General features: G+C 41.6%; 4 protein-coding genes across 8 annotated transcripts in view; 1 reads left to right on the forward strand and 3 right to left on the reverse strand.

Moving 5' to 3' along the window:
- Positions 1 to 8,527: 8,527 nt before the first annotated feature.
- On the reverse strand, positions 8,528 to 13,032 carry LOC308074996 (serine/threonine-protein kinase PAK 2-like). Its single transcript, XM_080414571.1, has 5 exons — positions 12,901 to 13,032; positions 12,596 to 12,695; positions 11,841 to 12,037; positions 10,117 to 10,254; positions 8,528 to 9,620 (listed from the first exon to the last, which is right to left on the reverse strand). The coding sequence occupies exons 1-5, from the start codon at positions 12,985 to 12,987 to the stop codon at positions 9,534 to 9,536; spliced, it is 609 nt and encodes a 202-aa protein (XP_080270697.1). The 5' UTR covers positions 12,988 to 13,032; the 3' UTR covers positions 8,528 to 9,533.
- Positions 13,033 to 21,908: 8,876 nt separating this feature from the next.
- Positions 21,909 to 37,281, reverse strand: LOC308075345 (serine/threonine-protein kinase PAK 2-like). Of its 4 annotated transcripts, XM_080415177.1 has the most exons (16): positions 33,678 to 33,883; positions 31,793 to 31,836; positions 30,757 to 30,932; positions 30,559 to 30,665; positions 30,028 to 30,175; positions 29,786 to 29,802; positions 29,481 to 29,594; positions 28,913 to 29,036; positions 28,456 to 28,519; positions 28,229 to 28,277; positions 27,654 to 27,766; positions 27,255 to 27,372; positions 26,950 to 27,049; positions 26,048 to 26,244; positions 24,066 to 24,203; positions 21,909 to 23,550 (listed from the first exon to the last, which is right to left on the reverse strand). In XM_080415177.1, exons 3-16 carry the CDS (start codon positions 30,914 to 30,916, stop codon positions 23,464 to 23,466), a joined length of 1,536 nt encoding a protein of 511 aa, XP_080271303.1. In that variant the 5' UTR covers positions 30,917 to 30,932; positions 31,793 to 31,836; positions 33,678 to 33,883; the 3' UTR covers positions 21,909 to 23,463. The 4 variants fall into 4 exon arrangements, with proteins under 4 accessions (XP_080271303.1, XP_080271302.1, XP_080271304.1 ...); XM_080415176.1 differs by lacking the exons at positions 31,793 to 31,836; positions 33,678 to 33,883 and adding an exon at positions 37,051 to 37,281; XM_080415178.1 differs by lacking the exons at positions 31,793 to 31,836; positions 33,678 to 33,883 and adding an exon at positions 36,978 to 37,281.
- Positions 37,282 to 51,098: 13,817 nt separating this feature from the next.
- hltf (helicase-like transcription factor) lies at positions 51,099 to 69,889 on the forward strand. 2 transcript variants are annotated; one of them, XM_080415078.1, is made up of 26 exons: positions 51,173 to 51,205; positions 51,558 to 51,643; positions 52,702 to 52,904; positions 53,284 to 53,450; positions 53,585 to 53,727; positions 53,905 to 53,987; positions 55,229 to 55,300; positions 55,889 to 56,080; positions 56,655 to 56,729; positions 56,883 to 56,925; positions 57,382 to 57,448; positions 57,817 to 57,890; positions 58,000 to 58,041; positions 58,539 to 58,649; positions 58,763 to 58,854; positions 59,524 to 59,667; positions 60,659 to 60,791; positions 61,845 to 61,980; positions 63,380 to 63,559; positions 63,725 to 63,840; positions 64,359 to 64,540; positions 65,085 to 65,207; positions 65,470 to 65,582; positions 66,235 to 66,415; positions 67,094 to 67,174; positions 69,296 to 69,889. In XM_080415078.1, the coding sequence occupies exons 3-26, from the start codon at positions 52,707 to 52,709 to the stop codon at positions 69,437 to 69,439; spliced, it is 2,892 nt and encodes a 963-aa protein (XP_080271204.1). In that variant the 5' UTR covers positions 51,173 to 51,205; positions 51,558 to 51,643; positions 52,702 to 52,706; the 3' UTR covers positions 69,440 to 69,889. The 2 variants fall into 2 exon arrangements, with proteins under 2 accessions (XP_080271203.1, XP_080271204.1); XM_080415077.1 differs by lacking the exon at positions 51,558 to 51,643 and having other exon boundaries at positions 51,099 to 51,205.
- Positions 69,890 to 69,962: 73 nt separating this feature from the next.
- Positions 69,963 to 72,089, reverse strand: part of gyg1a (glycogenin 1a) — a 10,110-nt gene continuing 7,983 nt past the window's right edge. The window contains exon 7 of the mRNA XM_080415080.1: positions 69,963 to 71,333. Coding sequence (XP_080271206.1) covers positions 71,166 to 71,333 — 168 coding nt within the window. The 3' untranslated portion in view covers positions 69,963 to 71,165. The remainder of the gene's footprint in view (positions 71,334 to 72,089) is intronic.

Genomic DNA, 72,089 nt, shown 5'->3' on the forward strand with positions numbered 1-72,089 from the left:
GGCGTCCGGTAGATGTAGCATTAGGAGTACCGCTGTCACAGAATCGAATGGGAGTGGGAGATTGGGTGCAGGATCACCAGAAACGAATGGCCACAGCATATAGGACAGCAGAGAAAAAAATGGTAAATATAGCAGCACAGCGTAAACAGGTTTATGACCGCCGAGCTGGCATGCCACCGCTATTGCCTGGAGAGAGAGTATGGGTGCGAAACAGGAACCGCCAGGGACAAGGTAAACTGGGCCCATGGTGGGACCCAGAACCTTTTGTGGTGTTGGAGAGGGTGGGGGATGCGGGGTTAGTATATAGGATCCGACCTGAGAAAGGAGGGCGAGATAAAACGATCCATAGGAATGCATTAAAAGTGTGTATAGCCCCCAGGTCCCCGATGGAGAGCCCCGCACCTGCCCCAGTGTCAGAACCGGTGGGACCTGTATGGCCGCCTTATATAGGGTTTTTTCCCGGTCCTAGGGAACCTGAAGGTCCGCGACGCTCTGGAAGAGCGAACCTAGGACAGCCACCTGAGAGGTATGGACATGACGATTAGAACCAGTTGTCAGGGACTGCCAACGGAAAAGTAGGGGGGAATGTGACAAAGGTGAAACGGGGGTTTCTTAAAACTTTTGTAAATGTTTTTATTGGTGCTTAACGTATAATTATTTGCTCATTTAACCACCATCTTATTATTTTTGTACAACCGTTTTGCACTGTTTTACAATTGTTTTCCCCCGGTCCCTTGGTTCACTCATTGAGAGACATTCAGTGGCAGAGAGGTGGTCACGAGGTCCCGCCCAAGGCCACGGTCATGGCCAATGTCCCCAGACATTATGTCACCACGGACAAATGAAGGAAGAGAGAGGTGTGGTTTTGACAGGTATAAAAGAGGAGGCGGGACAGTTGAAAGCAGAAGCAGAGCCCAGAGAGAAGGAGGATCAGACGGAGAGAGGAAGCAGAGGAGGAGGTTGTATGAGAGCCCCGGAATAAAGTGAGGGAACTTGAGCGAGTTACACCAGCCACCAAGCAGTTGGAAGCCGAGGTGTACCTATCTATGAGCCAAGAGGGAGGAACGATCGAACCGAAGGGGAGGAAGAGAGAGCGAGACCAGACCATAAACAGAGGACCATACGAACCGAGACCAGACCATAAAAGGAGCGCTGAGACGGAGAGTGGTGATAAACGTTGCATACGCAACCTACTCAGCGCCAGGTGTAAAAGCCTGGCCTGTCAGTAAGTACCGATCCATGCAACGTTCATCCTTGTATAAACCACCAACTGTGAAAACGCGCATGTACTTTACCAATGCACAGTGAACTGGTCATAGTTTCTATCATTGCAGAAGGAGAGAAGAAGAAAAGAAGACTGGCATAAACCCTCTTCCTACTTACCCCCATATATGGACATGCAGCATTTCCCCCTGAAACGAAACGTGTTGAGTATCTCAAAGCACTTTATTGGCACAGCACTTTTCTTATGAAGTATTGTTGCACAGAAACCCCTGCTAATTGCAAACCTGTTGACCAAGCCCTGCGTAATTTGCACAACTTTATAATTCATTTTATAGTTGTTGTGTAAATTACTTTGTTGTGTTTTAGTTAGGTTTTATTAGTATAGTGTTATTTTGATTGTTTTTAAGGCACAGAAGCCACTGTATTAGGGACCAATAAATATACTTACCTTTTTGATACATTTTGCATCCGTGTCCAGTTTCTCAAGGGAATTTTCTAAAGTGTGTGTTCTCAAAACCAAAGTATTGAAACTGACCAGTAACTCGAACCTGTGAAAGCCTGTAGAAGTAAAGGTGTATTAAAAGGGGACTCTCCTCTATAACAAAAGTGGCGTAGTCGACAAACTAAACAATATTCAGACTGAAACTCACAATAATTACGCACCCAGCACTTTACTGTGCATTGATATTTTATTGTTGTGAGTTTGATATTGAATTATTTATTAAAGGACAAATAGAGTGTGCAATACCTCAAGATAATTGCAAGTCAAATGTGATACAATTACGGCCTTGTTCACACCTATAGGAGTTACCCGTGACACATCAAGTTGCATCTGCAAATTGAAAGGCATGACACTTTCTTTCGATCATATGAAAAGAGGGGCACCCGTACGGATCAGGTATGGATAAGAGAATCCTGATTGTCAATATCAAGTCAAGTACTGAAATAGCTGTGATTCGGTTCAGAAGCAACACCCTTAGGATGACAATTCTTGTGTGATTCCCAAATTCGGACAGAAAGGATATGGGCGGGTTTTCTGGGCTATGATGTGTGCAAATCTGCAGATTGCATATCAGCATGTCCAGGGAATTCGTACTTATGCCTCATGTCAAATTGTGCAAAATGGACGGTCAAAAGAATGAATTGCGTTCGTTAGAATAGAAAAAATAAGAGCAGAGCTGTGTCTCTGTATTTGCGCATTGTCCACACAATGTAACTGCCAACTTGTAATAATGATGTTTGTATTAACTTGACTTTTTCTTAGGTTTTGTGAAAAGAAGTCCAGCTGAGAGTACAGCGATATTAGTTCTGTGTGTTTGATGTACAATGTTTGTTGATGAGTCACTTTTATAATTCAACAGTCTTGAGGGGTTACGGATTGACCATTTTAATAGAATAAGTTGTCTTTTGGTTAAAACAGATTCTAGTTGATACCTACACAAGTGACATCAGTCTTGAATATCCTTTTGTGGAGATGTATTAATATATCTCCATGAGGGGAATATGTCGTGTATCAGTATTCAAGACTGATGAATATGAAGTTAATATGCTATTAATACATTATGAACACAAATTGTCAAGAAGTTCCATGTCAGAGTGAGACCAAAACAAGGAGGCCAGAGGGTTGTGAGTGGGGGAGAACAGCTTTAGTGATCTAACTAAGGTAAACAGTCTAGCTATCCTGTCTATTGTCTTAGGTGCTAACCTAAAAGACCACACCCAGCCGAGTTCTTTGTTCCCAAAAAGGCATTGTAATTATGCGATCTAATCACGCATGTTGCCATCTCTCTCTCTCTCTCTCTCTCTACAGCCAGCTGTTAAAAGAAATAGACTTAAACTGAATTATTGTAAATTATAACTAGCTCACAGTAAAAGCTTATTCTATAGTAAGTACACAAGTGTGAACAAATGTGGTTGGGGAGAAGCCAGTTAGTTGCATGTAGACTTTTCTTCTTGAATCTAAGGAAAACGCCAAGTCCCCTTTTAAATCATCTCTTTCTGTCTAAATCATTCATACAAAGTTGGATACATATATGTGTGGTCTTATTTTGAAGGTAATAAGGTGTTAAACAAAGATTGCATAATATGAGCTTGTGTAAAGGTACAGTTTTATAGATAAGGGTTAAAGTAAATTGTCACATGTTTAAACCAAGTGAGATGCTAATTCCTTGTGCCGATTGAGAAGGCCTGCCCAAGAAGGTCTATTGTTCTATAAAATCTGTGTTGTGAGTGGTCAGAAGGAGGAATATCTGGTTGCTTATAACATGGTGCTATTGGGAAAAAACAGGACTCTCTGTGATTTTCGGCTACACACAGTTGTCACGTTCAACAGGACAAAGCAGGTCCTATGAACAACGATGCGGAATACACCATTGAACCCTGTATTTGTTGCCTTTTTGACAATAAAAAGATTGTTGGAAATGACTACCTCGGACTTTAAAGGATTGTGATTTATTACCACCCAGAGAAACATGTCTGCTTCCGTCTTCCAAAATGGGCTCAGTTTACCACGACAGAGAGACACAGAGACAGAGAGACACAGAGACAGAGTGAGAGACAGACAGACAGACAGAGACACAGAGTGAGAGACAGACAGACAGACAGAGACACAGAGTGAGAGACAGACAGAGACACAGAGACAGAGACAGAGAGACAGACAGACAGAGACACAGAGTGAGAGACAGACAGACAGACAGACAGACAGACAGACAGACAGACAGACAGACAGACAGACAGACAGACAGACAGACAGAGTGAGAGACAGACAGACAGACAGAGTGAGACACAGAGTGAGAGACAGACAGACAGACAGAGACACAGAGTGAGAGACAGACAGACAGACAGAGACACAGAGTGAGAGACAGACACAGAGACAGAGACACAGAGTGAGAGACAGACAGAGACACAGAGACACAGAGTGAGAGACAGACAGAGACACAGAGTGAGAGACAGACAGAGACACAGAGTGAGAGACAGACAGAGACACAGAGTGAGAGACAGACAGAGACACAGAGTGAGAGACAGACAGAGACACAGAGTGAGAGACAGACAGAGACACAGAGACACAGAGTGAGAGACAGACAGAGACACAGAGACACAGAGTGAGAGACAGACAGAGACACAGAGTGAGAGACAGACAGAGACACAGAGTGAGAGACAGACAGAGACACAGAGTGAGAGACAGACAGAGACACAGAGACACAGAGTGAGAGACAGACAGAGACACAGAGTGAGAGACAGACAGAGACGCAGAGACACAGAGTGAGAGACAGACAGAGACACAGAGACACAGAGTGAGACACAGAGTGAGACACAGAGTGAGAGACCGACAGACAGACAGAGACACATGTGAGAGACAGACAGAGACACAGAGACACAGAGTGAGAGACAGACAGAGACACAGAGACACAGAGACAGAGAGACAGAGAGACACAGAGACACAGAGACAGAGAGACAGAGAGACACAGAGACACAGAGACACAGAGACACAGAGACAGGGAGACAGAGAGACACAGAGACACAGAGACAGAGAGACACAGAGACACACAGAGACACAGAGACAGAGAGACACAGAGACAGAGAGACAGAGAGACAGAGAGACAGAGAGACACAGAGACAGAGTGAGAGACAGACAGACAGACAGACAGACAGACAGACAGACAGACAGACAGACAGACAGACAGACAGACAGACAGAGACACAGAGTGAGAGACAGACAGACAGACAGAGACACAGAGTGAGAGACAGACAGAGACACAGAGACAGAGAGACAGACAGACAGAGACACAGAGTGAGAGACAGACAGACAGACAGAGTGAGAGACAGACAGACAGACAGACAGAGTGAGAGACAGACAGACAGACAGACAGACAGACAGACAGAGTGAGAGACAGACAGACAGACAGACAGACAGACAGACAGACAGACAGAGTGAGACACAGAGTGAGAGACAGACAGACAGACAGACAGAGACACAGAGTGAGAGACAGACAGAGACACGGAGACACAGAGACAGAGAGACAGAGAGACAGAGAGACACAGAGACAGAGAGACACAGAGACAGAGAGACAGAGAGACACAGAGACACAGAGACACAGAGACAGAGAGACACAGAGACACAGAGACACAGAGACACAGAGAGACACAGAGACACAGAGACACAGAGACAGAGAGACACAGAGACACAGAGACAGAGAGACAGAGAGACAGAGAGACAGAGAGACAGAGAGACACAGAGACAGAGAGACACAGAGACAGAGTGAGAGACAGACAGACAGACAGAGACACAGAGTGAGAGACAGACAGAGACACAGAGACAGAGACAGAGAGACAGACAGACAGAGACACAGAGTGAGAGACAGACAGACAGACAGACAGACAGACAGACAGACAGACAGACAGACAGACAGAGTGAGAGACAGACAGACAGACAGAGTGAGACACAGAGTGAGAGACAGACAGACAGACAGAGACACAGAGTGAGAGACAGACAGACAGACAGACAGAGACACAGAGACAGAGAGACAGAGAGACAGAGAGACACAGAGACAGAGAGACAGAGACAGAGAGACACAGAGACAGAGAGACAGAGAGACAGAGAGACAGAGAGACACAGAGACAGAGAGACACAGAGACAGAGTGAGAGACAGACAGACAGACAGACAGAGACACAGAGTGAGAGACAGACAGACAGACAGACAGAGACACAGAGTGAGAGACAGACAGAGACACAGAGTGAGAGACAGACAGAGACACAGAGTGAGAGACAGACAGAGACACAGAGTGAGAGACAGACAGAGACACAGAGTGAGAGACAGACAGAGACACATAGTGAGAGACAGACAGAGACACAGAGACAGAGAGACAGAGAGACAGAGAGACAGACAGAGAGACAGAGAGACAGACAGACAGAGACACAGAGAGACAGACAGACAGACAGACAGACAGACAGACAGACAGAGTGAGAGACAGACAGACAGACAGACAGACAGACAGACAGAGTGAGACACAGACAGACAGACAGACAGACAGAGTGAGACACAGAGTGAGAGACAGACAGACAGACAGAGACACAGAGACACAAAGACAGAGAGACACAGAGACACACAGAGACAGAGAGACACAGAGACAGAGAGACAGAGAGACACAGAGACAGAGAGACACAGAGACAGAGAGACAGAGAGACACAGAGACAGAGACAGAGAGACACAGAGACACAGAGTGAGAGACACAGAGACAGAGAGACAGACAGACAAAAAGCAAAGTGCAATAATAGCACAATAAGACATGGAAACGGAATAGATTGAAATTGAGACAAAGCAAATGATTCCAACAGGTGAAATTACTTTTAAGCTCGACCCAGCTGAGGTGGACATACATAGGACGCAGGGGGGCAATCCCAGGTTAAGAACCTCACACATGGACACCTCAACCTATTGCTATTGACAGGAATCGAACGCTCGACCTTCGGACTCACAGGCTGAGACACGACCTGTAGTGCTACAGCTTCGTCCAGGCTGAAGTTGTCTGTTGAAGATCATACATTTTTGCCTTCTGTCATGAACCAAGCCCCTGGCTGAAACTGGTGAAAGTAGCTGATCTACAACCTCAGAAACACGTTGCTATCTGAAAAGTTGTGAGATTGTAGATCGGCTATTTTCACAATGAAGTGCGTCATACATTGAAAAAACATACTCTCAAATAAGCATTTCATGTTATCTTTACCGTTTGCACATGTATTCATTGATACAGTCATGTTTTTTGCAATTCAACTTAAATGAGTCTGCATCAAGTGAGGCTTGAACAGGCAACCTTGCGGTCGTGTGGCACTGACTTAAGGGAGAAGCCATTGGACCAACAGATAAAATCTGTGAAAAAAGAGATCAGACAGATGATACAGTTTCACGCAAATAGCTGAAAAATCCTGGGTTTAAGTGTTTTTCAAACTGCTTAAAATTGCGGACATTCTAAGGGCGGAGTGAGAGACATGGAAACGGAATAGATTGAAGAGAGAGAGAGATGGAAGCAGAATGGATTGATTGGACGTCTCAACCTATTGCCATTAGCAGGAATCAAACCCTCAACCTTCGGATTGACAGGCTGCAACATTACCTATAGTGCGATAGCTTTGTCCAGGCTGAGGTTGTCTGTTGAAGATAAAAGTGAACCAGTGAAAGCAGCCGATCTACAAGCTCAGAAACACGTTGCTATCTGAAAAGTTGTGAGATTGTAGATCGGCTATTTTCAGAATGAAGTATGTCATACATTGCAAAAACATACCCTCTCAAATAAGCATTTCATGTTATCTTTACCCTTTGCACATGTATTCATTGATACATTCATGTTTTTTGCAATTCAACTTAAATGAGTCTGCATCAAGTGAGGCTTGAACTGGCAACCTTGCAGTCATGAGGTACTCACTTAAGGGAGAAGCCATTGGAGCAACAGACAAGAACCTGTGAAAAAGGAGATCACACAGATGATACAGTTTCACGCAAATAGCTGAAAAATCCTGGGTTTAAGTGTTTTTCAAACTGCTCAAAATTGCGGACAATCTAAGGGCGGAGCTTACTGGTCAACGTGATACATGTGTTCCTCATGAGTCAAGGCACATGTGTAAGCAGGTTTAATGGCTGTCGGCCAAACGAGGCATGACTTTTGCCTGTTTAAAGTTTGCACTTTAAAAAAATCGCTATAGCGCCCCCCTTTGACCAATTGGAGTAAGATTGGTTTCAGTAATATTTGGAATGACCCTCAACATTAACGCAAAGTTTCAAAGAAATGTGAGTCTGCATGTATGTGTTAGGGGCAGATGAATAATTGTCATAAAACTGCAATATTCATTGGCTCATTAAAGCTTCATTTTTTCACTTATGGAAAATCTTTTGCACAGGTTTGTCGGCATAGGTCCAAAGTTCATGTGTAAAACGTTTCGTGCAGATTGCTCAAAAATCCCAGGAGGAGATAGATTTTAGCTGCTTTTCATATAATTCAAAATGGTGGGAGATCTAAAGGTCAGAGGTCAAAAGTCAGAGGGTTAAAGTTGTTCATCATGAGTAGACGCATGTGTGTATTGAAGTTTTATGGCTGTAGGTCAAACAGGGCATGAGTTGTACCTGTTCAAAGTTGGCATTTTCAATTGAGTGCTATAGCGCCACCTTTTGACGAAAGATTGTGAGATTTATTTCTTGATAGTTTTTCATGACCATCTACCATATGGCCGAGTTTCGTAAAAAGCGACAGCACGGTTCACCCAGAACTGCGAAAAGTGGCGGAAACAGAAGAATACAGGCCCCGTAAAAAGAATCTGGTTCATATTATGGCCATTTTTCATATTAGTTGTAAATATAACACAATGATAGAAAACTTTTAAAAAAAGCTGGAGAACTTTTCAGATGAAGACTGGACATCAGCCAATGAAAGTACATAACATACAAAACAATGCAAAAAAAAAAGTCCTCCAGTTCTGTATAAAAATTTAAAAAACAATATCAACCAACATCAAGGCATGGCATGTAGAGGAAATAACAAAATACAATATATGAAAAATGCATATTCTCCAACAATGGCAGTCAGCTACAACTGAGCGACAGTTCTCACATGACAACAACCATTGTGTTCAAATTTGTTTCCGTACACCATTCATGTGTGTTTGAGAGAAGGAATGAATGAAGTCTGTGTTGGTTTGAGATAAAAATTGTGCGTTTTTGTGCATCAACTCTTGGTTAATCACTAACACAAATATGCAGGTAAGAAGAAGGGACACTTAACAAATGAATGGGAAACTGGAAAAAACAAAAATAATCCTCACATCCCTGCCTCGGTATTGTAGAACATGCTGATAAAATGTGGAGTAGAGGGGTTCGCTGCATGAGTCTATGGAACACGGCACAAAAGGCACACAGGCTAAAAAGGCACATGGCCACCAAATCTAAAACTAAATCTAGTATCAGTCGAGAAACCCTGGAGATTGTGCAAAGTCATTTGATGATTAGCAAAATTATCAGCAATCAGAGACACGAACCAATTATCAGACATGAGAACCATTCAAAGTTGCTAAGTTAAGGGATGTCATCGGGGTAGAAAATTAACACCGGCTGGTGTTACAGTACTGTAGGTCTCCTCCATCAGCCACTTTGGCACGCAGGAGGCAATCTTTATTTGAAGGTTCTCCTCGTCGGTAAAATAGTCAAAGTGGCTGGTGAACAAAAATGTTGGAGGAAAAAAAAAACGGTTAGATTCCTGCCCTGATTATCATAAATAGACCAGTAGAGGATGAGAGTTAGCACAGTATCCACTGGCATTGCTGCTTAGCGGTTGCTCCTCATTACCTCCTTGGCTGCCAAGATTAAGGGTGTGAGGCTGGACAAAGGCTTGGCCATTTTCAGGAATGGGTGCTGCAGGGACACGCAGAAAAGAGAAAGTTCACATTAGATAACGAAGTTAACGACACAGTGGAAAATAGCCGTATTTCCAATTTTCTGTACTTTTACTTCTACTCCACTACATCCGAGAGGCAAATATCATACTTGCTCATGCTCCACTACAATTATTTGAAAACTTTAGTTACTAGTTACTTTGTAGATTTTGATAATTATTACAAAACATACATTAACTACTTCAGCCCTATATACATATCGGCCATTGCAATGCGACGCATTGTGAGCTTGAAGATCTGCTATTCTCAAAAGATCTTTATACATTTGGAATGGGACATTCTGCATAATGAGCACTTTCTGCTTTTGGTACTTTAAGTACATTTTGATAACAATACTTTTGTACTTACTCAAAAACATTTTGAATTACAGACTTTTACTTGTAAGAGAGTATTTCTACATAGCAGTATTGAGTACTTAAGTAAAACATGCGAGAACTTCTTCCACCACTGCTTACCTGCAGCAGCTCTTTGCCACTTCCTCGTTTCTCCACGTCCATCTCCAGACAGCGAGACAGAAAGGACCTGAAGACAGGGGACAGCTTCTCTGGACTCTGCAGCTCAGGAGTCCCATTGGTGGCAATCAGATACAGAGCCTGTATGGCAACAGCACATGGTAACTCAACACATTTTTACAGAATGGTAAGACAAACAGAGCAAGGTAAGATGCGATGATATAACTATCTTTATCGTTGCAGTCATACAGAAACCTTGTATCTCCATATTAAAAAAGTAAAGTAGTAAAAGTAGCAGATCTACAAGCCCACAACGCCTTGTGAGCTTGAAGATCTGCTATTTTAGCTATTTAAAATAAAACATGTAAAGTGATTAACCACTTGAACCCAAGCATCGCTATTCCGAATGGAACATTCGCTAAAAATAGCAGACACGTTATGAGCTTTTTGAGATTGTGAGATTTGGTGTAGAGTGAAACAAGAGCATACCAAGTACAGTTACAACTCTGTTTTTTTAAGTATAGAGATTTTAAGAGGTGAAATCAGTCTGTGGAGTTTATAAATATTTAACCAATGAAAAGTGTTAAGAAGAGCTGCCTTGTGACAAAATAGTAACTAACTATATTACGTCCATTGGAACACAGGCTCTTTTTTCCATTTCCTGGTTTCCACATGACAATGTACAACATATATATGTACTGTCAATATTTTAATTTGCATTCATCCATACATACAGTAGTCACAGTAGAAGCGCCCAATTCTCCACTTCTCTTGTCAATGATAGAGTGTACTGTATGTAGATGATTCTTTCTCAAACGTTTTAGACCTTACACAAACCTACAAATTACAACACGTTTGTGTGTCACAAATTTCTTGTTGTCGCTAAATGTATTGTCTGCTAAGAAGAGAGCCAGCAAAAGAGGTTGAATCTTGAAAATCTGTGATGGTATGAATATACAGCATTATGTTCCAGCAGTGAAGCAAAGACAGTTGTAAAAAGTGGAACTGTTCATGTACATTTTTATGAAAATTCTGTTCAAATATTAGAATATGGACTCATATATTACAGACAGCTTCATCCTGTAAACAATAACAATACCGTCCTGAACATTCCAACCATTGTGAACTTCCTGTTTATAACCGCTGTCCAGGGAAATGACAAACTATCAGACTTTCTACATAAAAGGTCTATAATATTTAGGATTTTTAGGACCAGTAACGGTGGGACTCTAAGGATTGCTAGGTTGATTAGACGGTCTGTTCACCATTATCTTGAAAACTACTGGTTGGATTGCCATGGTGCCACCCATAGGCCAAAATATCCAGTTGCACTCATATCATCGCAAAATCTAATGGGCAGATTGTCATGAAACTTAATGTGTTCAGCAAGGATTCACCCTACTGATTTAGGTGATCCCAAATCCTTTCATCTAGCACCACCCATAGGCCAAACGTTGCACCTGCGCACAAGTTATCCCAAAATCAAATGGGTAGATTCATTGCCATGAAACTTGCTAAGCACATTCAGATCCATGGAAGATGAACCCTAACTATTTGAAAAACCCCATGGTTTTTCCTCTAGCACCACCCTTTGGCCAATTTCCATTTTGGTGTAAGGAGAATCACAGTGTTTAAAGGCCAGGCTTTTAGACGGTCGGCCTTGTTTACAGAATTAAACAAATGTATGATTATAATTAGAGTATTTAAGTGCCCGCCAACACACTCACCCTGAGAGGGTTCTCGTTGAGGTACGGGGGCTCGCCCTCCACCATCTCTATTGCCATTATGCCCAGGGACCAGATGTCCACTTTAGGCCCATAGGCCTTCCTGGTCACCACCTCAGGGGCCATCCAATATGGAGTCCCCACCATGGTGCTGCGTTTGCTCTGCTCTGGGGTAATCTGGGCACAGAAGCCAAAATCGGCTGGAGGGGAGAGAGAGGAAAAGAGACAGAGAGAGAGATAGAGGGGGCGGGGGGTCAGTTTAATCAGTGTTGTACAGAGGTACCCTTTTAGTTGAATTGTTATGGGAAGTTCAACGCAATAAATATCCTTTTCTTAACTTTCAGTTAAGCACTGTATAAAGAAGAATGTCTTGTGTGCTAACACAGTGGTTCTCAACCTGTGGGTCGTTGTCATTGTTTTCTCACTCAACAGTAAACAAATCAACATACAGTATAAGTGTATACAGGGTATCTGCACATTTCTAAAGTGACAATTTAAGGACTTTTAAGACCTTTTAGTACCAAATTGCCAATTTTCACAATATTTATCTGTGCAACCGAGTCAAACTCAAGTAAATGCTAACAGACTGTATGTGTGTTTGACTTTGTGTGTGTGTGTGTGTGTGTCTGTGTGTGTGTGTGTGTGTGTGTGTGTGTGTGTGTGTGTGTGTGTGTGTGTGTGTGTGTGTGTGTGTGTGTCTGTGTGTGTGTGTGTGTGTGTGTGTGTGTGTGTGTGTGTGTGTGTGTGTGTTCCCTTACTGAGTTTGACTGATCCATCCATTCCCAGCAGTACGTTGTCGCTCTTAATATCTCTGTGGATGACCTGGTTTGCATGGAGGAACTCAAGAGCCTGGATACACTGGAGAGAGAGAGAGACATAAACTAAAATGTTTGTGCTGTCCAATGAAGTCTGACCTCTATGATGACCTCTACTATACCAAGTCACCCTCCTCTTCAACCTCCCTCCTCCATTCCTTTCCCTAATACCCCAACTCTCTCTTCCTTTTATCTCCTCCCTGCTCCTCCACTCTCTTTTCTGCATTCCTCTCCCGGTCTCTACGTACCTCTCTGCAGACAGCAGCGATCTGAGCCTCGTCCATGCAGGTCTCTGTCACCACGTCTGTTAGCGAACCGCCAGCCAGATACTCCATCACCACAAACAGCTCATCTCCTACCAGGAAACTACACACACACACACACACACACACACACACACACACACACACACACACACACACACACACACACACACACGATGCAAGGCAATAGTTGACGGCCATTTAAGCCTGATACGTTGTCGCATTATGGAGTCTCGTGTTGAAAATCGTTCGATGGAGCATGTGGAGTGTATGTGTGTGTGTGTGTGTGTGTGTGTGTGTGTGTGTGTGCGTGTGCGTGTGCGTGTGCGTGTGCGTGCGTGCGTGCGTGCGTGCGTACGTGCGTGTGTGCGTGCGTGCCTGCGTGCCTGCGTGTGAGAGAGAGAGAGAGAGAGAGAGACACAATCTGTACCTGATTAGATCTAAAAGAGCATCGGCAGAGGTCATGACAGGCCCTGATCCTCCATGGTGACCTTCCTTCTCGGTTCCCGTGCCTGGGTGAATGAGTAGCACCAGCACTATACCCACAATGACAGCTATGAATGTGGTCCACAGGTAGTAGGTGATGGTCAGGATCCCTAGCCGACCGCTAGCCTTCGTCAAGTTTATCATGTCCCAATCTGGGCACTTTATGTTACAGCAGACACTAATAAGAAACTCCAAAACACAGTAAACATACACAAGACATAAACATAGACATAGAGACATGATCACAAGATCCAGATAATAATAGCTACCTCCTCCTGCTTCCATTATTGATGGCACGAATGGAAGTAGGTAGTTACGTATCTACAGGGGTTCCCCCTGGACCACACATGGAGAACCGTGGATCTCAACCTGTGGGTTGGGGCCCACCGGTGGCCTCCAAATAATTGGCAAAAATAACTATGATTTTGATGATAAAATAACATCAATATAAAAAAAAATCAGAAAAAGAAAAAGCCATGGTATTTTTCTTTAAGACCTTGAGCAAAATGAGGTTTCATTATGATACCGATGTACATCAGTCCCTAAACAGGATTAGCTACTCTGGGCATATTCAGAGCTTCAACCACGCAAGCTTAAAGGGTTTTACGGGGAAGACTTCAGCACTGATTAGTTGACTTCATTCTTGATTTGATTTATTTGAAAAATTCATGATACAATTCACAGAGGTGAATAGTACAGTAGAGTTATCCGAATAGCACAAAAAGTCAAAAGACTTAATTCCATTGCGGTCCCAAAATAAATAATTGCAACATAGGTATAGTATCTAACTGATAACACATGTGTTATGAATTGGAATTGGACTTTGAAGGTGCTCATGGGAATCATGGTAAGGCTTAGCTGCAGAATCGGTACAACCATTTATTTACCAGTGTTGCTATCAGCCAGGTTAAATCTGTAGTTTATGTGTGTTTGCTGGCATCAAAGCATCCATGTCAGGCAGGGTAAAGGTCCAATAAGCCTCACTGTCCTGCCAGACAATGGTTGTGTACATCACCCATAGCCTGGTAAACCAGTGGCGTAACGCAGAATCGCGGGGCCTCCCCGCGGGAACATGCACAAAATTTCGGGTCTAATTCGGGTCTAATTCGGTTCTATTTGACCAATATAAATCAACTTTTTTCTTTTTTTTTGCTGTAAAAATATTTGTATCAGCCTAGTCGGGCCCCCCCCCTGCTGGCGGCCCCCCCGCACCGCATCTCATTTGTAATTTATTTCAGGTGGAAATTAGATTTTCCGCAGGGAGGCAATAGTACTAACGCGAGACTAACCTTGACCGGATGTCAACATTCAACACGTTGGAGGGAAAGCTCTCAACTGAACTCTTAAGCTCTTAAGGTAAGTGCGTTCTATGCATGTATTGAAAAGAAATACATCGTTAAATATACATCACAACACTATTGTTGATCTGTAGCCTTAGATCAAGACTATTGTAGATGTATCGAGTAAATCATGTTGACTTTTACCTTCATATCTACGAGAGTCTTAAGGCCTTGAAACTGCGTTGGCAGTTGGCACTGCGCAGTAACATTAGCAAGAGAAGCCCACAGATGGTGCTGATTACCATTGAAATATAAGGATAGTAGGATAGGCCTACATATTGAATATCTATATAATATAGAATAGATTATATTCCATAATGTTGCGCGCAGTTATAGCCTAGTCAATGTAGTGACTGTCGGTTCGCCAATCACGGGAAATTTAAAGGCAGTAAGTGCGTCACCAGGCTTCTCATACGGTCCATGCAAAAGATGTTGTAGACTACAGAAACAAATAGCCTATAAACATCCCTTTTATTGTAGCCAGTTGCAAAGAAAAATCACCCCTTGACTGTCTTTGCATATGCTGTTGAAAAGACAACTTTGGCATGGACGGGTGGTGTTTGTGTGTGTGTGTGTGTGTGTGTGTGTGTGTGTGTGTGTGTGTGTGGCGGACTTAACTGTAGGCAAGGTTAGGCGACCGCCTGGGGCCTCAAGAGTTAGGGGGCCTCATGAAAAAAATAAAATAAATTTCTGTAGCCCTACTTTTAGCTTTTTAATGGATCCCATGTTAGTAAAGTCTGATAAAAGTATCAAACTCCCAAAATGCACCAGAATACTGGAAATTACATCTATTCTGTTAAAAAATAATCTGTGGAGGGGGTCTCATACTACCGTTCGCCTGGGGCCTCCAGATCCTTAGGTCCGCCCCTGTGTGTGTGTGTGTGCGTGCGTGTGTGTGTGTGTGTGTGTGTGTGTGTGTGTGTGTGTGTGTGTGTGTGTGTGTGTGTGTGTGTGTGTGTGTGTGTGTGTGTGTGTGTGTGTGTGTGTGTGTGTGTGTGTGTGTGTGCATGCGATGCGTGTGCGCGCACTTCTCTCATACAGACAGTAGCTGCTCATTCCTCCTACCTGCAGGGTTGCCTCTTATTCCAAATAAATTATTAGGCCCCATGATCTGAAAAGTCCTTAATGCTGTACACAGCTTCCAACAACAACGCTAAAAGACGTTATGATCATGATATCAGCCATGATCCACACCGCTAGTTTAATTCATGTGCCTATACAGACGTCTTCTCATATCCAGCTGTAGCCTATTAAAGCTCGTTAAGACTCGTCCGAAAGTTTAACAAAGTCCACTGAGCAACAGAGTAGTGTAACATTTTTAGTCAGAGGTTAAAACAAGCCAAAACAGTGACATATGGGAGCTGAGAGAGATGAAGCAGGGACCACTACTTGGTCTGCTCTTTTTTCCCCTCTACACCTATATACCTCTTTGCCAAAAATAGCAGATCTACAAGCTTGTAGATCTGCTATTTTTGGCTTTAGTCCTCCTCAGAAATGGGATGCTAGTGGTTAATGTAAAAAATATCATATCACACAAAGATTTGGAGGCCCCCCCTGTAGTAACTCTGAGGACCCCCTAGGGGTCCCGGACCCCCTGTTGAAGACCCCTGGACTAGAGTGACATAAGGTAAATTTCTCACCTTAAAAATAATTAAATGCAGACATGTCCTGCTATGTGTCTGAATGGGAAAACCTTATTTATTTATTTTTGCTTTTAGTTCAAATAAGAAAATAATTTTGCATTGAGATAAGATTTTGTTAGTTAAAAAAGATTACTATTTTTAATAAATAATAATTTCAATAACTGATCTCAATATGGACCCATAATAAGTTTTGCCAAAATCATGCAGCTCTATAACAGCAATGGTACAAATAAAAAAATTAAAAATAAATGATATAGGCTACAGTAGTATTATTTTTAAATTTCTTCTTGTTTTTGTAATGACGTTGCACTGTAGTTAGGGCATCAATATTATAGCCATATCATGATATTAGACTGGATATCGTCTGTGATTTTGGATATTGTACTATTATAATATGGCATAAGTGCTCTTTTCCTGGTTTAATCTTATTGGTACTCTGTATTGGCAAATACACAAAATTAAGTACTAAAAATCTAGTTAGAAAATAGAAAATCTGTATGGGTAAAACCGGTATCGGCAGGTCAGACTTTTAAAAAAACGGTAATCGGTATCGGCCAAGGATTTTGCAATCGGTGCATCTCTACATCTAGGCTAATTCCTATGTTAATGTACCTGGCGTGAGTCGGCGTAGACCGAGGCATAATGCTGAAAATCCTCAAGGCTTATGGTCATTTTAAAAAGGACGTGGTCATTTTCGGGTATTTCGTCCCGGATAGAGAACTAGTCACAGTTCCTAAGTTGTTCCCTGGGGTCAAATTAGCCAAGAACAGTTGAGATATTCTCTCCTAATTTAAGTGCATACATATCTTAGCCAGGTCCTAGACTACAGTGCAAAGCACTACATTTGGAAAATAGCCGATCTACAAGCTCACAGATCTTGTAGAAAACTTTCTTATATAAATTATATTATAATATACTTACTGAATACTAAATTTACCTCCTTTCATCTTATTTGCAGAATTGTCAACATGTACACGCTGCAGCAGCAGCAGTATTTTAGAGCTGAAATGTTACGCAGGAAACGTTCCTTAATAATAAGGGACTTAAGTGTCGGGCAAACCATTAATGAGACGCAGAATTATGAGTATGGAATTGGTGGAACGAGGACGCTGTTTCAGCTGGATCCAGCATTCAAGGCAACTGCAGACATCGTAATGGATCCAGCTCCTGCCGGGGGTCAGAATAATCGAATATTCAAATAATCGTTTTTAGGATAACAATTTAATATCGAAGAAATATAATTATTTTATTTTTTTCCTTTCTACTTTTCTTTTAAATAAGGGGGGGCGTGGTCAAATATTGGAATAATCTTTATTAATAGAATTCTAATAATCAAATTTCATTTTGGTCCCTTCCCCACAGGCTATTTCCAGAACGTGAACGTCGGTGGATGCAATTCGTGGATTACCATGCCGACAGTTGCTGTTATAATTCCAAATTAGCAATTGTGCAGAAATCTTTCAAGTAAGTGTTGTGAGGTGCAGAAACAAAACAAAACGTTTTTGTCTTTTTTTTGCCAATGGGTTCCCAGATTTCCCAAATGTTACTGATTTATATAGAGAATGTTATATTATTGTTTGTTTTCCGTTTATCTCCTTTATTTCCTGCGCAATGGATTAATAAAACAGAGGTGTAATTGGAGCGAATGGCATTGCGCGCTGCACAAATCATTGTCTTTGAATAATAATAATAATAATAAACTTTATTTGTATAGCACCTTTCATGAAATGCAGCTCAAAGTGCTTTACAGAGCAAGAATACAATTACAGAAAAATAACTAATTTAACAATAAAGCAAAAAAGAAAAGCAAAAGCATAAAACAAAAAAGGCAGTGAATCAGGCAAAACAGTGGGTGGTCTGAGAAGTTGCAACCCGCTTTCTCATACAGTACGTGTGTGGGCAAGATAGCAATTTTAAGGATAGCGCAACAACACGCCCATTGCCAAACCTCCAGGCGCGAATAACGGAGTCGGCGTGCGTGTGCATACTGCATCCAACACACACGCGCGCCGCCAGACAGAAGACCTGGTAGCCTTGGTTGTTTATTGTCGGTGAATCTCTCTGTCTGTCCTGCTCACTCTCTCTCTCTGCCCGCTACAGTGCTTGGGGAGAGTACCCGATTGTGGGCCCTCGAGTCCTTGATTTGCCCCCCAACCAGCTGCCAGGATTACCCTGGAGCACTTCGCTGCCTAAGCCGGAGTACATCGTGACAGATGGGACTTCACAGACGGTCTGCACGGAGGACTCTCCAGCGATCATCGCATATCCAGGTCTGATCTACCATGTACCGATCCTAGTAGATCTTGTTACTCAAGCTGCAGTACTGCCTCACTGGCAACCTGATACTTACAGGTGCACTTAAGAAATATCCAAGGCTCTCCGTTCAGTTGAGTTTTTAAAAAAGCCTTTATTTTGTCCTGGCTTGCTTGGCAAAGTTAAAAACGCAGGTGACCAGCGGGGGCCTTCATCAGGGTCCAATAGTTATGACATGTACACACTCGTCATTATATAGCGACCACAGACTGTCAAACATCATTAAAAACTCATTACAAATAGAGGTGTAACGATACAGTAACTGCATCGATGCATCGTTTTTAATTTTCAACAATCTACTATGTCGATATGCAAACAACAAAATATCATATCGTTTGACTTTGTATCATACCGAATCGTTTTGCAATGCAAATAATCGATTTTATCGATACTAAGTGCTCGTGCATTGTATTTAGTAATTTTAAGAAGAAAAAAGAGAGAGTGGTTTGATTATCTTTCCATTACTATTTGGTTTATCGATAAATTAGTGTAATTTCTATGTTCATGTCAAGGTGCGGGTTTGTCCATATGTGTTCAAATTTGCTAATTTTGCGGTGGCCCATTTGGGACAAAAACAATGTGGAGCGTTTACTGTCCTTAAAGGGGAAATCCACCCATTTTCAATATTTAACTATGTCATTAATATAGCATAAAGGAGTTGTGTGGAAATAAGAAAAAATTAAAAAAAAAATTAACATTGCAAAAAAATTTAACATTGCAAAAAAATTAACATTGCAAATTACACTGTGATGACTCATCACAGTGTAATTTGCAATGTTAATTTTTTTGCAATTTTAATTTTTTTTGCAATGTTATTTTTTTTTTTAATTTTTTCTTATTTCCACACAACTCCTTTATGCTATATTAATGACATAGTTAAATATTGAAAATGGGTGGATTTCCCCTTTAAGAACGTTAATCTCACGAAAAAAAGAAGAACAAAATCTATCTATAAATCTATAAATCTGTCTATAGATAGATAGATTTGTGTACATTGCCATTATCATCCCTCTAACTTTATGTCAAGAAAGTTAATTTCTGATTTACTGTACATTCCCAGCCATCTGAAGCGACGGACTAACTTCACCACCCTCCTGGTGGCAATGGATATGGGCAGCATGGTAGGACTATTGCTCGACACATGCCAGATTCTCACAACTCACAACTTGCAGTTACATTTATGTAAATATGTATAAAAAACTTATACGAATAAGAATAAAAATCATCTCAAATCTCAAAACAAATATCAACACGTTTGCTATGCATGAGGCCACGCACTCTGATTGGATACCATTTATTATCTGTGATACCCCCGTGTACACTGCAATATCCTCAGTGATAATTCACTGTCCATTTGGACCTCTGGAGGTCCCCAGACCTCACATTGATGCAGAAATGGATGCGGAAATGTGAGGTGTTGTGTGAAACACAGGGCCTAGTTCTCTTCGTGAAGTTAAAATAGACTGCCTCTAATGCCCAACGCTGTACACCGACTGCCACGTATAATATACCGTACCGTCTCTGTTGGGTGGAAACCTAGTGGTCCAAATTCCAAAACTGTTACTTTTCAGGACAGCAACGATATATCAAATATACTAACTAACGTTACACTTTCCTCTCTCTCAACCCCAGCTCATCACTGAACTCGGACGTATCCGGTGGAATATGAATATGACTTACAATGCCGCAAACCATACATTGTTGGAACAACACAACGCGGCAGGAGTTGAATTGTACCCAAATTATCCACTCAACACTGAGTTTAACCATAATAATTATAGGACAACGACAGCCGCCCTCCATGACTTTTGTTGTCCTCTACCCTAACTGTCATGCATAACATAAAATGCTAACTTCTTTCTGTCATCACTTCTGATTTCATTTGTTTATTCTGTAACCTCTATGAGTTCTCTCTCTTGATTGAACGAAATTGGTAGCCCGATTTTCCTTGGCCTCCAGGGTGTGTGCGTGCAAAGTTTCACGCTTAGCAGGAATTAATGATGAATTGATTATGTATTATGTGTATTAATCAAGCATTAATCACGTGTATGAATTTGCCCCTTCAAGTAATGTGTTTACTAATTTGATAAAACAGTAGTTTAGGCGACTGTCCGGGTTTCTGCAGGTACCAACTTAAATCATCATCAACTCCTGTACTTGCTGTACAGCTCAGAGTGACAGTCTCTCCTAGATAAACACACTTGACTGAGTACTGGAGAGGCAGTTGATCCTGCAACACAAGTGTAATATTAAAAGACTTCGCAATGTAAAACTTTGAACACATTACTGTAATTTAACACTATGGCTCATAAAAGTTAAATGCTTTTTTATTGATTAAAGCTAAAATAAGAAGTCACAATAAATTCAGTATTTCACTTAGAATTATAGGAAGTGTGGTTAGCAGCGAAACATAACAGCCATTCAAATTACTTCCTACGTAGGCAAATACACACCTATATCCACTGATGGGGGAAATATATGACTGTCATATGATTAATTCATTTTCCGTTTGCTTTGCTTGCTTTGATGGGCCCTGGGGCCATTGTAGTCCCAAAGCGAGATCCCACTGTACTCTTATGAGATGAGGTCTTATCCCTTATGGATTGTTGAAACACTTCACTCAATAAATTATTTGTTAGTTCATAGCTGGCAAGTAAATTCATGTTGAAATGTAACATTTAACAATTTTTTCGAAGGAACAACTTCCAGTTCAGCAGTCCTTCCACCAGAACAGAGATTAGATCACAAATGAGGGGAATCATAAATGAGGGGGAAGTCATAGGTTTCAGACAGTTTCTGACAGACTGTATCCTGCCTGCTGTATCCAGCTGAATTTATCTTTTTATAGTGTATCAGTTCAATAGTGCCATCTGGTGTCCAGAAATGTAACTCACAGCAATGACAATATTTTTCCCATGAATAATTTTATATGGAGTCCATTCCACAGTATACATACATTGCTGCTATGCTCAGGCACCTTAGTTTTTTATTATCTCAGGTACTTTGTAAATATGTAGATAACTTGTCTGGCCTTCTGTTGCTCTCTTGTTTTGATCTCCTTCCCACTTGCCCCCCCCCCCCCCCCCCCCCCCCTCCCTCTTCTTTCTATGGAAATTAACGTTGCGATGGGAACGATGTACAAAAACGAATTTCACCCACTTTTTTACCTTGTAAACCTGTGATGTGACAATAAAACTGATTCTGATTCCGATTCTGATTCCAAGTTCATCTTTAATAATAACTTACATGCTGTGATTTCACAAGGCTTTGATTCACACGTAGGAGTCCTTGGCTTTATTATTTAAAACATACAGTATTGTTAACCTTTTGACTGGAATATGTGCTCTGGGCTAGAATCCTATGTCCTAAGACTTAATAGGGTAATATCCCTCTCCATGACCTCAGGTGGGTTCTTCAAAACTCTCATGGCTAATATGAGCTCTGTGAAAACTTAATGAAATGGTATTTCTGAGGGATTCTATGGTCTTGACCTGTGTAGGGTACCAGATACAGTAACTGGGGTTTGCTGCATCAGGGCAGTTGGGATAGTTTCAGGTAAATTGCCAACATAAAAAATATTTTCATACTTTCATACAGTATAATGGTCTCACTGGGAGTGTTTATCATCTGTGGTGAATCCCACCTATCTGTTACTCCAAGCAGGTTAAAAATACAAACACAAGGAATTATGATTTATTTTTCTACCCTGGTCTGATGCTGTCACTTATTAATCCAGTTCATTAATGCAGAGATAGAATTGATGTGAAAAACAAATAAAAAAAGAATCTGGTTCATATTATGGACATTTTTCATATTAGTTGTAAATATAACACAATGATAGAAAACTTTTAAAAAAGCTGGAGAACTTTTCAGATGAAGACTGGACATCAGCCAATGAAAGTACATAACATACAAAAAAAAAGTCCTCCAGTTCTGTATAAAATTTAAAAAAAACAATATCAACCAACATCAAGGCATGGCATGTAGAGGAAATAACAAAATACAACATATGAAAAATGCATATTCTCCAACAATGGCAGTCAGCTATAACTGAGCGACAGTTCTCACATGACAACAACCATTGTGTTCAAATTTGTTTCCGTACACCATTCATGTGTGTTTGAGAGAAGGAATGAATGAAGTCTGTGTTGGTTTGAGATAAAAATGGTGCGTTTTTGTGCATCAACTCTTGGTTAATCACTAACACAAATATGCAGGTAAGAAGAAGGGACACTTAACAAATGAATGGGAAACTGGAAAAAACAAAAATAATCCTCACATCCCTGCCTCGGTATTGTAGAACATGCTGATAAAATGTGGAGTAGAGGGGTTTGCTGCATGAGTCTATGGAACACGGCACAAAAGGCACACAGGCTACATGGCCACCAAATCTAAAATTAAATCTAGTATCAGTCGAGAAACCCTGGAGATTGTGCAAAGTCATTTGAAGATTAGCAAAATTATCAGCAATCAGAGACACGAACCAATTATCAGACATGAGAACCATTCAAAGTTGCTAAGTTAAGGGATGTCATCGGGGTAGAAAATTAACACCGGCTGGTGTTACAGTACTGTCTCCTCCACCAGCCACTTTGGCACGCAGGAGGCAATCTTTATTTGAAGGTTCTCCTCGTCGGTAAAATAGTCAAAGTGGCTGGTGAACAAAAATGTTGGAGGAAAAAAAAAACGGTTAGATTCCTGCCCTGATTATCATAAATAGACCAGTAGAGGATGAGAGTTAGCACAGTATCCACTGGCATTGCTGCTTAGCGGTTGCTCCTCATTGCCTCCTTGGCTGCCAAGATTAAGGGTGTGAGGCTGGACAAAGGCTTGGCCATTTTCAGGAATGGGTGCTGCAGGGACACGCAGAAAAGAGAAAGTTCACATTAAATATAACGAAGTTAACGACACAGTGGAAAATAGCCGTATTTCCAATTTTCTGTACTTTTACTTCTACTCCACTACATCCGAGAGGCAAATATCATACTTGCTCATGCTCCACTACAATTATTTGAAAACTTTAAAGTTACTAGTTACTTTGTAGATTTTGATTATTATTACAAAACATACATTAACCGCTTCAGCCCTATATACATTTCGGCCATTGCAATGCGACGCATTGTGAGCTTGAAGATCTGCTATTCTCAAAAGATCTTTATACATTTGAAAAGTTGTGAAATGGGACATTCTGCATAATGAGCACTTTCTGCTTTTGGTACTTTAAGTACATTTTGATAACAATACTTTTGTACTTACTCAAATACATTTTGAATTACAGACTTTTACTTGTAAGAGAGTATTTCTACATAGCAGTATTGATACTTTTACTTAAGTAAAACATGCGAGAACTTCTTCCACCACTGCTTACCTGCAGCAGCTCTTTGCCACTTCCTCGTTTCTCCACGTCCATCTCCAGACAGCGAGACAGAAAGGACCTGAAGACAGGGGACAGCTTCTCTGGACTCTGCAGCTCAGGAGTCCCATTGGTGGCAATCAGATACAGAGCCTGTAAGACAACAGCACATGGTAACTCAACACATTTTTACAGAATGGTAAGACAAACAGAGCAAGGTAAGATGCGATGATATAACTATCGTTGCGGTCATACAGAAACCTTGTATCTCCATATTAATGCCCTACTTTGTCATAGCAAGCTTGTTGTCACGCAAAAGTAGTAAAAGTAGCAGATCTACAAGCCCACAACGCCTCGTGAGCTTGTAGATCTGCTATTTTAGCTATTTAAAATAAAACATGTAAAGTGATTAACCACTTGAACCCAAGCATCGCTATTCCGAATGGAACATTCGCTAAAAATAGCAGACACGTTATGAGCTTTTTGAGATTGTGAGATTTGGTGTAGAGTACAAGAGCATACCAAGTACAGTTACAACTCAGCTTTTTTTAAGTATAGAGATTTTAAGAGGTGAAATCGGTCTGTGGAGTTTATAAATATTTAACCAATGAAAAGTATTAAGAAGAGCTGCCTTGTGACAAAATAGTAACTAACTATATTACGTCCATTGGAACACAGGCTCTTTTTTCCATTTCCTGGTTTCCACATGACAATGTACAACATATGTACTGTCAATATTTTAATTTGCATTCATCCATACATACAGTAGTCACAGTAGAAGTGCCCAATTCTCCACTTCTCTCGTCAATGATAGAGTGTACTGTATGTAGATGATTCTTTCTCAAACGTTTTAGACCTTACACAAACCTACAAATTACAACACGTTTGTGTGTCACAAATTTGTTGTTGTCGCTAAATGTATTGTCTGCTAAGAAGAGAGCCAGCAAAAGAGGTTGAATCTTGAAAATCTTTGATGGTATGAATATACAGCATTATGTTCCAGCAGTGACGCAAAGACAGTTGTAAAAAGTGGAACTGTTCATGAAAAATGTTATGAAAATTCTGTTCAAATATTAGAATATGGACTCATTCATATATTACAGACAGCTTCATCCTGTAAACAATAACAATACCGTCCTGAACATTCCAACCATTGTGAACTTCCTGTTTATAACCGCTGTCCAGGGAAATGACAAACTATCAGACTTTCTACAAAAAAGGTCTATAATATTTAGGATTTTTAGGACCAGTAACGGTGGGACTCTAAGGATTGCTAGGTTGATTAGACGGTCTGTTCACCATTATCTTGAAAACTACTGGTTGGATTGCCATGATGCCACCCATAGGCCAAAATATCCAGTTGCACACATATCATCGCAAAATCTAATGGGCAGATTGTCATGAAACTTAATGTGTTCAGCAAGGATTCACCCTACTGATTTAGGTGATCCCAAATCCTTTCATCTAGCACCACCCATAGGCCAAACATTGCACCTGCGCACAAGTTATCCCAAAATCAAATGGGTAGATTCATTGCCATGAAACTTGCTGAGCACACTCAGATCCATGGGAGATGAACCCTAACTACCGTAAATTTCGGACTATAAGCCGCGACTTTTTTCCATTTTTTCGACCCTGCGGCTTATATAACGGTGCGGCTTATCTATGGATTTTTGCAGCTAACGGCCAATAGGGGACCTCCTAAATCTATGGATTTTACACCCGCGGCTTATAGTCCAGTGCGGCTTATATATGTACAAATCATTCAATTTAGCTGCTGCGGCTTATATTCAGGTGCGGCTTATAGTGCGAAAATTACGGTATTTGAGAAACCCCATGGTTTTTCCTCTAGCACCACCCTTTGGCCAATTTCCAGTTGGGTGTAAGGAGAATCACAGTGTTTAAAGGCCAGGCTTTTAGACGGTCGGCCTTGTTTACAGAATTAAACAAATGTATGATTATAATTACAGTATTTAAGTGCCCGCCAACACACTCACCCTGAGAGGGTTCTCGTTGAGGTACGGGGGCTCGCCCTCCACCATCTCTATTGCCATTATGCCCAGGGACCAGATGTCCACTTTAGGCCCATAGGCCTTCCTGGTCACCACCTCAGGGGCCATCCAATATGGAGTCCCCACCATGGTGCTGCGTTTGCTCTGCTCTGGGGTAATCTGGGCACAGAAGCCAAAATCGGCTGGAGGGGAGAGAGAGGAAAAGAGACAGAGAGAGAGATAGAGGGGGCGGGGGGGTCAGTTTAATCAGTGTTGTACAGAGGTACCCTTTTAGTTGAATTGTTATGGGAAGTTCAACGCAATAAATATCCTTTTCTTACCGTTCAGTTAAGCACTGTATAAAGAAGAATGTCTTGTGTGCTAACACAGTGGTTCTCAACCTGTGGGTTGTTGTCATTGTTTTCTCACTCAACAGTAAACAAACCAACATACAGTATAAGTGTATACAGGGTATCTGCACATTTCTAAAGTGACAATTTAAGGACTTTTAAGACCTTTTAGTACCAAATTGCCAATTTTCACAATATTTATCTGTGCAACCGAGTCAAACTCAAGTAAATGCTAACAGACTGTATGTGTGTTTGACTTTGTACACATCTGTGTGTGTGTGTGTGTGTGTGTGTGTGTGTGTGTGTGTGTGTGTGTGTGTGTGTGTGTGTGTGTGTGTGTGTGTGTGTGTGTGTGTGTATATGTATATGTGTGTGTGTGTGTGTGTGTCTGTGTGTCTGTGTGTGTGTCTGTGTGTCTGTCTGTCTCTGTGTGTGTGTGTGTGTGTGTGTGTGTGTGTGTGTGTGTGTGTGTGTGTGTGTGTGTGTGTGTGTGTGTGTGTGTGTGTGTGTGTGTGTGTGTGTGTGTGTGTGTGTGTGTGTGTGTGTGTGTTCCCTTACTGAGTTTGACAGATCCATCCATTCCCAGCAGTACGTTGTCGCTCTTAATATCTCTGTGGATGACCTGGTTTGCATGGAGGAACTCAAGAGCCTGGATACACTGGAGAGAGAGAGAGACATAAACTAAAATGTTTGTGCTGTCCAATGCAGTCTGACCTCTATGATGACCTCTACTATACCAAGTCACCCTCCTCTTCAACCACCCTCCTCCATTCCTTTCCCTAATACCCCAACTCTCTCTTCCTTTTATCTTCTCCCTGCTCCTCCACTCTCTTTTCTGCATTCCTCTCCCGGTCTCTACGTACCTCTCTGCAGACAGCAGCGATCTGAGCCTCGTCCATGCAGGTCTCTGTCACCACGTCTGTTAGCGAACCGCCAGCCAGATACTCCATCACCACAAACAGCTCATCTCCTACCAGGAAACTACACACACACACACACACACACACACACACACAGATGATGCAAGGCAATAGTTGACGGCCATTTAAGCCTGATACTTTGTCGCATTATGGAGTCTCGCGCTGATAATCGTTCGATGGAGCATGTGGAGCGTGTGTGTGTGTGTGTGTGTGTGTGTGTGTGTGTGTGTGTGTGTGTGTGTGTGTGTGTGTGTGTGTGTGTGTGTGTGTGTGTGTGTGTGTGTGAGTGAATGTGTGTGAATGTGTGTGCGTGTGTACATGTGGGGGGGGGGGGGGGGTTACCTGTCTAAGAAGTTGACAATATTGGGATTCTTCATTTCCTTCATCACCAGAATCTCATTGATAATCAGCTCTTTCTTGGGCTGTTTCTGCAGGTTGATCTGTTTGATGGCAACCTGTAAAACACATGTCACATGAACATAGTAGCACAGATGCAGAACATACATACATTTACACATTTATGAAAGGTGATATAGAAACAGTTTATTATTTTTAGTTGTGGTGTTGGTAGCGTAAGTCATATGGATGCATGCTGACTACTGCTAACTACGCTAGCAGTAGGTGCTAACAATATGTCCCTTTATGGCTGGCAATGAATAGATCATTACATAAAGGTCAACATGGAAAATCATCGTGGCACATATACGTATGTAAATACAAACAAAATAGCCGGTTTGAATGGAAAACCACATACTAGCTCAACATAATGTTGTTTTTGTAGATCAGCTTCTCCATGTCTATCTACACAAATACTGAACACCAAAGTGAAACTGGAAAATACATTTTAGTAGTACACATGACATTTAAAAAGACTTCCTCTTTGCTGATGGCATAGTTCAACAGTGCTGTAACCGTACCTCCTGACCCGTGGCCACATCTATGGCTGTGTATACCGTTCCAGATGCCCTGAGGGACAAGGAAATAAATGGAACAGGAGTCACATTTTTATGCTTGTTTCAAGCATTTCCCCCCACAGTACAAAGTATGTTTGTAGTTGTTTGTTTTTGACAAGGACAGATACAAAATACATTTACTGCCAAAGTTAAGTATTCCGTTATTTAAATAACCCTGCACACTGACTCACCCCTGGCCAATCTTCTCGTACCGCGTGTACTTCTTCTTAGGATCTCCAATGCTGACAATGGTTCCTAAGAATCATCAAAACTAGCAGGTGAAAACACAGCATTGACAGTACACATGAAGTGTGTACGCATACAGTATGTACAGTGGAGTACTGTATGTGTATGAGTATATATATGTCTGTGTGGCTGTGTGGTTGTTTGTTAGGTAATACGCCTCTGTGTCCATTTGTGTGTGTGTGTATTTGAGTTTGTACATACTGTATACTGTTTAAGCACTTTAGCCCTAAATTACTTACTTAATCGTACAGTCAACAGTGAAAATAGATGATCTACTATATAAGCTCAAATCGTGTCGCAGTGTGACACTTTTTTTTAGCAAATTCTGAAAACTGTATAATTTTCTACTATAACGACAAGCCCAAAATAGGGAATCCACCAGGTTGAAAGTGGTTAACATACTGAGTTTGTCCATGATCTCCTCGTCGGTCATCTTGCCGCTGGTTCCCTTCTTCTTCTGCCTGTCAGCCGCCTTGGAAGCCGAGTCAGTCTCTGGGAGTGGGTCGATCACTGACCGCGTGTACACCTGACACACCAGAGCACAGGTACATGCATTCTCCTCTTTCACATTTTGGAATTATAATTCCAGTGCTTACTTCTTTGTACTAAAACACTGAAATCATTAAACATCGTCCGTCGTCCATCTATGGATGGATCTTCTAAACACGGGACACTTACAAAAAACAAAAAGGCTTAATATGCACCCTAAAATGCTTCCATATGAAATTATGTGGTTCTAAAAAAGATTAGATATAAAAGATAGATATAAAAGAACAATAATGGGCTGATTATAACGACCCATATAAGATGGTTATATTTTACGTTGCCATAATAATGTATATTGCCTGCTATCGAATCTGGGATCCTCAATTTAATTAGCTTTGGGAAGATATGCTTTTTGACACTTTTCTTTACTACTACGCAGATAAAAACTAAGTGCTAGCAGTTGTCGGTCAGCATGACGACTCACAGATTTTGTGTGCTCCGGCCTTGGCGCCACCACCGGAGGCGGAGCTTCATCGTCATCGTCATCAACCCCATCCTTACCGATCAACGGCGAGGTGTCTGTACCCTGTTTACCTGGCTGCAACAGCGAGCACGGTCACAGGCATGTGAAACACAATACAGGACGCAATAGTACGTCTCACTTTCGTGACAGTGTCTCTCAGAATACATTGTTGCTCCATAGAGACACTGTGACTCACTTGAAAAGACAGGCAGTGTACAGTCAACTTCATACATTTTTGCAAGAATGGATGACATGAAATTACTCACCAACTGTGCATCTTTATCTGTAGGAGAGACAGAGAGAGAGAGAGAGAAAGAGAAAGAGAGAGCACAATGTCAAGGGTCAGGTTTCTCTGTAAAGCCTAGCCTAAGATTCGCAACAAGACAAGTATGACAGTTTCATGCACCAAAAATTGGCGATCTACAAGCTCACAACGCGTAATGAATGCGACGCGTTGTGAGCTTGTATTAGTAGAAGTAGGAAACAGGCAGATATCAGGGGCACGGACCTGAGGCAGAAAAGCTAAGGTATTTCTGTTTGTTGCTGGTTGAGTCATAGAACTTGAGAATGTCGAGGACAGCCTGAGGATTCTGCTTCTGTTCTGATTTACTGATGTTGGACGTCTGAAGGAGACGGGCCCACTGATCTGGCATGCCCTGGACACAGACACACACACAGACACAATTCAGCAAATTAAGTGAATAATAATAATAATTCTTGGTTCTCAAACATTTTCATATCAAGGTAAAAAAAAAAAAGAAAGTAGCGGATCTACAATACTTACTAGAATAACCAAAACAAGTGTTTAAACAAAAGAGAGCAGGAATTCTACTACAGGTACACAGAAGACACATGGATATATAGGCTGGTCAGACACACACACACACACACACACACACACACACACACACACACACACACACACACACACACACACACACACACACACACACACACACACACACACACACACACACACACACACACACACACACACACACACACACACACACACACACACACACACACACACACTTACAGTGAACTCTCCAGTGACAGCATCAAAGCCAACATGGATGGTGTGTTCAAAGTCTGAGGGGGAAGAGATCTCCGGTCTGTCCTTGTCACGGTCTTTCTTTCTGCCTCCTGCGGACAGAGGTCAAAGGTTAAGATCTGGTTATAGGTTCTTTGGCTTCGCATGCCGTGTGCTTGTCTCTGCGTTTACAGCCTCTCTCACCCTTCTCCGAGGCAAAGATGGAGATGATCTTGTTTCTGGACTTCTTCTCTTCTGGTACGGAGGGCAGCGGCCGTGAGCTGTCCTTGGCTCCTCCTCCTTGGCTGCTCATCCTGACAGGGGGGGCGGGGGGCTTGTCCTCACACACTCCGCTGTCACACATCTACACACATGTACACCTGTGAGATAAAAGAGATTCAGACACGTAAATGCATGATCACACACATGTGTACGCCACCCATTATATGTCAACAGACGCTCACATCCAGAAGAGAAATGTGAGACTGTCAATCTCTAGATGCTGTAAATGTGTGTATCTGTCCTTTGCGTATCTCAAGAACCGACCGACCGATTGACTTCAAACTCTGAGAGGTTGGTCGGATCTGTGATTCTCCAAAGAATATTGATAAACCTGCAAATACGCATCTATGGTCGAATCAGCTCTTGGTATCTCCATATATAGGTATAAAAGGGACACAGACAGACAGATGAAGAGATCTCCACATATGGGCATAAAATAGACACAGGCAGAGGGACAGATACAGAGATCTCCATATATGGGCATAAAAGTGGCACAGACGGGTGCAACAGCTAGCCTGACAACGTGTGCAACCTTGCATAACCAGAGGGGCATGCGTTTCCCAACGGGCATCGTTCCCAACGGCATCGGCCTAGCCAATCAAATACAGATACTTAGCCACATGCACCATAGCCTCCTAATAGGCCAAGATTTGGCAAAAATGGGCAAACATTTGGCAAAAATGGGCACACATTTGGCAAAAATAGAAGATCTACAAGCTCACATGGCTGTTGATGCACAACAAAGTATATAGTGTTTAAGTTGAAGTATAAAACCAGAATTAAATAAGGTAACAAACAGAAGCAGTGCTCCATAAGTATACATCTACATTTAGCCGTTGTTCAAGAGATAAAAACAACAACTAAGCAACAAGACAACAAGCACACAGCAGCACTATACTGTTATCAAAACAAACTGAACCAGACACACTTACGTTACGTACAGAGACAAGACACACACCTACTATGTCTGCCAGCCGCATTGCTGTCTGGTTTGGTCTCCTACTGAATGCGTTTGAAAGAAGGGAACACAAAGAGTGAGCAGGAAGTAAAGTTGACAGGGTGATGTGACGTGTTGGGTCTCGTTCATGGCTTTGCAAATGAATGAGGAAGGAAGAGAGCGAGACAGAGCAAAGAATATCACTGACTCTGAGTGAGAGACTGAGTATGTTATGAGAGGAGTAGAAGACAGGGATGTAATCCAGAGCGGGGGTGGAGAAAGACTGTGTCTACATGTGACCTACATATAAAAAGAAATGTCGATTTAACACGTTATGAAAATGGACTAAGAGTTCGACTATTGGGTGCCTGGTTGGTGCAGTGCACGGACCGTGTGCTCCTTGTGGGCCACGTGGACCCGGGTTTGAGTCCAGTCGCCATCATGTCTTGCATGTCTCTCCTCTCTCTGCCCTTGGATTCCTGTCTTTCTAATCTCTACACTCTCCTGTCTGAACAATGGAGCATAAAATGTGAGGGGGGGGGAAAAGAAAGAAAGAAAACAACACTCTAATACTCTTGCACTCAAGGTTGAGTCTCTGAGTGTCATTTGTTGTCCTCATAAAAAGGTGAAAAACAGCTTATGACCACTTTATAACCTGCTTCGAACACATACATACATACATACATACATACACACCTCCATATAGTCCATATACATATGTACACACATGTATTTGGAGGTTGCTACCTGCATCCAGTTCAAAAGACTGGCAATGACCGACAAGGCAGTCAAGGGCATGGTACGCATTACTTTCAGGGCATGATGCACCCCTACAGCTGGTCTGCTAAATGGCAAAATTGTAGATATCACACACACACACACACACACACACACACACACACACACACACACACACACACACACACACACACACACACACACACACACACACACACACACACACACACACACACACACACACACACACACACACACACACACACACACACACACACACACAAAACAGGAAGCAAACGAAGGTTTCCTCACTTCCTGTGTCTGATCCCGCTGACACAGTCTGAGTTAACCTGGATAACAAATGTGGCTTACTTTCTGAGTCAGGTGGGCTGGCCCGGTACTAGGAAAGCAACAAGCATTGCATGCATGTTAGCATGTAGGCTGCCTTAAGTTGTACCTACTGCTGTGCTTCAAACTTAATGCAAATTCTGAAGCATTGCAGGTCAATTCAGCGAGCCAATCATGGTCCACACATTCCACTGAGGAGGTGATCACCTTGCTACAGGCTTTGCTTAATGCATTTGTCATTGTCAGTGTTCAACAATGTATTACACTACAATGTACTACAAATTGACCCTTGGAGTTAAGAAAGATAACCTTGAACAGTGACCCACATCAACAGTATAGGTCTAATCTTATGAAAATGCCACTTGAGTTGACTCATGTTGGATTATTTGGCTCCAACATTTTTTATGAGTATAATAACCTACTCCTCAGTCCTCAGCCAGAATTCAACGTTCCTCATAGACATGTTTGCTCTGAATGTTCTACTCTGAATATTGCAAGTTGAAACCACAATTTCATGTAAGCTTATAAGCTGTAAACCTAAACTAGGTTAGTAGTACCCAACAGTGATTTGCTACAGTTCAGAATCAGGATAACTATGTGATAAGACAGCCTGTCTGCAACACGTTATGACAGTAACATTAATTGTTAGTGTCAAATCTTGAAATACAGCAAAATTACACCAAGCCATGACACTGTAAAGAAAGCACACAGTCAACTTACATACCATGCTCTCCTAATGTACCTCTCTGTACTTCTTGGTCACCTTCCTCCTTTTCAAGGAGGAAGGCCATTAGTTGTTGAGGTAATGGATACTACTTACCCCTTTGTTCCCTCTTCTGTGCCTTACAGAAAACCAGTAAAAAACAATAACAGCTTTTGTAATATTCCCTGGTCGGGTGTACAGTATCTACGGTCTTCTCTTTCGCTCCTTTATCTAGCTATCTCTTACTATTTCCTTCTCCTTCTAGGTCTCTCTCTTTCTCCCTCTTCTCAGGGCAGGTTATAGCAGGCTGGCTCATTCCTCAGTGGTCCAGGAGACAACAAGTACTGTCTTGTCCCTGCAGAGTAAAATTAGAGCCCAGCCCAGCCTTAATGTGCATCTTCAAATTGTGTGTGTGTGTGTGTGTGTGTGTGTGTGTGTGTGTGTGTGTGTGTGTGTGTGTGTGTGTGTGTGTGTGTGTGTGTGTGTGTGTGTGTGTGTGTGTGTGTGTGCACGCGCATACGTGTGTGCAATGCATGCTGGACTGACTAATGGGTGCTGGTGGGCCAGGCTGAGACATGTTGTCTCGGAAGGAATTCCATAGCTGCAGGGGAAGGGTGGGTGTGTCCTCCCAGGCCATCAATGTGTATGCCACGCCCCTGTCCAGGCGCATTCACTTACTGCAAGAACCGGGGGGCTTGCTTAGTTCAGTGTGATCGTGTTTCAAATTTCTGTTGATTTAAGATTGGCTTAATGAATGCCACAACACATTCTCCAGGTGAGCAAGCAGGTGAACAGCCTGGTTCCAGCATGCGTCATTGTTGGGTTGTCTAAAAAGCCAGTGATTCTCAAACTAACCCTAAGCCTTTTGCAGGTTTCCTCTTTAAGGCATGGCTCCTACTAGAAGACGTGACATCTAGAAGAGGGTCTATCTGTCTGTGTCTGTCTGTCTGTGACAAGTCTGTCTGTCTGCAGCTAATTATGCAAACCGCTGAACCGATCACTTCCAAATTTCGGCCAAGGAAGTAAGTCCCAGAATATTTTGTAGTTGTACACATTGTGAATGTATTTTATTATTATTTTATTACAGTATTTTTTCTAATTTATAGAACTTTTTTTTATAGTAATTAGAGGTTTGGGCCACTATGCGGCCCTCACACCTACGTCGCACCGGCGATCCGACCAATATGCCCATATATGAAGATCTCTGTATCTTTCAGTCCATATCCCTTTAATGCTCATATATGGAGCTGACTGATTTGTTTGCACCTGATGCCATGACGACACATTGAGGTTAGACAACACACTCCATATTTAGGCATAGCTGCATTGGGAACTCCTTATATGGTTATAGCTGAGTCATAGTGGCATGAGCGTGGCGACGTGGTCCGCCGGCCGGTCCTTCCTGAAGCCAATTTTCATATAAGATTTTAATGCTGGAAGTCAAAAAAACGTTGACCAAATATGGAGATGACTGTCATCATAGTACTGATGCCATAATACTAACATCATAGATGACTGACAACATAGACTGGCCACTTAACATCAGAGATCCACAGGGAGGCCACACTGCTATTAGGCCTGTCTTGCTTCCACTTTATATATCCCCTGAGATTTAAATGCACATGCATTTAGTATATGGTTCAAATGATTTCTTGCTCAATTTGGACAGAAACTGCCACTCTAGCTGTTCCAGTGCTAACTTTAGGCCACCAATCACCATTCCACACTGCTTCTCTCAAATCATAGGCATTTTAGAAAAAAGAATGTTCAGAGATGCTGTAAAAACACCCCAACATTCTAACCTCCTTCCCTTGCCCAATGCTAAAATTATATATTCTTTCCGATTTTTTTTTTCTTCTATTCCTCATTCCTCTGCTCACTCTGTTTTGCTGCACTTTCTATTCCCTGTGCCTGGCCTCTAAGGGAAGCCCGCTTCCTCATCCTGGAACTCCCTGACCACCAGAGGGTCACACGGCCATGCTGACCAACCAAACGAGAGCGAGCAAAGACGTCGAGCTGTTTACAGGAAGTGAACTGAACAGCAGGCTTTTGTATTTGGCTTCTATAAAAGGAAATTCTGCACAGGACTTCCTGGAAGGAGTGATGTAGGCCTGCCCTCTACCGCCGCCCATCAGAATCCCCCCTTCATTCACTAACAGAAACATAGGACACACACACACACACACACACACACACACACACACACACACACACACACACACACACACACACACACACACACACACACACACACACACACACACACACACACACACACACACACACACACACACACACACTTCATGTGTACTGTCAATGCTGTGTTTTCACCTGCTAGTTTTGATGATTCTTAGGAACCAATGTCAGCATGTATTACTTTATTATTATTATTAGATTACTATTTTTAAGTATTTGATGTATTATGTGTATTATGATGTTTTATGTATTATCTTGTGTCCTTGCTTACTGTAAATCGCTCTGGATTAAGAGCGTCTGCTAAATGCCTAAACTGTAAACTGTACAACAGAAGACTTGTCACTAATTATGGGCCTGGCAACACCTGCAGCAACAAACACACTGGCCAGCTATTACACTAAACACTTTATCCTGTTATTCAAACAGCTGCCACTCCCCTATGTCAACAGCTTGATTGATAAAACTACCAACCTGGCAGCCTGAGCTCTCCAACCAAAGCAACCTCCTGGCAAGATTCAGACCCAGGTGGGCTCATAGTATATCAAAGGAATTCAATGTGTGTCGTTTCTTCACACATGGGTCACATATCAAAATCAATATTATTGATGTACTTTATACATTTCCTAAACCAATGCTGGTTGAATGGCATGCACTTTGACAGAGAATAGCAGTGTAAAGGTGATTTCCCACCTTTGGTTTCACAGTGCATAGAAAATCAAGTATATAAAATGTTGTTTGCAACTTAAGTAAAGACAACTGACTTGTCTTGTTCCTACAGTAGGCCACATTAAGCAGTTGTACAGAAGTAAATACTACTTGAGTCATATATTTCAGTATTTCACTTTCCTGCTCTTGTACGTATTCATGTCATGCAAGAATGACAAGGAGACCGTACTAATACTAATGCAATCACAAAAGGGTTATTACTATATTAATAGACTACTACAGGCTACTATACCATCCCCTGGTCTGTCATTAACTTGGAAAACAAACTCTCTGAACCCACAACACTGCTAGGACTAGGTCAATCAGGATCGTTAGTATGTCTATGTATCACTTCTATGTTATTTATATGTCTTTGCTGATGTAAAAACACATTTGGCTATTTGTGATCAGTCAAATTGATAATCAATTATAAAATAGATCAATCGCATCCAGTGATCCAAGTTAAAACCAGTCTGATGAGTAGAAAAAGAATGAGGAACATGATAACTCACTCACCATTATGTATAACCCCCTGCTATGAGTGCTACTATCCCTTCTTCATTGATTCACAAACAAAGCCAAAACTCACCAGTTGCTGTCAAACGCAAAAAAAAGAAGAAGTGGAAAAAGACAACCTTTTGAAACCCCGCCCCAGCCACGCGCGCTGATTCTTGTCGCAAAAAAAACCCCTTTGATTTGGTGCAGATTTATAGTAATAATGGCAGCAAGTCAGTCTGACATTGAAGCGGCGACACATGTGCCGAAAAATCACTAATCACTAATTTTCAATAGAAAGCTGCTAGCCTGCTACTACTTCTAAAGGGACTCCCTCTTTCTTTGGTGTTTCGCCCAGGTGGGTGTGGTTATATGCTATCCCTACACAAGAGTTATAATATCGCCCTAACCTCACAGGAAGTATAGCCTGGTAAAGCCCCTCCCTCCGGAATTCTCATTTCCATTTGATTTCAGGAGTGAAATAAAATACAAATGAGATTTCTGGAGGGAGGGTTTACCAGGCTACAGGAAGTATGCCTCAAACCTAACCTCAAAACCACGCCCATCTGGTCGGAACAACGAGAAAAGAGAGAGTCCGTACTGCTAAAGCCTGCCCTGCTTTGGTGCGGAAATAACCAGTGTTGCCAGATATTGCGAAAGAAATAAGCAACCAGGTGGTGTATGAAAAAACAAGCCAAAAGACATGACATGAGCACTTTAACCTATTTGAAAATAGCCGATCTACAAGCTCACAACGCGTCACCATGTGACGTGTTGTGAGCTTTAGCTATTTTCAAAGAAAGAGAAAAGTGAAAATTGTGGAACATTTTCCAATCCAACAAATCTTGTATGGCGGTCTCTGGCACAAAATATTTCCAGAAGGGGGGACTGCGGACTGCAGCGGACAAATTCATATTAATGTGGGCTGAGGGTCCTTGAAATGAAAATGTTTGAGAACCACTGGTTTAAAGAACAATAGGAAACAAGCCCAAATAAGTAACTACTCTTTTAGAAACACAAGCCCAAAAAAGCCCAAAAATATTTACAAGCAACTTTACAGAAAAAGAAGCCCAAAGTCGCTTATAATAAGCAGACCTGGCAACACTAGAAATAACCACGTGAATGATGACGTCTGAACTTTGAAGCAGAGCCATGAAGAGAGTTCTGACACTAGCGTCGCAGCGTCGACTCCCATTGTAAGAATGGAATGCGGAAGTGCGCTCAATAAGATAGTTCCAATGTTTGCTTTGTGGCTAAATCAAAGCGTGTCGTTACTCGTTACCCTGGTTTGAAGCTGCTTCGGTTGGTCACACTAGCAGCGTGATCTAATATGAAAGTGACAACACTAGCGTTGACTCGGATTGTAAGAATGAAATGCAGAAATACTCGTTCTTTCTATCTCATGAGATAGTTCCAATGTTTGGAACTAAAGCCCTTTGCGGCCCGCTTTGCGGCGAGATCAAAGTGTGTCGTAACTCTCTCTATCTATGGGTCTGGGTTGGAGGTTTAAACATTTGGCGTGGCACTATCAGTGGTGGAAGAACTCATAGAAGTACTCACATTTTGTACTTTAGTAAAAGTACCAATACCACAATGTAGAAATACTCTGTTACAAATAAAAGTCTGATATTCAAAATGTACTACAAGTTTCCAAATGTATACAAATGCTTTGAAAATAACAGCTCTTGTGAGGACCATTGTCCAAACAATGTCTACTTCTCAAATTCTACTATACTTGTGGGGACTTTGCTAGTCTCTGTGACCACCTGATGAATTCTAAAGTGACTCTACTCTTTAACTTAATTTAACTACTGGGGGGGGGGGGTGTCATGGCAGGTTGGCGGTCAGTGGGGTTCAGTCAGCTGTCTGTACTTGTTGAGTATTTTGTCTGGCATTCTACCCTTTTTCCCATATGGTTCCTATACAGACCATGGCTCATCAGTTGGGACTGCAAGATAGCTGCACCTGTATGGATGGGGATATCGGTATATTGTAACACACACACACACACACACACACACACACACACACACACACACACACACACACACACACACACACACACACACACACACACACCACTCACTCACTCACTCACTCACTCACTCACTCACACACACACACACACACACACACACACACACACACACACACACACACACACACACACACACACACACACACACAAAAACACCAGTCTCCACCATGTGGGACACTGTAAGGCCGTGAGTTCCATGAGTTGCTACTTTCGGCATCATAAGTGTATTTAATTAATAAGCCATTGTTGATGTAACGTTCAGTTTTGATGTAATTTGATGATTTGTATTGCTGTGCCACTGTGTGGCGTTGGGGGGGGGTGAAAGGTTTAAATTATCACAAGAGTGTGTGTGTATTTTAAACACAATGATGACATCAGCAGCAGTCCGGAGCGCAATCCTATGGAGGACCCATCTGAGGCCAACCAACTGACAATCATATGATTTTGAGAGGCATCTCTTATTTGCTGCTGTTGACGCACACGCACACACGCACACACACACACACACACGCACACACACGCACACACACGCGCACACACACACACACACACACGCACGCACACACTCTGATGGAGACAAGTCCATCCAGACATTTCTAAAGTAGAACGTTTGAAGAAGATGGTGCATCTTCTATCTGGCTATGCAATGTTCCCTGGGGTTGACTCGCTCAGCACTTGGGGAGAGGAGAGCAGCCATGATGGTGTCGACCCCAGCCAGAGGCACTCTGGACAACTAGAGACTTTTATTTTGAAACATTTTGTCTCTAGGGAGGCAAACATTTATAGGGGATAGATTTTTTTTGAACATGCAAACTTTAAACAGGCATAACGCATGCCTCGTTTGGCCGACAGCCATGAAACTTGCTTACACTTGTGCCTTGACACATGAGGAACACATGCATCACTTTGACCAGTTAGCTCCGCCCTTAGATTGTCCGCAATTTTTAGCAGTTTGAAGAACACTTTTTTTTGCTATTTGCGTGAAACGGTATCATATGTATGTTCTCCTTTTTCACCACATCAGGTCTGTTGGTCTAATGGCTTCTCGCTAAAGCGTCTGCCTTACAACGTCAAGCTTACCAGTTCAAGCCTCACTTAATACAAAATACAAAATTCATTTAAATTGCATTGCACGCAACATGATTGTATCAATTAATGCATGTGCAACTGTTAAAGGTAACATGAAATGCTTCTTTGAGAGAGTATGTTTTTGCAATGTATGACATACTTCATTGTGAAAATAGCCGATTTACAATCTCACAACTTTTCAGATAGCAACGTTTTGTGAGCTTGTAGATCGGCTACTTTCACTAGTTTTCGTTCCAAGGAGACAAAAAAATTCTTTATTGGTAAATGGTTTGTGAACCAGTGATCTAGAGTAGTTTGGGACACAGAGGCTAGGTTCGTAATGGACGGAAATACTTATAAATATCAACAGACACTATCAGGGAGGCCATATATCTAGCTCAATGAGAAGATAGGCAGCCTTTGAGTCCGTAGGTCGCGGGTTCGATCCCTGTCCCCGAAAATGTATTGAGGTGATCATGATTTGGCATTATTAGGTTTACACATAGTGTTTCTTGAGGATAGGCAAGTCTTCTATGTTTCTATGGCTTATTGTCAGGGGTGTAGTTTTTTTAATTTTTTAATTATATATCTATAACCCTAAAATAACCCTACCCCTAACCCTAAAACCGAAATAAAAAATAAAAAAATTCTAAGCCCCCAACCTAGTAGAGACCTAGCAACGCGTCTGCTTATTGTGCATATTACTTATCATTGCTTCTTTCTTTTTTCTCTCTGCATTCACTGGCCCCGTATTATTGCTGCTTGCAGCTATATTCTTTTCTTTTCTTTGAACCCGAGTTGAAAATAAAAGTGTTTTCAGGAAGACAATTCTCATCTCACACACACACACACACACACACACACACACACACACACACACACACACACACACACACACACACACACACACACACACACACACACAGAGACAGACAGACAGACAGACAGACAGACAGACAGACAGACAGACGTTTTATTACTATATTTGGAAGAATATCTACAGTATATTTTAGGATGGCAATTTTCTAAATGGCATTTTCTTTTTGGCCATTTTTAACCCAAACCTGGAAGTCTGAGTTATACTTAATGGCGCGCTGGTGTTGGTGTCACAAACCAAAAATAGCAGATCTACAAGTGATCTACACTGTGTGATGCATTGTAAGCTTGTAAATCGCCTGTTTTTGGTGCGTGACACTGGTGTGCAATTAAGTATAAATCAGGCATAAAATATTTTTTGAGTCCTTGTGAGGACCATTGTCCAAACAATGTCTACTTTTCAAATTCTACTATACTTGTGGGGACATTTCTCCCTCACTAGTAGAGTACAAGTACACACACACATATGTTAATGTGTTTGTTTATTTGCCTGGGTTCCCTGTCATCATTACATACTGTCCTCCGTTCTCTACACTGGCTCCCCGTAGCGGCTCGCATCCAGTTTAAGACCCTGGTGCTAGCCTACAGGGCAGTGAAAGGAACAGCTCCTTCTTACCTCCAGGCTATGGTTGAGGCTTACACCCCTGCCCGACCACTTTGGTCTGCCGCCTCGGGCGACTGGTTGCCTCGTCACTCAGTGGTCCTTCTGGCCGATCTACACGGTCACAGCTTTTCTCTGTTCTGGCCCCACAGTGGTGGAATGGGGTACACCCCCGCATTCCTAAACCCCCCCACTTATACACACCCCCATTCCGAAACCCCCCCCCCCCCCACTCCTACACCCCCCCACTCCGAATTTTTTTTTCGGAATGGGGGGGTGTAGGAGTGGGGGGGTTTTGAAAATTTGAAATAAACCCTGCCATTCCGAAAAATAGATATAAAAAAAATATATATATATAATTTTTTTTTTTTTTTTTTTTTTTTTGTGGGGCTCCCCCAAGTTTGGGAGCCCGGCAAAAAATAAAGTTTTTTTTTTTTTTTTTTTCAATAGAAAAAAAAAACGAGGAGGGAGTATTAATATATTAAAGTATTCTGGCGCAGCTGTTCACCTCCCCCCACCTGCGTGCCCCCCCCCCCCCCCACCGGGACCCCCCCAGGCCCAAGGTGTCACTCATAATAATTTTATATTTTGCGCTTTGACACAGAGCGGTTGAGATTTCATTAAGCCAGATCTTTGTCAATTTTACTTGAATTCTTATCATTTTAATGTTTATATGATCTGTAAAATGTAGATTTTCATTTGGTAGCAGTCATGCATTTATTGTAATTTATTATAATTTATTTCTTATTTTCTGTCATTTATTTCCACGCACGTAACATTATCTATCTGTCTGTCTGTCTGTCTGTCTGTCTGTCTGTCTGTCTGTCTGTCTGTCTGTCTGTCTGTCTAGTCTGTCTAGTCTGTCTGTCTGTCTGTCTGTCTGTCTGTCTATCTATCTATCGCGCTACAGAGCTCGTAGATTGGCTATTTTTTGGTGTCTGTCTGTCTGTCTGTCTGTCTGTCTGTCTGTCTGTCTGTCTGTCTGTCTGTCTGTGTGTGTGCGTGTCTGTCTGTGTGTGTGTGTGCGTGTGCGCACAGACAGACAGACACACATCTTTCCTCTACAAATGAGACTAACAAGTAAGTCGAATCCCATGCTATGAGCTTGTAGATCTGCTGTTTTTGAAAGCATCAGAATCACGTGCGCGAGGAGGGAGCGCGCACGCGCGCAATATTAAAGTCTTCTGGCGCAGCTGTTCATCAGACCAAGACCACAACGTCATTTGTTATTACCATTCAGGTTCAGTCCATTAATATTGTATTCAGAATAATAAAAAAAATATTATTATCATGCTATTATCATTATTAATGCGCGCACGTTGATTGACGGGTCAGTAATCACGTAGGCCTACTCTCAGAGACGCTCACATGCTCAGGTTCCTCAGATGTTTTCTCGTTAATTAACCCACATCTCGTCACATCTCACATGAAGTAATATACGCATCAGTGGTGGAAAAAGTACTCAAATGTTTTACTTAAGTAAAACCTTTGAGTACTTTCTCCACCACTGTCCACTTCAGCCAGTTATGAAAGTAACTAACTACACTTTAGTCCTAGTAGTTAGGCTACTTTGCAGTTGCAGATGTCAACTATTAGCCATATTAACCACTCCAGACATATTTTATAGGCTTGAAAATAGCCGATCTACAAGCTCACAACTTGACAGACAGACAGACGTCTACCACCGATCTACCACAGCCTGGGTGTCTGTCTGTCTGTCTGTCTGTCTCAAAAGTCAGCGGCCATAATGCACAAACAAACACACGCAGTTAACCCTGACGTTACTTAAAACCGTCACTTTTGCCCATATATCTATCTATATATCTATCTATCTCTATCTATCGAGTTCATCTCGGAATTAAATGATTATATTATTATCTATAATATTATAATTATTATTAATCAGTACTGATAAATGTGCCACGTTTCTCTGAACCAACTAAGATCTAAATATCAATCTAGCAGCTAGGGGATACATTAATTCACGTTAATTTAGTCACTCTACCCAAATACGCTCTCTCTCTCTCTCTCTCTTTCTCTCTCTCTCTGTACAGACACATGCTCGCTCTACCCCAGTGCGCTCTCTCTCTCTGTAGAGACACACGCTCGCTCTACCCCAGTGCGCTCTCTCTCTCTGTAGAGACACACGCTCGCTCTACCCCAGTGCGCTCTCTCTCTCTGTAGAGACACATGCTCGCTCTACCCCAGTGCGCTCTCTCTCTCTGTAGAGACACATGCTCGCTCTACCCCAGTGCGCTCTCTCTCTCTGTAGAGACACATGCTCGCTCTACCCCAGTGCGCTCTCTCTCTCTGTAGAGACACATGCTCTCTCTCTCTCTCTCTCTCTCTCTCTCTCTCTCTCTCTCTCTCTCTCTCTCTCTACTGGCCTTCTTTACTGACACACACAAACACACTGACAAATATAATAATAATAATAATAACAGTAATAATAGCATAATAGTAGTAGTAATAATAATAACTTAATACTACTACTACTACTACTACTACTAATAATAATAATAATAATAACAGTAATAATAGCATAATAGTAGTAGTAATAATAACTTAATACTACTACTACTAATAATAATAATAATAATAATAATAATAATAATGACACTATGTTTTTTATTATTCTGAACACAACATTTATGGACTGAACAGAATGAGCTGAAAATATACTTTTATTCAAATAATTATTAACCCACCTCATACATGCATGCAAGTGTAGCAGGGCGGTATGAATAATTATATAATATAGCCAACACCTGGGGAGTAGCACCCCAGGAAATATTTATAATGTAAACCAACCACCTGAACATATATTACTCCTCACACAAGTTCGTTGTACAATTATAAAAAGGCAGAAAAGTAAAAAGTACAAAAAGCTTTATTGTAATAATGGTAACAGGGTAATCTCATCAATAATAAAAGTAACAAAACATTTAATAAGAAAAAAACAATCGGGCAATGCACTTAATAAAATCTATTTGCCTATAGGGCCAGTGCTGCAAGTTATAATAGAATGCCGTCTGTAGGCCTACAATCTCATGAAAATAAACCAAACCAAAGAAACAACACTAAATAAACAATAACAAAATAAGCAATAACACTAAAACAAAATAAACAGGGAGGCTGGCTGTGAGCCTGAGAGTGTGGACCAATGCGTCAGAAAAGAATACGTTCACCCATATAAGGGCATAAGCTCAGCTGGAGGGGAACCTCAGAATGGATTATCAGTGTGAGAGGGTTCTTAATGCGTGGGTTATTGGAAACCCGCAAAGCAGCAGTGGAGTATCACGGTGCCCGAAAGGACAAACGGCCGTGTCATTCTACCATTTACAGTATAATACTAATATTCATTAAGACGGGTGACAGGAGCAGAGAGAGACAGTCACGTACCGCGGTGCAGCAAAGGCGTAAGCCACAATGGACTGCCTGCAGCGGCGAACACCGGTAGGAGACAAACTGTAATAATAAAGGGCCATGGTTATTATAGTGCCTGAAATTAACTTGCTATACTGCGGAGAAGGAGGACCACCAACGTACCCGTTGTGCAGCATGAAGCACTGCACGCCCGGCGCAAAACGCCAACAAGATGGGTTGACACACCAGGGCTACAAAGGACACAAACGCTCATGGTCAAGTTCAAGACCATGCACTACGCAGCATAAGACAATTGCATAAACAGCAAGATGGAGAGACATACCTGCGCTAATGCGCGATGAGAACACAGGCGGGCCCAACAGGCCAGCCTGGACTGATAATAGACCAGTGTGGAGAGACAGACAGCTAACTGTGTTTGGAGGTGCGTTGCTTTAATACTGTGCCAATCAGCCCACTGATGAGTGGACGGCAGCTAGGGGGTCCTTGGGCTGAAAAGCCTTGTGACAGATGAATGATAGATAGATAGATGGATAGATGGATAGATAGATAGATGGATATATAGATAGATAGATAGGTCCCGGTGGGGGGGGGGGGGGGGGTGAACAGCTGCGCCAGAAGACTTTAATATTGCGCGCGTGTGCGCTCCCTCCACGCGCACGTGATTCTGATGCTTTCAAAAACAGCAGATCTACAAGCTTATAGCATGGGATTCGACTGACTTGTTAGTCTCATTTGTAGAGGAAAGATGTCTGTCTGTCTGTCTGTGCGCACACGCACGCACACACACACACAGACAGACAGACAGACAGACAGACAGACAGACAGATAATGTTACGTGCGTGGAAATAAATGACAGAAAATAAGAAATACATTATAATAAATTACAATAAATGCATGACTGCTACCAAATGAAAATCTACATTTTACAGATCATATAAACATTAAAATGATAAGAATTCAAGTAAAATTGACAAAGATCTGGCTTAATGAAATCTCAACCGCTCTGTGTCAAAGCGCAAAATATAAAATTATTATGAGTGACACCTTGGGCCTGGGGGGGGGGTCCGGGGGGGGTCCCGGTGGGGGGGGGTTGGGGTCACGCAGGTGGGGGGGGTGAACAGCTGCGCCAGAATACTTTAATATATTAATACTCCCTCCTCGGTTTTTTTTTTCTATTGAAAAAAAAAAAAAAAAAAAAAAAATTATATATATTTTTTTTTTATATATATTTTTCGGAATGGCAGGGTTTATTTCAAAATTTCAAAACCCCCCCACTCCTACACCCCCCCATTCCGAAAAAAAAATTCGGAGTGGGGGGGTGTAGGAGTGGGGGGGGGGGGTTTTCGGAATGGGGGGGTGTATAAGTGGGGGGGTTTAGGAATGCGGGGGTGTACCCGGTGGAATGAACTCCCCACTGATGTCAGGACAGCAGAGTCACTGCCCATCTTTCGCCGCAGGCTGAAAACACACCTCTTCAGGAAACACTACCCTGACTCTTCCTCTTAGCCTTGCCTACTTGTTGTCAATTAGTTGTACGAGCTCTTGTTTTATTGGATCTTGTTTATTTGATACACTCATTTGTTTTAGCTCTGGCTCATTTGATTTTCCTATTTGTCTCATCTGTTTAAGAAAGTAGGTAGCTGATATATTACACTTTTAACCTTAGCGCTAGGTATACTCTTAGTCGCTTGTTTTAGAAGAGAATGCACTTGGTGATTAGTAGTTTCTTTGCCTACCTATGTTGAATGCACTTATTGTAAGTCGCTTTGGATAAAAGCGTCTGCTAAATGACTGTAATGTAATGTAATGTCCTGCCATAGAAATATATGCCAACCTTCACCTCATTAACTCTTCATGGTCCCAGTATCTATGTCACCGAGAATGTTCTCTTTGACCACCTGCTGAATTCTAAAGTGACTCTACTCTTAACCATAATTGTGTGTGTGTGTGTGTGTGTGTGTGTGTGTGTGTGTGTGTGTGTGTGTGTGTGTGTGTGTGTGTGTGTGTGTGTGTGTGTGTGTGTGTGTGTGTGTGATATTGGAATAAAATATCATCAGCTGCTAATTTAAAAATCACTGGTTTGTGTACTAATGCATTATTCACTTATTTTGATGACGTCATCACGCAATGACATCACAACATCATCATCACAACCATGTAACTGTCCTTTAAAATGACTTGTCCAAGGTACAAACGTGATTTGATTTGAAATCAACCAGCTCTCTTACAACTTCCTCTTGTAAATTAGTACTGATTCGTGTTGGTGAGTGAAATGTTTCACTGGGTGGTACATCTGAATGGAAGAGAAAATAATTACTTCCATCATGCTGTGGTAGTTGGACACGAGGTATACTGCTTTGGACACAAGCTCTACTCACACCAAAACTACTGCTTTGAACGCTTGAATAATACTGAAGTGCATGTTTTCAACACAGTGTCTCTGTGCTGGATGATGTTGCCCCCTGTGACAGCTGGAAGAGGAGAATGTCCCCTTGATACCATGGCTCGGGCACATGTGTCAGCTATGCTGATCGAACATTCCATCTACATTTTGGGGGTTGGATTTCTTTATGCATTTGATGACACCCACAGATGGTTCAAGCCCAAGGTTTGTGGGATTGTTCCAGAGAACGACCACTACTACTCAGCTTGTGTCTTGGGGAAGGCCATATATGGAATGAGGGCTAGATGCACTGTCATCTACAAGTTGGACATCACCACAATGGTCTGGTCTTTAATTAACACCAGAGGCACTCCACCAACTGCTTCCTCGAAGTACTCTGCCACCATCATCGGGACAAAGATGTTTGTATTTGGGGGCATAGACCAAAGCTATGACAACAACATTAGTGTGTTTGACACAGAAACCAACTTCTGGCTGAGAACTCCTGCATACTTTCAGCGTCGTCCACAAGGACGGTGTGATCATTCAGCCTTTGCCTACAATGGAGAGCTGTACATATTTGGTGGCCAAGAAGAAAACAAGGACTTGAAGGATCTATGGAAATTCAATCCACACACTTTCTCCTGGAAGAAGGTGGAGTCCAAAGGAAAAGGCCCGTTTTCAATGTATAGAATGTTATGTTGCATGGTGGGAGATCGTATCATCATCTTTGGAGGACACAAACGATGTTTCTTCAACCAATCCGGAACGACCTCAGCGAGTGTTCGCACTGATAAACTGTTCATGTTAGATTTGAGGCCTAGTCTGAAGACATTATGCAAGCTAACAGTTATTCAGTACAATCTGGAGCAGTCAGAACTCCCACACAACATCAGGTGGGAACTGGCAAAACTGAAAAAAAAGGAAATACCGAAACTGAAAGAAATGGTTCTTCGATTTGTGCGGCGAAATAGATTTCTTTATTGCGAATATACCGGGATTAATCGCTTGAAAAACCTATTCGATCTTGTGGCATACCGGGGGAAACAGACTCGGATGAGAAAATGGACGAGGGCTTAGCTGAAATACTGCGTGCTGGACTCGACAATATAACTAAAGAACTACAATCTTTCAAGCAGGAAATACGGAGCTGTTGTCGTTTAAAGAAGAAATGAAAAAAGAAATGAAGGAGGAAAGTTTTCGTTAATGAAAAAAACGATCATTTGCATCCCTAGTCAGGCTGCATTAGGAGCCTTAGGTGCCCGGACTGCTAGGCCAGCCTGGGCCGGTGACAATACTCTTGACCACTGCTACACACCCATCAAAGATGGATACAAAGCTCTCCACCGCCCACGGCTTGGAAGCTCTGACCACTGCTCCATCCAGCTGCTGCCGGCCTACAAGCAGAAGGAGAAGGAGGTCCGAGGTCCGAGAAGGAGGTCCGAGTCGGAGGATACAGATTCTATGCTACAATCCTGTTTTAAGTTACTGTATCATTCCGAAGCATGTGGGAATCAAGTGACACCCTCCCTGATGCATCGTCTCTGTAAAGATAACAGATAGGTGACGATTCACCCTCAGGCTTGTGGGAGAAGTGGGAGGAGAGAGGGGGAGAGAGAGATCATATACATGTGTTTGAGTCCGTTTGTGAGATGTAGATTAAAGAGTTTGTGTTGGGAATGTGGGCCATTCTACCCGACGCTTTGGGGCTTATATATAGGCTTACATCTTAGGCATTTGTTAATAATTTCTTAATTTCTTTCTTTCTTTCTCTCTTTTGTTCTTTTATTTATTCTTTTCTTTTCTCTACACTGCGTAGCAAAAAATCCTGAAGGGGGCGTCAACAAGTGTCACTTAGCGGTGGACATCTTGGTGGGTCATAAACAGCTTGACTTAAAGGTTCTATGACATTCATTTTCACTTTTTTTATTTTTTATGTTTTTTTTGGGGTTTTATGATTATATTACAAAACATACATTACCCACTTCAGCCCTAGCCATTTCGGCCATTTGAAAATAGCCGATCTACAAGCTCACAATGCAATGCGACTTATTGTGATCTTGTTGATCTGCTATTTTCAAAAGATTTTTATACATTTGAAGTACTTTTTCCACTACTGTTAGTCTCTCTATGGTTCTTCTGACATCCCCCATTATGTTTTTTGTTTAGTTTTTCTCTCTTTTTCTTGGACTGAGGAGAGACTTTTTCCACTACTGTTAGTCTCTCTATGGTTCTTCTGACAAAAAAAAAAAGCAAAATCCTGAAGGGAGCGTCAACAAGTGTCACTTAGCGGTGGACATCTTGGTGGGTCATAAACAGCTTGACTTAACATTGACCCTACCTCTATGCTCCCACCCCACCAAAATATCTGCAGCTATTATGCCACGCCTCCGCCCCCCGTGGTGACGACACGTTGCCAAGCACTATAACACAATACGACAAGGAAGACTTCAGCTCCAAACAACACATAAACCAACGCAGAAAACTGGATCAGAACAGGTGCAATCAGGTTACGTTAAGGAATACCAGGTGAATTGATTGATTGAAAATATTAGACAGAAATGCAAAACAGCCCAGTACAGTCCAGTACAGTCAAACACTTGGTCTAAAAAAAAAAAGGATAACACCAAAAAAGTTTCCATTGGGGCCCTATGTCTGCCGAATACCGCCAGATTTGTCCCGGGCGACTGTGTTTTGGGGCGAGTGTTTTGATATCCCTTCAAATCAATCAACACTGGTTTGAAAACAGTTGGTACAAGCACTAGTAGGCTGTAAGTTTTCATTGGCTTGCATACAATCATTTTCAAACAATTCCATTATACAACAAATGCCTCAACAAAACAGATAGTTGGCACAATCATCACTGTAGCTTCAAACCAGTTCAAACACTGGTTTGAAACCATGGTTGGTGGGCTCCAATCACTACAGTGTAGTTTCAAACTAGTAGAACACTGATTTGAAACCAGCAGGTTGATAACTAGCTTAACCTGCTTAATGTTAGGTTGCTTAAAGGAGGTACTTAATGTATTATTATACATGTTCTTTACATTTTGTCCCCATCACACATATCATATGCATTGCATACTCCCTGTAACATTTATATGATCGCAAAAATCCCTCTCATGCCCCATCAACCAGTCAATCACAAATCAAATCAAATCAAATGAATCTTTATTTGTAAAGCGCATTTCATTGGACTAAATGTAAGTCTAGTATTATGCAGTGCATCACTTCCAAGACTCTTCCAAGAGAATCTCCCATCTGCAACATTTGACTGCACTACTTCCATCTCACCAGTAGATGTCAATAACATGCAAGTAATTAACTAATTTATCAGAGATTCAGAAAAGTCTCGTTTTGCCCATCACATTCACATTTCACATTCCACAAAATGCCACACTTGTGATACTAAACTGTCTTGTATCAAATTAGTTCCCTGTGGTGGATCCACATTTACTTACTCTTATAAGTACAATTTTGAGGTATTTGTACTTTACTTTAATTTCCAATATTTTTACTTCTACTCCACTACATCTCGGATCCAAATATTGTACTTTTACTCCACTACATTTATTTGAAAACTTTAGCTACTAGTTACTTTGTAGATTGATTATTTTTTTGTTGAGTTTTTCTCTCTTTTTCTTGGACTGAGGAGAGAAAACCAAGACAGGGCGGAAACGGAATGTCGTTGAATGAGATAAAGACATTGTAAGGTTTCTGACCAATGAACGTGAAGGAAACCGAGTTGCTCTTTGCGCTCATTGGTCAGAACTCAGCTGGGAGGAGAAGGCGGGTAATCTTGGCTATTAGCAAAACAGCTAACTCTCCTCTGACTGGTACTGGAGTTTGTAGAGCAGCTGACTGAGTCAAGTCAACCATAGCTCGCTACTAAGACCGTAAGTGAGCCTATTCACTTATTTACTAAAATAAATATTGTGCAATGAGGGGCGCACGAGATTAAATCACGTGGGAAATCGCATTGCTGATAGAAACAAAATTGCCCCCAAATAAAGGGGTACATAACGTTTACGTTAATACATACCCGTTTTCTGCTGGAATAAATGCTATTTTTACAATCGTATTACTAAAACAATTACGCCACCCATGTGAACGAAAGTAGTAATTACATCACATAGCAACGGGCAATGGTCATTTATATTGACCAGATCTGTAGAGAGCGCAGGGCAGTTGGAGTAAGTATAAATAATTTCCGTCTGGCGGACACATTTTTATTTTCTGCCCAAAAAGTGTATTATACAGAGAAGGTGGGGTGCTGAGAGGCTATCCCACCCTGGAGAATAGACTTTCAACAACACAAAACAACCTTGGTTTCGGTGAGCAGCGAAGTAGTTTTGTTTTTATTCTCTACTGTAGACTGAGACCTCGCACGCCAGTGGAATGTTCGGTCTATGAGCAGAGCAGCGTTACGCTCTGGACCGGGCTAGGTCGTGGTTTACTACAATCAGTGGTGGAAAGTGCATTTACTGTACTTTTTTTTTAAACTTTTACCTGTAAGTTACACGTAAGGCTTACAGGCTGTAACGGAGTATTTCTACATTGCAGTATTGATACTTTTACTTACTTCAGTTAAAAAATTAAGTACTTTAGCCACCACTCCAATAGGGGGTATGTGGTTGACTTAAATTAACTGCAGCTGTGTAACAAGTTTAACGTATACTCCATCACACCAGGATAATGTCGCTCGCCTCAAATAACTGATCTACAAACAAGCTAACGGTTTTAGATCAGTTCCTTTGGGTAAGTTGTACGACGAAGCATAAGTCAGGTATTAGACTGCTGACTACTATATGTTGAAATGGTATGGAGAGTACAAACAATGAATTAATACAATACAGTGGTGCAATACTTTGGCAGAATGGAATTGAACATAATAGGTTAGTAATTTGAAAAGAGGCAAAACATTTTGCCTAAAAGCACGTAGTTGGCTATGGTTATCCGACTGTAATAACACAAGTTTGAGACTGAGAGCTTATTTCTTAGTTATTATTAGTGGTACTAGTTTACTGTGTTTTTACAGTTTTCATAGGTTACTGCTCTGCTGCAATGTACCCTTTTCACAGCAAGCATTTTGATGGACAAGGAAGCTGTTTGTTAAAATTGTGATTCAGTGAGAATGTTTTAAGCTAGAGTACCCCCCCCACACACACACACACACACACACACACACACACACACACACACACACACACACACACACACACACACACACACACAATAAATAAATGAGCAATTAGCCTAACCCTAAACTGTATCTTTGATTCTTTGATAATTAACACTTAAGTTAACAGTTTACATGGTTTCATACCAGTTCACCGATGTTTACTGCACAGCTCTGATTGCTGTTTTTTCCTTCCTTTTTTTTGTGTGCCAGACATAATGACTTCTCGCAGATGGCAGTTTGACAGGGACAGTTTATATAATGTGGACATCTACACCGACCGGCATGCGGCTACAGAGACCCTCTCCCAGGCTATAACTGCTGCACTGTCTGAGGAGGAGCCAGATGCAGATGGCAGTGTGCAGTTTGGTCAGATGCAGGGCACCGTGGTTGGCATCAGATATTATACTGGAGTGGTGAGTACTGAGTGAACATTTTGGCAGTGCTCAGGTCAACCAGTCGATAGACTGGTTCATTTAACCAGTCGATAGACTGGTTGACAGTCGATTGACTGGTTGATAGATAACACAATGAAGTTTCTTTTTACAACAGTCAGTCCTTTGGTTAATTGGAGCGGTGCTGAGACCAGTATACTTTGGTTGCATCCAGTACAAGGGTTATAATTTTACTCCAGCGTAACAGAAACAAATCATGTCACCAATCAGTTGAACTCCAAAACGGTGGTTCCACAATAGCTGACTGTAGCCCACTCTGCTGTAAACCTTCCCCAGTTCATTCAGCTTCCCTTTCAAACCTCTGCATTCAAAGTTTGTTCTTCGTGTCTCACTCTGACAGGTGAACCCAGGGGAAATGATCGCTCTTGTACGAGAACCCCGGAATCCATATGACCGTAATGCTGTGATGGTGGCTAACATGTTCGGCAGCCAGGTGGGACATATCAAGCGAGAGCTGGCAGCAGCCATGGCTCACGTCATGGACAACAACTTGGCAAAAATAGAGGGGTAAGTCAGTTGAGTGTTGCATTAGTCTCTATTTGGGTTTGTTGTTTGGACCCAAACTTTTCTAGTTTTCGTTTTCCTAAGTATATTAGGACATTGTGCTAAAGAGCTGTGAGCGTGTGTGATTGCTCTTTCAGGGTGGTGCACAAGGGAACAAACAACGCTTTCAACATGCCAGTGCTGTTAACTTTCTGGGGGAAAGAAGAGCACAAAGATGCTGTGATTGAACGAATGGCACGGCATGGATTCAGACTAAACCTACCTGGAACTAAACCAACGGGTACACACACACACACACACACACACACACACACACACACACACACACACACTCACGCTCACACTCACACTCACTCACACACTCACACACTCTTACACAGCTTCCCTCAGCAGACCTATCTATTCTTAAAATATGTATTGCAATATCACACATTGCTGTTATTTTGTTTGGTTTTAGGTAAGGGGATAATGATGACGGGTCCCAATGCTCGGGGTCTGCGTGCCCCCCCGCGTGTAATTATCCCACTGTCTGCAGAGGAGGTGAGACAATAACAAAAATATACTGGTGAATAACCCATTCATGATTGTTTGGGTTTCAACTGACTATGGTTTTCAAATGCTATTTTAGGACTAGTCGTGTGTGCTGTGTTAGTGCTGTGCATTCACAGTGAAACACAATAGAGGTTGTGTACTGTACTTTTAAGGTGATGGGTATTTCCACTGGAGGTGCTTGAGCCACAGTTTATAGGCGTGTATATATATGTATTTGTCCTGGAAACAGAGACAAAACTGTATGTACTGTACTGTAGCCAGAGCCACCTATAATTGTTTGCCTGGTTCCCTGAAGCCTAGAGTGAACTGCTTTCTGCCTATCATGCAATGGCCTAGGATTGTACAATTAATAGTGGATGTCAGTTTGCTTTAAAATAGACGGTAGATTGAACCGTAATATGATTGTGGCCGTATGTGATTGGAGGGTGTCTGAGTTTGGGCCCAGCTTGACTTTTGTGCCTGCCTGAACTCAATGCTTTATTTCTTGCTCCATTTTTCTTTAAGTGCTCTGTCATCACCTCTTTAGACTTGTGAATGAAAATGTCCTGTGTAAAGAAAAACGGGTTCACATGCCTTATGAAGCAATTAAATCTTTCTCTCCATATCCAAGATGAGACCTTGAACAATGAAAGAGCTCTTGTTCTTTTCTGTTCAAAAAGAGACTGGTGAAAGTGTCTGTCTCCAGATAAAATGTTCTTTTAAACTTTTTAATGAACTCAATGAAAGATCCCCAAGCTCCAACACCCATACAATACTTATGGAGGGAATTGTATTTTTTCTCAGATACGTCTTTTTAAAATTCCCATTATTGCATTTTCACAGTGTTGCATCACAAACAATGATGTTTTTTTAAAAAACTAGAGTGCATAATTTCTTTAATTTCTTTATTTTATTGAACTGCTTCACATTATTAAAATGGATGTAATACTAATCCAAGAACATTTTTGAATAAATATAGTTAACCGAAAGCATTAATGAGAATAAATATTCTAAATTTAAAATGTTCTCAGGACTTTGTATACAAGTGTAAACAATATGACCTTTAACTCTGCTTGGCCTATTCTTTGAAGTATTTAGCTTGAAGTTGCAGCTTATTTGGTCCTAACATGTGTCCTAACATGTGGGTCAATTGTGTGTTGGTAACAGACTTATAACGTAGCTACTCCACTAGCATGCCTTATTGCATGGACAATGCACTGATGTAATGTACTCTACTTTTTTTTTTGCAGTTGAAGAATGCCTTTGACAATCTATTTGAAGGTCTGATGGAGAGTAAAGATGGAGAGAAAGAAGCTGCAGAGGTGAGTCTGTTTGTAGTTAACCAGTAGGTCATGACCTGTGTGGTAAGCAGCAGTCAAAACCATAATCCCTAATTAATTAGGATTATTTTAAATAGGATTCATATAATAGCTTCAGATTGCCTAACTCTTCCTTACATTATATCTGGTTTTGTACGTGTATTGTATATCGTTGCTGTCGGGCAGAAACCTCTTATCTCCACATTTTGACCTTTTTGTGTTTTTCGTAAATAAATGCTGATACTCAACTACAGTGTCACACAAAAGTATCAAAACTTTTGCTATTTTTGAATTTGAAACCTGCACCCTACATAGACAATATGTAATCAGTGTATATTGTTATCATATTATTATTTATTTTCTTTTTCTTCTTTATTGCTTTAACATAATTATTACGTTAGAATGTTGGCACAATTTGCACTTGTACTTGCATAAGTTAGGGACGAATAAAACCTTCTTGATTCATGCCTGTTTATAATTTTTCAGGCTCTCTATGCCTGACTGTCTGTCTCTGACTGTCTCTGTCTCTCCACCTTTCTGTCTTTCTGCTTGTCGGTCACTTTCATTTCCTACCCTGCTATCTATCTGTAGTCGGTGTGCACTCCTTTGTTGGCCCACCAGAAGCAGGCGTTGTCCTGGATGTGTGCATGTGAGAACAACACTGGTCTGCCACCCTTCTGGTCCATGAAAGGAGAGTTCTACTACAACAGCATCACATGCTTCAATACCAGAGAAAGGCCCCAGAGGGTCCGCGGGGGTATACTGGCTGATGACATGGGACTGGTATGACAAACAACATATGCACAAAAGCATACTGTAGCTTATACTGTAGATATACATCCAAATCCAAACAGTTGAAAATGTTGTACAACTGCCACCAAGATGCTCTGATTGTACATTTTAATAACTAGACCAATGCCCGCTGGAAACGATGCCCGTTGGGAGGGCGTCTGTTTAAGCAATTCCTGTTGTACCCCTTGTCAGAGTACTTAATGCAGGACCCATTATCATAGTACTTGGAGGCCAGTCTAAGACAGACAGACAGATACAGAGATCTCCATATATGGGCATGAAAGGGACAGACGGATACAGAGACACCTGGATTATTGGTTCTGAATAAGTACTGATCCAACCGACTTCTCAATCCACACAACACACTCTTTGTGATACACACGGCAAGTTTAAAGTCAATTGGTCAGACAGTTCTTGAGTTATGTGTGAGACCGAGACACACAAACACACACACACCTTGCATTTCTAGATGGATCATTGCTGAATCTTTAACTTTAACAACAACTTTAACCATTTAATCAGACACATCCTCAAACCGACTAATCTGACAACTTTTGTGTTTTAGGGTAAAACTCTGACAACCATTGCTCTGATCCTCACTAACTTCCACAAGGGAAAGCCCCTGCCTCTAGAGAAGTGTGTAAGTATGGATGATGATAAATGCGTTTGAAGAAGTATTGTACATGGCTGTGTTGATATCATCAGGATTCATGGGACTAGTGGTAAGCTATGCAAGATCATTATTGATTTTAATTGAATGTTTGGACTCTGTGGGTTTGTTTTTTCAATATAGGAGGCACAATCTGCCAGCCCACAGAAGGTGCACAAACCAGATGGTAGGCAACATTAAAGGACCATACTGTCATCAATACATGCAATTGTCTATTCACATCTTTGGCCAAATTATCATACATAAACAACATGGACCATTTACTGTTATGGCTTTATTTTTTTACTTTTTATTTACAAAATGTCAAGGTTTGAAAGTTGATTTATTTTCCTATTGTATTACTACTAATTCCAATGGTTTCCTCGAAAACCAAAATCACTACGATATGATTTGGAAAATAGTCACTAGCAATGTCAAGTATCCACTAAACAATAAACATGCCACAGCACCAGTGTGGTGCTTTAAAGATTTGATTTGTAATGAACAAATAATAATAAATTATCGTGTGTGAGTAAGCAATCACGTATAGCACTATTTTTTTCTGCCAGTTTGTCTGTGTTTGTGTACATGTGTTCTGTATAGAAGCAATAACAGATGTGGTTATTTATGTTTTCTGTTGCAGGAGGCAGTGATCAACAGGACAACGCTGAAGTGAAAGATGCAGCAGCAGGCTCTGTCAGTTCAGACCAGTAAGTACTGTATGTATTTTCTAATATGGTAGGAAGATTATTCATTGGGTGTTGCCTATTTTATTTTTTTAATTCTTTTTTATTATAGGGGTTGAATTGAACCCAGCCATAGTGTTTCTTGTGGTCACCGTTGTTTCAGCTACTCAAATGTATTGTACTTGGCAGCATTTTTCCTGGCTCAGAATGGGCCTTTGGGGGGTGACTATGTATGGCAGTAAAGCATGATGTGTCTGTGTCGTGACTACGTGAAACAGTAAAGGCAATGAGTCTGTGTTACCTTATTTTACAGTAATCTGCATTTTCCTGTTATGTCAGATCAAAACATGTCTATTTATGCTTAAGTAAATGAAAACCAATGTGTGTGTCAGTGCCAGTTCCCAGGATGATGTGGTGTTCATCGATTCATCAGAGGTAGTTGAAGAATCCGGCAAGCCACAGAAAAGTAAGGATTAATGTTACCAATGATCACTATCTGACATTCAAAAGTTTGTGTTCATGCTCCATGAATGTTTCTTACATCTGAATACTTAACCTGTCCTTTCCTGTTATAGAAAAGAACAAGGGTAAAGCCACCAAGCCAAAGGCCAGGAAAGGTAAAGAAGAATAACTCGTCAAAGGAACAATCCACACTCCCAGCTTTTAATGTGTCGCAGCCGTCATTGAAATGACACAGGGCCCCATGACATTTCAATGACTGCTGCAGCACATTAAAAGCTATGAAAAGTATTCTGTGACTGCAGATTGTTTATTTGATGAGTTTGTTGTCTGAACATGTGTTTGATCCAAGTACTGTCGGTCTAGTATGCCAAGCTTTGGACAGTAGAAGACTGCCTGTGCACATTCATGCTTCCAAGAGGCAGAAACCTATTGATTTAGGTGATCCCACAGCCATTGTTGTAGCCCCAACATCAGGCCAGACTTCAATCTGCAGAGATTTTTATTGTGTGATAGCAGTTTTGCTGCAGTGGTCCTTATCTATGTTGATTTAATTTCGCTTTGCTACATTTAAAGTTGTAGACTGACAGAATATGACCATCTTCTACCTGATTTCCATGGTCTTACTGATAAACACTGCACGTCTGCCTTGCAGAGGCTCCAGCATTGCACGAGGATGTAGAATTTATGCGAGTGCTGAGTGGATCAACATCAGATGGACGCTCAAAGACCAAGGCGGCTGCGAAGAGGCCCACTCCAAATTCTGGTGGGTTCTGACACTCTTCGTACCATTCTGTCAGTTTATTTGCTTTTTGTTTCAAAATGAAAAAGAGTACTATTAATGATGAACATCTTTGTGTGTGTGTGTATGTACTGTAGGTGTGGAATCTTCCATCACTGACACTGAAGAGGACCTGTCAGCCCGAGCCACTCTCATCATCTGCCCTCTGTCTGTGCTTAGTAACTGGCTGGTAAGTGTGCTCGCACACACTAGTGTGTACTCAACCAGGGATGGGCAAAGTTGACTGGTCATATACAACAACAATGATAGTGTCATGTTCAATTGGATATACTTTCCAATGAGACAATGACATGACGATATGCCCATATACAATGAATTATAAGTGCTTCTGAAAACGTGCTTCCATAGTGAATAGTGAATACTGTGTATACTGTATAATCTATCCTGTCTATGGAATAGATTTTAATATACCACTTCCTTTAAAAATTTCACATCAGTATTGAGTATTCATTAAAACAGCCTTTGGTCTATTTTCCTAGTATACAGTATGCTGTTTTCAGACCAGATGCTGAAACTCTGGCAAGCATCCACGGGGCCGCTTTGTGTCCAATGTGTTTTGTCACATGAAAAAAAGCTGTTGATGAATGATGTGTCCGAACATCAACACAGGAAGATATTTTTTTTTGTTTGGCAATATACTTAGAATGATTGAAATAATAAATAGTTTGGAAGCAGATGTACCCTTATGGGTATGTAACTCAGAGAGTGTACATATGGTACCAAATTCATTTGTACATTCTGTTTGATACAAAATTGTATAAAATGGGAGTCCTTGAAAATAAAAAGGTTAAGAATCATTACACTAGGTATTTTAATCCCCTTCCCTCTGTGTGTTCAGGACCAATTTGAGCAGCATGTTGCTCCTGACGTGAAGCTCAACGTGTATATGTATTACGGGTCGGACCGCAACAGAAACAAAACGTTTCTGTCCTCTCAGGACATCGTGCTGACCACCTACAACGTCCTCTCTGCTGACTTCGGGGTGAGTGGAAGCCAGGTCACATGTATGTAGGAACATTATGGGAAATGTATACTTACTGGTCACATGATCCTTTTGACACTAATGACACTGTAGATGGCTAATTGGACTCTGAGCTAGGTGTAACTACAGGCCTGTTACTCATTGAGGTGCACACAGCATAAATTAGCCACCCCCACACACACGTTATTTTTATTAATTATTTTGTAAATTGACAATATCTCACATTTTGGCTGTAATAATGTCCAAATAGAGAACTAACTCTCACCTTAAGAATGCTTTTATCCATGTTGATAGCAAATGACAGGCAGCTGTTTCACATGCTTTAAACAATGCCTTGTTTTGCTCTCTGTATCTAAGAAGAGACCTTGAACTCCCGTTCTATGAAATAACTCTTGTTTGCCTCTGATGGAAAGGGAGTATAACTCCCTTTCCATCAGATAAAACAGATAAAATGTTCTTTTTAATTAACTAATTGTCCTCTAAATGCAACATTGAAGGATGTGGCCTGCACATAATGATTACACAAGCCTTTCCATCTACACCTCTAACAATTTTATTACACTCGTAGTTATATCAGTATGCAGTTACACACCACACAAATCTTTATTGACCTTTTATAGCAATATCGTCGTTATTGTTGTATATAAGATGGACTGTCACAAGTTCCAGTTCTTAAATTAGCCATTGATTATGTTCTGGCCCACCATCTAATGGCTACAGTATTAGATGGTGGCCATTCTAATTGGCCCGAGGCCCAGCTTACTTGCCGACCCCTGCTGTACATGATTTTTGTCATCTGTTCAACTGATTTGAACTGACAATTATATTGACACTTTTTTTCTGATGAGATTATTTGTAATTTTTGTTGATTTTAGATCAGTGATAAATTAGCCTTTAAGGACAGAAGGGCTACCACCCTATGTCCCTTCCATTAGCCAGTATTATTATATATGTTTTTCAACTGATTTTGTTATGTCATTACATCTTTCAGAATAACAGTCCCCTCCATGGGATCAATTGGCTGAGGGTGGTGTTGGATGAGGGACATGTGATACGGAACCCCAATGCACAGATGAGCAAGGCTGTACTTGCGCTGAAAGCACATCGCCGCTGGATACTCTCTGGTACAATTAGACACACACACACACACTTAACATTGCCCCCTGAATGCGTATGTACAGTACATATCTATATAAACAGGTCTTCACTAATGCAACACACACATTTTAGCCAGGTGTATAATTAATTTTGATGAATACGCACACAGTATCATACGTCAGCGTGCCGGTCAGGTCTAAGCCCATCAAAGGAAAGTGTCAAAGTTAGTAAATATGGTAATAAATACCCAACCACTGTCCTACATGAAATGAGAACAGACCTCACCCATCCCTCATGAATTCCCGCAATAATACAATAATACATTTGTCAAACCAGGTTTTATGAGCAATAAGCACATAACACAATAACAACTGCAAAATGCAAACGCTTATAGTCTGTGCCTGTGTAACACCCTGAACAAGATACAAATGACAGCAGTGTTCGTATTTTTACCGGTACTCACTGGATCTAGTCAGTTTGTCTGTCAGCTGTCCAGCAAGATAAGCCCCGAAGGACAAATCCCTGGGCGGACAAACAGTTCCTTCTTCTTGATCGCTTCCCATGACCTGCTGGGAACACTGGGTTGTAACAGGGAGTGTGTAGAAACAGGCCATTTTATGAACAGGTGTGTGTCAGTCACAATGTACTATATTCATTCAGTGTAAACCACACAGTACTAGTGTTAAAGTTGCAAACCAGATCTTATTTTAATGAATAAAAGGTTATTTTAACAAGTCTGTATGGTAGAGTATGCTAATACAATATAACTAGCACATCTGCAGTAGTTGGACTTGGATGTGGTCTCCCTGCCTTAACGATGAGAGATTTAGACACTGGTGTTGGGTAGGGCCACCTACTGGTTGACAAATTGTACTGCTCCAAGCTCTTAAGCGGAATATCTCCCCTGGCCAAGCTAGGATTACATCTTGTTACGTAGGTATTTGGTCTCACTCAGGAGATCCGGGTTCAAATCCCTGGTAGGACATCAAACGTACTGATTGCAGCTTTAACACCGACCATTTTACTCTGCATATACACAATAGCATTTTAAACATAGCTGTATGTGTCCATCCGTCTAGGAACGCCCATCCAGAACAGTGTGAAAGACCTGTGGATGCTGCTGGCTTTCCTATGTCTGAAGCCCTTTGATGTGAAGGAGTGGTGGGATAGGGTCATCCAGAGACCTGTCGCACAGGGAAACAGGGATGGCCTCAAGTGAGTGGATGTCACTACTCACTACATTACATTACATTACATAACAGTTACATATTACTTCATGACTTTGTTGATATCCCACTCTGTCCTCTGTGTGAACATCTGGATCTTAACCCATTAAAGGAGTAGTTCACCCAAAAAATGACCTATTGTCTATCAATTACACACCCCATGAGGCCTTCAATTCATGGAGATTCTTTAGTTTTTGTCGCATTCCTAAGCCAAAAATGTGACCTCAAAGAGTCTCCTATTGATCAATGACCCGGTCATCAAATTATTCGCTCAGGAATGCGACAAAAACATTTCCATGAATTCAAGGCTAAGGCGTGTGTAATTGATAGAAAATACGTATTTTTTGGGTGAACTACTCCTTTAAAACCGGGAAAGCATCTGTGTCATTTTAGCTATTCAAAAATAGCAGATATACAAGCTCATAGCACGTCACTTCGTGCCGCACTATGAGCTTGTAGATCTGCTATTTTAGAAAAATCGTGAAAATGTGTGCAAATGTTTGAATATATACAAAAAATATATATACATTTTTTACCTGGAACAATATATTTAGAGATGCGGGTCCGCAGCCAAACACTTATAATTTTGGGGGTCCTTGACATGAAAAGTTTGAGACCCACAGATCTAGCAACATATGTTTTTTTGGATTTAGAAGACATTTGTAGATTCGGCCTCAGGTTTCAATGGGTTAAGGAAGGAAGCACGGGAGTGAAGGTTCCAGGCAGGATGTGCCTTTTGTCTTTAATTTACCAATCCAACTTTGGTATCTTGTTGACGTTGATCCTTGTTGACGTTGATCCCGGCAGGGACGTATAACAGTGACCAAAATATTACTGGGATATAAAGTATTACCAGGAAATAGCAATCTAAATCGTCAGAAGATGATTTTGAGTTTGCAATGATCTCCTGTCATGTTACCGCCAATTATGTTATGCTACTAAATGTGCATTTATTAGTGCAAATATATTAAATTAATTTGAATATATGACTAGATAGACAGCACTTTATTGATCTCACCCCACTACAGTATGTAGAGTAAAGAACATACTAAGGGGAAAAACATAACTCAACAACTTTCAGTTTACTGAGATTTGGAAGGAGCTTCCACAGAAGCCTAGATCTGCTGTCTCTATGTTTGCATTGCATTATGATGCAATGAGTTATACGGTACTGATATGAATATCATTTTAAATACTTTTTAATGACCCAACCCTACCACAATACGCATAAATAAATAATATATATACTAACAGACATTTTGACAATAAGGCACTGTGGTGCAATGGAACAGTGCAAGAAAAGATCACCACAGTCGGATGATACTGAAAATGAGATGATGATGCCGAGATATCTTATTAATGCCTTTTAACCTGGATGCTCTCTGCAGGAACCTCCAGACCCTGGTGAAGTGCATCACCCTGAGGAGAACCAAGTCCAGCACGGTGAATGGGCACCCCCTGGTGTCTCTGCCTGAAAAGACGGTGTGTGTGGAGCAGGTTGAAATGACCCCTCAGGAGAGAAACGAGTATGAGATGGCACGCAATGAGGGAAAGACCACCCTTAACAGGTACGTGTACGGGTGTGTTGAATGCGTGTCAACTTTGCAAAAATAGTTATTTTCTACAGAGTGGGTTAATGTTGTATCAGGTGTACCATTTCACTAAACACCTTGTTGTTATGAGGTTCTTAAATTAGGAATCTGGAAAACAACTCTGTGTGTGTGTGTGTGTAGATACGTGGCTGAGGGTACCGTGATGAGGAACTATGCTGATGTGCTGGCTATCCTGATGAGGCTTCGACAGCACTGCTGCCACCCTGCTCTGGTGGCCAAAATACTCAAAGACCTGGGTAAAGACAGGATATTTTTGTTCATTAGTCCGTTGTTGTTGTTAGTTCCTGGTTTCTTGTGTTGCCGATTACAAAGTTGTAAATGGCACATGCACCTGTCCTGCATACAGATACCACAGATCTCCATAAACTCTTCATAGTCATGCTACATGGTCTCTGTGGATACCACACGTAACACATCTCCTTTCAAAGCTCCTGTGGTTTCTGTGACATGTTCCCAAATGGCAGCTGAACATATAGCGCAAGTGCATCATCCTCATTCTCACAACGTCCCTAGTCTCAGGTTGTCAGACGATCACAGAGTCTCAGTTTGCGTCATGCTTATGCAGATTTTGTTCTGGAGCATTGTGGGAGAAGAGCTGCTCTGCCAAAAAACGAACAACGAACAGCTGTGTAACATTGTTGCAATAAATAGTTTATATTTTGATGAGAGTGTCCTGGCGGGAACTGTGAAAATAGTAGTTGCGGTGTACATCACAGTTATTCCGTGTTAACCGTGCATCCCTCCCTCCGTCCAGGTTCGTCTGCCACGCCGTCTGAGCTACGAGAGCGTCTGATACAGAAGCTGAGGTTGGTGCTGGCCAGCGGCTGTGACGAGGAGTGTTCCGTGTGTCTGGAGTCGGTGCATCTGCCCGTCATCACGCACTGCGCCCACGTCTACTGCCGCGCCTGCATCGCCCGGGTCATCAGCGCTGAACAGGTGCGTGGGCACGTCGGAGAGAAGGTCGTCATAGACGCTTAAACCAGTGGTTCTCAAACTTTTTCATGTCATGGACCCCCAAGTTAATTTGTATGCGGCCGCGTACCCCCATCTGAAAATGTTTTGCGCCAGGGACCCCCAGAAGAGAAGATTTGTGTAAAAAAAAAATCGTAATACTTTCAAGATTTTAAAAAAATGAAGAAATTTGAAAAAACAAGATGTGAAAGATGTGTGTACAAGCTCGCAGCACAGCATGAAGTGACACGCTGTGAGCTTGTATATCTGCTATTTTTGAATAGCCAAACGTAGTAAATATGGATAAAGTGGTTAAAATGATTTTGACGCTGTATTTACACATTTTGCTGGGGGCCCCCTGGCCCCTGAACCCCACTTTGAGAACCATTGGCTTAAACGGTATTCTTGTTTTTGTTTTGTAGGTCACTCCGTGTGCCATGTGGATTTAGTCGAATTGAAAATGTTGTTTTCTGTCAGTAACAATTACCCTCTTTGTTTTCCATTGTCATGCGTGTGCATGTGGGTATAGGACAGGGCACGTTGTCCTCTCTGTCGAAGTGACATTAAGACCAGCCAACTGGTGGAGGTTCCACCAGAGGAGTTGGAGGAGAAAGACGAGATGCGATCTGAGAAGTGGAGGACCAGTTCAAAGGTACACACAAAGACGCCTCTGTGAGAGCTAGAGCTGTCAGCTTTCTCATAATAAATCCTATTTTAATTCAAATCTATTAAAATGATCAAAAATATAATCGCTAAAACAAATAAAGTCGTACTTTTTTAACAATGGGGGGGGGGGGGGGCTCACAATGCGTCGCATTGTAATGTGTCGGGTCCAGTTTACTAAGCCTAGTGGGTTTATATGTTAATATATCCTTCCACCTTGTTGTTCCTTGTGTGTGTGGGTGTGTGAACAGGTGGACGCTCTGATGGCTAATCTACTCCGTCTGCGGAATGAGGACTGCACCATCAAATGTCTGGTTGTCTCTCAGTTCACAAGCTTCCTCAACATACTGGAGACCCCACTTAGGTAACACAGGCACATTTAACAACCCATTAAAACCGGGAATGCATTTGTGTCATTTTCGAAAAACCCACTGCTCATCTACCAGTAGACTTGGGTGAGGTGCTGGAACCAAAAAGGAAACCAAATGAACCAAATAAATCTCTGCACACTCAAAACTGTGGGAAATCAGATTTTGTTAAAAACATTTATGTATATAATTCAGTATCTTGCTTTGGTCTTGGAAGGTTTATGCGTTACACTCCCTGATTTGGCTTAGCATGCTGCTTGGCTAATTCAGGAAGCATCTTAAGTGCGGAGCCATCAGCGGCAAGTATAACTATTGTATATATGGGCAGGCCGTAGATGAGAAGGTAGAGAGGCCGCCTTTGAAACAAGGTCTCCGGTTCGTGTCCCGGGCCTGGTCTATGTGTCGAATTGTCCCTGAGCAAGACACTTGACCCCTAATTGCTCCCCGAGTGCTGTAATAATAGCTCTCAACACTCCTAGTAGTTATAGGATGGGTAAATGCAGAGGTCAGATTTCACGTATGTGCAAATGTACAGATACCCCAAAAGAGTGGGGACCAAATTAAAATAAATGTTGGATCAGAGGCGAGCACATTAACCACTACACTATGACTGTGTACGTGACTGTACCTCTCTTTTCTCTTTCCCAGGGAGCAAGGCTTCAGCTTTGTTCGTCTGGATGGCAGCATGAGCCAAAAGAAACGCGCCCAGGTCATCCAGGATTTCCAGAACCCCGCCCCCGACAGCCCTGTCATCATGCTGCTGTCTCTCAAAGCCGGAGGGGTGGGGCTTAACTTAACTGCCGCATCTCACGTCTTTCTCATGGATCCGGTGAGTTCTCTGAAGCCGGATAATTAGATGGGCAGCAAATTATATATTGTTTCAAATAAAATTGACAATTCTAGTATTATAAATGTTGAGCTATAGATATCAGTGTTTCCCCTACAATTGTACAGGCTTGTTGTGCCATGAGGGTACCACATCTTTTTTTGTATGTGTGTGTGTGATACAAATATAAGATTGAGAGACTTCAGAAGGGACTTTTTCCCCCTGAGTGGAACCTCTCAGGCATCACTTCTTTGACTGGCACAAATCGAAACTCCTTCAGTAGGATAGGCACACCCTGAAGCCAAATGTATACTCGGTTGTAGTATCGGCACACCCTGAAGCCAAATTTATACTCTGTTGTACCGAGTATAAATGTGTGTCGCTTGCCACAAAAAAAAACGGATCTACAAGCTAACAATGCATTGCATCACATAACCAAGGTTATTGTCCCAACCCTATAAGTTTGCATAGCTTATTCGTATGCCATACATGGACTATTAGTCATCCTCTCCTTGTAATCGCTTTGTTTAAAGTCCTGAACACTGAGCGAATAAACAGGCCATCTTGCTTGCTTGCTGTATCTGCTAAGGTTTGTTTAGGCTCATACCACTAGACCTGACAAGTGGAACACTGTGCCTTTTGTTTTAAAAACTGTGTGTGTGTGTGTGTGTGGTGTGCTAGGCATGGAATCCTGCAGCTGAGGAACAGTGTATTGACCGCTGCCACCGCCTTGGCCAGAAGAGGAAGGTGGTGGTCACCAAGGTCAGAAACTAGTGGATGATTACAACTTCTGATGTCTGAGCACTGTGGCCTCATGGATTAAAGTTCTCAGGCCCTGTTTAGATGACAACAGCGGTATCGGGGGTTGAAACCGCAACAAAGTGAAAACCCCTTCCAGAGTGGAAATCTCCCTCTAGAGACCATTGTTGTCTAAACGTGGCCTCAGTCGCCACGACTGATTTCAGTCATTTGGATTCCATAGAAGCCAGTATGTAGGGCTGTCAAGATTACGAATTTAAGTTGACGATTAATTAACACTCAAATAATTGCGATTAACGATTTAATTGTTTCTGTCGTTGAAAATTAATGGAACATTATGAATAAAAATTACATTTCTGTTTGGCTTTTAGCTTTCGTAAACAAAAGTTGCACAGGGCAGATATGACAAATAACACATATTTAATTACTTTATACTTAAAACTAAACAGTAATAGTGGAAATAGCCGATCTATAAGCTCAAAACGCATCGCGCTTATAGATCGTCTATTTCCATTATTTTTGCAATTTAAAAAAATATATGACTATTTAACATGGAATTGATTATGACGATTATGCAAAAATAATTGCGATTACATAAAATAATTGCGATTAGACGATTATGTAAAAATTGTGACAGGCCTACCAGTATGTCCTACTCCTCCTGTCCAACACTCCCTGCTGACAGGTGCCGCCCCAGCCCGTAGGATTACTCCCCGGCTTCCCTCCCCCGAACACGGGCCAATTGTGTTCGTGTGTAGACGCTCCATAAAGCAGCCGGATGCACCACGGTGGATTTGAACCCACGGCCTCCGTGACAAACTAGCAAGATGCTCAGAATCGCTTCCATTAAATCTTAAGTCTGGGATATTTCATGAAAGCAAAGGTTAAAGCCCCAATCTGTGATTTCTTCACCTGTTTGGCAGTATGTAGAAAAGCAGGAACAATATTACTAAAACATAATTTGACATTAATTATTCAGGAAACGGTGCTTGTGGGGGAGGGGGCTCCTTTCACAATGTTTCACAAAGATCTCATATTAGGACTTGGTCATGCAATCATTTTCACTCATGAGATTTTATTTTGCTTTAATCCATGTGGCCTGCAGTGAGTGCTCCTTCTAAAAGTCTGGGCCAGAGTTAACTAGGTGGTTACATTGTATTGATCTAGTTCATTTCCTAATGCCTAATAAGATTTTATAATAAACTTAATTTATTTACTTATATACCATTTATCAAAACATAATTAAAAAGTGCTTTATAAAGTTAAAGGTAGGGTAAGTGATATTTTTTGGGATTTTTTATTTTTTGTTGAAAAGGTTAAAGTACTATACTGATAGTAATCATTGCTACAGAGCTTTTGTTCGGTCACAGGGGTCTCTCCAGCTCTTAAGTAAAGAATACATTTTCAGGTAGGTGACAACATGCCAATCAGGAGAGAGCACTGAAAATGCATCTTCTGTTTAATAAAGAGCTGGAGAAATATGGGAGACTCCTTTTACTGAACAAACACTCTATAGCAATGATTACTATCAGAATATAGACCCATTTGCAAATCACTTACCCTACCTTTAACATCTAAAAAAGAAAATGTAATAACAGCAAAGCCCCTGTACATGTACAGTTAACCCATTAATACCTGGAACGCATCTGTGTCACTTTTAGATTTCTTTAGGCTATTCAAAAATAGCAGATATACAAGCTCATAGCGCGGCACCGAGTGCCGCGCTACGAGCTTGTAGATCTGCTATTTTTGAAAAATCGTGATTTAAAAAAAAAAAAAAAAATTCCGATTTCTTTTTAGGATTTTGAAAATGTTTAGAAGCGGCCTCAGGTCTTAATGGGTTAAATCATCCAAAATCATACACAATAAAATAAGTATACTACTGTGTATGGTTTGAAAATGGAAGGTGAAACACTGAGGCATAAACTACTAAAACTCACGGCTATCCTGGTTACTGAAATGAAAGGAAAAGTTTGAAAGGTTTGTTACTTTTTTGATTGGGTCCAAAGAAAAAAGTTGACACGGTAACCACCTGGTAGTGGTGCTCAAACCATGTGTTTTGTTCCCAGAGTGGAACAGGAGTTGATAAATTGTTGAAAGATTTTCTATTCACTGTGTGTCCAGTTCATTGTGAAGGACTCAGTGGAGGAGAAGATGGTGCAGATCCAGAGGCAGAAGCAGGACCTGGTGGAGAAGGCCTTCGGTAAGAAGAATGCAGAGAAGACGACGTCACGCATTGATGACATCAGAGCCCTGATGGAGTTGTAAATGGCTGCTGCTCACACAAAATCCTGTGTTCATTGAATTCAGAGCGTACAAGTGAATTTCGTTTTACAGTGAAGGACTTCAACAAATCGAAGTTTAACGTAAAACTATTTTACAGACTGGTCTGTCAGTTGGAGACTCAAAAAAGTTTTAACAGTCTGATTTATTTTATACTCTGCTGTTTCCAATCAGCTTGTGTTCCTTGCATGTGCAAGATTTCTTTGCTTTAACATTTTATTTGTGATCCTTAAGTGTTTTTGAATTGTGCAATGCTATACTGAACAGGGGATGGCAGATTTTGATACATTTAGTTCATTTTGAGGCGTGATCTGGCGGTACAAATTGCCTGTTAAGAGACCAGAAGCCTTTTTGTTTCGTTGCAACACTGCAGTCCATTTACAAGTGGAAATAAAAGTTGTAATCAAAATGAGCGTGTTTGTTTAGTATTGTGTTCCGATGATAAATTAGCGGCTTTGTACAAAAAGTGGATTGGATATTTTACTAATATCAAGTATAAGTCATGAGATGGCTTCACCAGTTCTTTATTAGCAATTTAACAGAACTATACAGCAAAGGGGAACAATAGTGCAGGAATATCAATATCAACAATGTTCCACTTTTCAACACTTCATGCCTACTCAGTTTTCAGTAGTCTGACCACACTACAAAAAAATACATACATTTCCCTGACCCCCTATGGTGCCAGCATCTGGGGGTGTTAAGAGCAGTTTAGGAGTGATACAAATTAAGACTGACTGTTGGGAGCACAGCGCTAGAGTGATACTGTGGAGTTTATTTTTGTCAAAAACAGAATTGGAGCCGTCAGGCTGGGATATTTCAGTTGTGCTATAACAGCAGTTAAGAGGAAGTGAGGTTTTGTAAACAGTGAAGAACGGTAAGGCAGCTGGTTGCATTATAGACTGGGACAGGAGGTGATGTGATGAAATAAAGATCATGGCACACTAAAAAACACATGGGACTGGCTGCAAAAATGCCTTTAGACATTCACAAACTGAAATGTACATGCACAACCGGAATACAGTTTATAGACAGAGAATTCTTGAGAGATGTATTTGTACATTCATGAATTTACACAACTACAGGAACACCTCATGAAGATTTGAAATCCTTGAGTTACTGACCCATGTGGTCACTACTATATGTGCCATGCAAAAAACAATACATCTATTACAACATGGACGCAGGTTTACGAGGCTAGAGTCACAGGGAGCTGGTCAAAAGTCTCTAAGCCACAGTTACTGCTCCAAAACTGCGTTCTGGTTGAGGTGAACACTGTTGGGAGATTGCGAAGTGGCCTGTGATTGTTTTCTGGGAAATAAAATAATCGGCACTGCGATGGGGAAAGAGGTGAGCTGCTTCAAACTGGTGGTATTTAAAACAGCTTGGATGTCTATTGGAAGACTAGTTGGTTGCAACCATGAATGTATAGCACAGAGACATCCGATTCCATCAGACACTGACAAGAAACACTTCAGAGAGAAATGGAGGTGAGGGGAGTGCAGGAGTTGCCATTTTCACTCTTACTCACTGGACATTCTGACACAAAGCAGAGAGCGAGGTTCAAGATGCTCAGAGGCATTCGATCGGCCACATCAAGCTTTTCTGATTGGTTGAGCTGGCAGTTGATCCCCCACCATCACAGAGCTGTCCGTGGCCTACAATTGGTTCCCTCTCTCTCTGTCCGTCTCTGTCTCCCACGCCTGGTCCCTTACTTGAGGAAGGAATCAAGTTTGCGTTCAATGTGGGCGAAGGAGTCGTCGCCCATGTAGTCTGCCTGACCGGCCTCCCACCTCTCTTTCCTCTCCTCTGATGACATCTGCCGGGCAGGGGGAGGCGCGGGGGCCGACACATCCTTCATGGCCGCCTGAGCTGTATCCTGTATGACACACAGGGAAGGGAGAATAAGCACATAACTATAGGTATTAAAGTGCTCCATTTTAAATGGAGCATTTTGTGCCTCCATTTACAGACACGCTGAGCCCCAACTTCCTCTGGACTGGTCCAAGTTATAAATAAGTATTTTGCCATTTGTATATTGCCCTGAGAGACATGCAAGCAGGCATTTCACCAGAAAGGGTCAATGTGCAACACATTTTGCAGCACTCTTTTCCAAGGTGTTGGACAGCACTTGTTAAGTGTAAAAGGCTATGGCTAGATTAAAAGGATAGTTCCATTTTTAGCAATGCTAACGGAAGGGCTCTAAGGATGGCAATATCGGTTTGTCCTGTGACTATGAAGAGTTTCCTTATGGCCGGTCTCTGGCTGTCTAAAGAGTGTGTGAAGTAACGTGAGCCAATTGGCAGGATCTATGACCTGCCATTCCAAGGATTCAACATAGCATAGCAGAGTCGGGCAATGATGACTATTAACTAAAGTACAATTTAGCGGATGCTCTTATCCAGAGCAACTGGCAAAGTGCAAAATCTGAGTAAATGGAATGAATGGTAAATGGTCAAATAAACAGAGTGCCAAGAAAACAAGTAAATGCTACCAAGTAACAGGTAGATATAACCCACATGCATGTCACATGTTCACAAACAGTACAAATCTCAGACAAAGACAGGCAACACTCTTCCTTGTGACATCACCCAATGACCCACACACACACACACACACACACACACACACACAC

This window comes from Gymnoscopelus braueri (genome assembly GCF_963280865.1).
Source record: "Gymnoscopelus braueri genome assembly, chromosome: 19".
NCBI lineage: Eukaryota > Metazoa > Chordata > Actinopteri > Myctophiformes > Myctophidae > Gymnoscopelus > Gymnoscopelus braueri.

Coding starts and splice junctions, on each gene's coding strand:
- LOC308074996 (XM_080414571.1), bottom strand. CDS start 12,987: ATGGAGTATCTGGCTGGCGGTTCGCTAACAGACGTGGTGACAGAGACC. Junction 12,038..12,595: donor GGATGGATCAGTCAAACTCA/GTAAGGGAACAC, acceptor TCTCCCCTCCAG/CCGATTTTGGCTTCTGTGCC. Junction 9,621..10,116: donor GTGGCAAAGAGCTGCTGCAG/GTAAGCAGTGGT, acceptor GTGTCCCTGCAG/CACCCATTCCTGAAAATGGC.
- LOC308075345 (XM_080415176.1), bottom strand. CDS start 30,916: ATGTGTGACAGCGGAGTGTGTGAGGACAAGCCCCCCGCCCCCCCTGTC. Junction 27,767..28,228: donor ATGTGGCCACGGGTCAGGAG/GTACGGTTACAG, acceptor TGTGTTTTACAG/GTTGCCATCAAACAGATCAA. Junction 23,551..24,065: donor GTGGCAAAGAGCTGCTGCAG/GTAAGCAGTGGT, acceptor GTGTCCCTGCAG/CACCCATTCCTGAAAATGGC.
- hltf (XM_080415077.1), top strand. CDS start 52,707: ATGACTTCTCGCAGATGGCAGTTTGACAGGGACAGTTTATATAATGTG. Junction 56,926..57,381: donor GAAGGTGCACAAACCAGATG/GTAGGCAACATT, acceptor TTTCTGTTGCAG/GAGGCAGTGATCAACAGGAC. Junction 58,042..58,538: donor CAAGCCAAAGGCCAGGAAAG/GTAAAGAAGAAT, acceptor TCTGCCTTGCAG/AGGCTCCAGCATTGCACGAG.